The sequence below is a fragment of the Vigna unguiculata genome, chromosome 5 (genome assembly GCF_037176805.1).
Source record: "Vigna unguiculata cultivar grain cowpea cultivar isolate G323 ecotype 2 chromosome 5, ASM3717680v1, whole genome shotgun sequence".
NCBI lineage: Eukaryota > Viridiplantae > Streptophyta > Magnoliopsida > Fabales > Fabaceae > Vigna > Vigna unguiculata.
Window position 1 is genome coordinate 45,439,145 of NC_140796.1, and position 72,089 is coordinate 45,511,233.

Consider the following 72,089-nt stretch of genomic DNA (forward strand, 5'->3'; position numbering starts at 1 on the left):
CTACTATTAATACTTTCTTTAAACTAAAATGTTGCTGTGGGGTAGTACAAAAAGGGTATGACCAACTATTTTATGAGACAACTGTCTCAATGTATTAGTCACCATGATATAAAGAATGACTCATTTTTCACACTGATCTTATGCATGAGGACACATAAGAGTCAATTTTTCACCTTTTGAAAGGATTTTGTTGCGAGATTTTTTGTGCTTTTCTTGTAGTGTTACATGGTACTCAACTTTCTATTTTTTATTGAATGTGAAACTTAGACTCACATTTAGATTCTCAACAAAATGCAAAAATTATCTATAAACACTTATCCACATATTTTTTTTCGTAAGTCTCCAAAGCTCAACAAGTTATATAGTAAAATCAACACCTAGGTAAAGATATATATATATATATATATATATATATATATATATATATATATATATATATATATATATATATATATATATATATGAAATATAAAAATAATATTGAATAAAAAGATGGTAAAAAGGACTCGGTCTTTCTTAAGGGTCTTTCTTAAGGCATGCGTATATAAGTTTGAATTGAAATGTGTTTTAGATAATTTATAAGAGACTTAATTACATGTCTTAATTTTGTGTATATAAGTTTCACCCTTTTTGTTACCTATGTATAACATTTTTAAAAGAGAGTGCTATTGGTAACTTTTATCCGTTTGGATTATGCATATATACGATAAATAATCAAATGTGTTAGGACCGTTATATTTTATTAGCTAATTTATAGTGATGTGATTAATTATATCTATGACTAAGAGTATATATCTGTCATGAAATTATTAACTCTATAGATACCCGCAATATAATAATTTGATAAAGAGGACAAAATATGAATATTGACTTTTGAAAAAATAGTAACTAACAAGATGTTACATCAAGGGGTTATGGTCCCATATGAAAGTCCTTATTTTTGTTCTATTCATTTTTCTTTCTCCTCATCAAAAGAGAAAACCAAAGGAAAATGTGGTTGGAATACTAGATACCAAAATATTCATTATCTACTGTGTGTTCCTAGATATGTTCCCCGCTTTTAATCCTTTGGGTACTGAGAACTATTTAATTATGGGTCTTGCTAACTAGTGGGCACTGGTTAAAGATAATTAATATACATTGGATCCTATAAAAGTACATAGATAAGTGTAATATTAAATAAATCCTGACCTAATAACCATTAATGCAACTTTATTTAAAAAAAAAAACAAAAATGTCCATAAATATTGTACATGTGTATTTAATATTTTATTTAATGTTGACAAATAAAATTTAATACTAATTAAATAATAAACAGTGTCAATTTAAGATCTAAAAATAGTGTTAAACATCTAAAAATGTTACAAAAAATGAATAATTCAAGTGTCAATTTAAGACTTAATTGATTTTTTTTCTTTTTAGTAGAGACCTTAAAAATTTCAAAATCTTGTTTTGTAACAGAAAGTTATTGTCTACACATTTAAAAGGGTATTTTTGTCTTTATAAAATTTATTATGTGTATTTATACTATTTTAATTACTGTATTTAATTATTTTAACTTTCAATGTAAAAATGATGATATCAAAACACATTTATTATTCCTTAACCAATGTCCTTAGGACACTGGTTATCATTCTCCTTTATATGTGAGATTTATTACTTTTATGTTTTCATAAACTAATAAATGACATTGTCATTAATACAATGATGGTAATGCTAATACAGACATTAATAATAACTTTAATCATATATACCTTCTAGTCGAGTCTTTTTTTCAATATAAAAGAAAAAAAAAACGTTGCTAGATTACACTATGATATAATAATATAAATAGTAAAATAAATAAATTATATCTGACCGATATTTCAAATAATTAATAATATAAAATGATTATCTTGTTTTGTCATATTATATATATATTCTAAAGTATCATGATCTTCAAATAATATAATTAATTAAAATATTAAAATATAAAATGAAAATAAGTGTATGTGAACTTGAAAACTAAAATAAATTTATCTTTCTAAGTACGTTGATTAACACAATACAACTCACCATCATATATATTTAAACGCACACTATTACATGTATTTAAATCAATGAAGTTCATACATCCAATAAAAACGCACACTATAAATATTCAAAATTCCCTCCAATATATGAATGTCGGCATCACCACAGAACTTTGACTAATGGTTTTTTAGTAAAAAACATTTATAATGAAGAAGAAAGCGATATATAGAGTATAGGATTATTCACACGTAGTATCCTGTTATGTGAGGTGTGAAGTGAATATCATAATTTATGGCCAAGCATGTGCCAAAACAACTTTAAAACACAAATATCCCTTTCAAGTTACTTCCTCCGAATTAAATAAAATAAATAATTTTAACTACTTTTTTAAGTAATGATACTTTCTCAAAATTATCATTAATTTTTAATAACTTTGTTTATCAAGTTTCAGAATGAAAAATACTTTTCTTTTTATATGAAGTGCATTTCTTTTTATCATGTGGCATATAGAAGATATTAATCAACTTTAACGATTGTTAATGTAACATGTCTTAGTTATATTTCCCTATCCATAAAGTTGTTTTTATGTGCTAAATCGTATTAAATCCGAAAACTAATTTTCCATTTGTGATTTTCATTTCATGTGGGGATACATACTTTTTTTTTCTTTCAATTATTATGATGCAGCCACGTAGGACCACATATATATCCCCTTTCCATAACGTTGTTGCCTTGTCTTTGGCTATAAAGCACCTTTATTGACGTGATTTTCAGGTAACAAATTAATAATGGAATACAAGCAATTTTTTGGCTCAACATGCTTGTCCTCAACATTATTAATAACATTTTACGTTGAATGTAATATTAGGAGTGGATGGAATCATGCAAATAGGTTTTCATATCAATTATTTAGGTATATTTTTTTAATGGATTGTATTCTGGTACACCTAATAAATAATAAGTTTCATATCGTTTAGGAGTCGAAGTCAAACACAGTTTAAATATTTTTTCTTTTCTTCACTCTTTGAGGGGTCTTTTAAGAACAAAACCATACCAAAGTTTCATGCTCCAAAACATACAATATCTCGGTGAACCGACTTAGATAAATCAAAACATAAGAAAAAAAATTATAGAACTTTTGTCCCGAGATTTTGAATTAAAGTAACATGAATTATTTATATGGATTAGATTTATATTTTATTATTACTTAATTTCCTTACATATTCTTCAAAAATATCTATAAACGATATCATAATTCATTGTTTTAGAATTTTAAATTGAGACGGATATCGATCTTTTACGTGAATTAGAATTGTGTTTTGCTATTGTTAAATTTTCTTAGTATATCTCTTGAAAATATCAATTTTTCTTTGTTACGGTTATTTTTATTTAGATTGTTCTTATTGAAGTGTTAAAGCATGTGGTTATCTTTAATTATAATTCAATTAATAAACCATAAATGTGAACTTATAATGTGAAGTTATACCTATCAGTTTGACGTGTTTTGATAAATAGTTCATTTAGTTTTTACTTATTTGAGTGTTTATTACACAGATTGATAAAATAATTAAATGCAGCACGAGAGTGGGCTATATCCTGATGAAAAAAAATAGTAAATATATAAGAATAATCATAAAGGCTCTTATTAATATTTTTCGTATGGTAGGTATTAAATACATTTAATAGTAGTAGGAAAATGTAATATTAGTCAACTCATAAGGTAATAAAAAAAGTAATAGGTTGAAGTTTTAATTTTCGACACAAAAAAGGTTAAGATTATATATTTCCATTGCCATAAAAAAAAAAATTAATGGCCAACCTCTTTATCTCAATAGTAAACCTCATTTAAACTCAATCAATTTTCTTAACTCCCATGATTTAAATCTTAATCACTTTTCTTTATTAAGTATGGTATTAAATTTCCACTCTCCTTATAGCCACGCAATTTACCATCCATTTTGTGGCAAGGGCCATCCCTCATTAATGATTTATTTTGGGTTCCCCTAGCTTGCCGTCAAAGTGAAAGAAGAAATCTATTATGATGTGAACCAGAAGAAGAAATTCAAAGTGAAGAAGAAGACAAGGATTTTAAATTTTTGTTACATAAAAATAGAAAAAAATATTTTTTTTACTATTTTCTTACAAGTTATTATCATTGTTTAAGATATATTTTCTCTACACAATAGTAGTAATTGCCCTTTTGTGTAATTTTGGAGGAAGAGTAAGGAGTAGTTAACTTCGAAAATATTGCGTATTTTTATGTTAAAAAAGTATGTAAGAATTAATTTCTCAATCAAAGTCAATTTCTATTGTATGACTATATAATAACTCTTATCAACAAACGGCTCAAAAATAGTTAATAAAAAATAATAAATTTATTAAGGAAAGTATAATTATTATGTTGGACTTTCCAAATATGAATTTAGTTTTACTTATATTAATTAGGAAATGTTTTGACGAAGCATGTAATTGTATTAAAAGTGGAGCCTATTTAAGTAATATAGTTTTGGAAGCTTAGTGTCAGACTCTTTCCACGTTCCCGCACTCACATCCATATCCGTTTTGAAAAATAACGCATCACACTCATTTCAAATTCACGACTTCTTTTAATGTTCAAATTAATATGTATAATATAATATGTATTAGTATTATATTATTTTCCATTTAATTTTCTTTCCTAAGTTGGAATAAATAATAATAATACTAAAGTATTCTTTGGCCTGTAAGATGCAAACGGTTTCCCGAAGGAACGAATTAAGAATATTGGAAGAGTAGTTAGTTGCGTCGCCAACCATCGGAAAAATTTGAATTTCTGGGCAGAAAGAAAAAAAAGGGATCATCACCACCAACAACGACAACAAGGACAAAGTTAAAAGTTTCTGTTCTGTTTTCAGGAACACGATTTGCAACGTTAAACGTTTTATTCCGTTTTGCAAAAAACAGAGCAGAGCAACACTCGCAATTGCGAATTTTCCCAAATTGTTGCCGTTCGGTGTTTATAACCTTTTTTTTTCTCTCTCCCATATTTTTCTTTTTTGGGTTTCTCTCTCTCTCTCTCTCTCATTCTCATTCTCTCTGCCTTTGAGACTCTGAGGAGGTTTGTTTTTGTTTCTCGTTCGCAACAACCTCAACCTCCTCATTCAAACCTCGTAACTTTCGCTTTCAGCCATGGAAACCTTCGACGTTCCTCGATTTGGCAAATGCACCTCCGGAGTTCGTTTTTGAAGGTTGCGTTGATTGCTCCAACGACCTTTTTCGTTCTTCTTCTCACCCTTTTCGACCTTATTATTTTGAAACACCTCCAGACAAGAAAAATACATTTCTTTTTTCATTTTTAGCGTCAATTCTGAAATGGGTTGGTGGAATCAGGAGATGGGGTGTTGATAATTGAAAAATCTCGAGTTGGGTTGGGTATGAGAGTTTCTGAATTTGAGGGAAGCGTTGTGAAATTTGGCTAAATTTTGTTGATTGAGGTTTTCAAGATGATGTTATCAGCTACAATGTCTGCTCTATCGAGGAGCTCGCTGGAGGAGATGCTTGAGTCGCTTCGCAAGAGAGACGAGGAGGAGAGGCCGAAGGACTTGCCGCCGGCATTGCCGTCGCGGCCGCAGTCGAGGGCGCGGATGCCTCCGGCGAGGAGGTCGTTGCCTAATAGCTTCAAGGTTGATGGCGATAATGATGACAAGGGGCACAAAAGGAAGGGTAGTTTTGGGTCCAAGAAGGTCAAGTTGCGTGCGGAATCCCCTTATGCAGTCATAGCAGAAGAGAAAGTGAGTAAAAAACCATCGCCGTCTCCGGTTCCAACTGCGAAGGATTCTTCTACTGATTGTGAAGCTCCTCCTCAGTCCGAGGAGTTGGAGGATGATAACGTTGCTTATTTCATCAAAAAGGTAATAGGGGACTTGAAAAAGTTTATAATCATTAATGGTGGTAAGTAATAACTAGTTAATTAATGGGTTGAAGTTTTAACAGCGATTTTCAGTGTTTTAAAATCCTCAGCTTGTTTTCAGTTGTCTGTTTTTTGTGTGTTATGTTTTTCAGTCAGAAAGATAAGCTTTTGGTGTTTGGATAAAAGCAATCAGCTTGAATGAAATGTGGAAGTTGGTATTTACAAAATCTGTAATTTTTGTAGTTATACGACTACTGCACGACCTTTTCAAAATTGCCAATAGAAATAAACTCCACTCATCTGAATTAGATTAGAAATCTCTTCGGTTATTTTAATTTTTAAATTTAAAATTTACTGATGTTTAGATTCACAGATTTTATTTGTTTGATGTTTCATATTGGCAAAACTTATGCATAGGTAAATTGTCTGTGGCATGCATAGTGTACTTTCAGCTCAATCTTCGTTCTGTTTGTTGTGTTTCCCTGAGCCTCCCTACTCCTTTAAAATATGAAATTTCGTTTGCCGCTTTTATCTATTTATATATCAGTATTGAGACATTGTTTATGGTATGTTTTGTCTGTTAAATTTCCTTTCTGTTTTTGGTTGTTTCCACAGAAACTTCATGTTTGGTGTAGGCAACCAAGAGGGATGTGGGAGCTGGGAACGATACAGTCAACTTTTGGAGAGGAAGCATCTGTTTCTCTCTCAAATGGAAATGTGAATTTCTGAGCCTTTTTTGTCTTTTAAAAGAGGTATTCATTATTGAATATGCAAAGTAACATGTGATTTGGGCCATTGAGTTGTTACTGCAGGTTATGAAAGTAGCCAGGTCAGATCTCCTACCAGCCAATCCTGATATTTTAGAGGGTATTGAAGATCTTATACAGCTCAGTTATTTAAATGAGCCTTCAGTTCTTCACAATCTTCATTCTAGATATGCTCAGGATATGATTTATGTAGGTCTGCTGCTTTGGCTTGTTTTTCCTACCCAGTTGATTATCTATCTATTCTCATATGCTGCTTGTACTCCTTGTATGCAGAGTAAAGCAGGGCCAATTTTAATTGCACTCAATCCTTTCAAAAAAGTCGAAGTTTATGGAAATGATTATGTTCTAGCTTATAGGCAGAAACTTACCGATAGTCCTCATGTTTATGCTATGACAGATGCAGCTTATAATGAGATGATGACAGGTTGATGAAATTACTGTTTTTTATCCCCTTCTTGAACCCTGTAAAATGTAGTTGTCTGATTTAAAGTTTCTGTTTGCATATTGTACATTGCAGATGAAGTAAATCAGTCTATTATCATAAGGTTAGCACTCAGCATATTAGCCAGTCTATTTCTTGCATGCTTTTTAATATATGTTTCTGAACTCGATATCATTAAAATTTTATAGCAAGAAGATAGTTTAACCACTGGTATACTTGTTAATAGCTGTTATAAATTTGTTTACAGTGGTGAAAGTGGAGCTGGGAAAACAGAGACCGCCAAAGTTGCTATGCAATACTTAGCTGCTCTTGGCGGTGGCTGTTCAGGAATAGAAAATGAAATCCTTCAGACAAATTTTATTCTAGAGGCTTTTGGGAATGCAAAAACATCTAGGAATGATAACTCTAGCAGATTTGTGAGTTTGCTTTTCTTTTCATTGTAGAATAGGAACTTACTCCTGTTCTTGTTCTATAAGATTTCTTTTGCAGATTTGTAACTTTGGATGTTATATACTGGCTGAGCAGTGTAGTTGATATATGTTTACAATTTGGTGCAGGGGAAATTGATTGAAATTCATTTCAGCGCAATGGGGAAAATTTGTGGTGCAAAAGTTCAAACTTGTAAGATTGCTCCTGTTAAATTTTACACAAAATTAGCTCTTTTCTATATTCTTTTTCTTTTATTGTGAATTTACTCAACTGACTTCTTTGTACGGCTTTGTGTTTCTCATATGTCAATTCCTACATGCTATCTTGAACAGTTCTGTTAGAAAAGGTAACTTGTGATGCCCTATTTGAACAACAGCGTGAATCTGAAATATTATTATTCTTCACTTCTGAAATCATCTTGTCTCTTGTGGCCAGTCAAGAGTTGTTCAACTTACCTTGGGCGAGAGGTCATATCACATATTTTATCAACTTTGTGCGGGATCTTCATCCAAACTAAAAGGTGCATTTTTTATGCAATCTATCTACTAATTTGCATACTTGTATACTTCTGTGCATCTTTGAGATAATCCATTTAAATTTTGTTTACTGTTATTCTCCCTTATTATCATCTGCAAAGATGTTTGCCCTGTAAAATTATTTACAAATTTTAAATGGATTGTTCATTTTATGTTGAATTTCATTGACACCATTTTTTTGCGAGTGAAGTGGTAGGTTTCCTTCTCATTGTGATAAACCATATGGAATTATTTTCTTTTCCTGTGCAGAAAGACTGAATCTTAGGACGGCTAGCGAATATAAATATCTTAAGCAAAGTGACTGCACAACAATTGATGGTGTTGATGATGCTAAAAATTTTAAAAGGCTGATGGTATATTATTTTACAACTCAGTTTTGAACTTCTTTAATGTTATTTACAGACTCCTAAGATCTCATGTCATTTTTCCTCCTTTTAAATGTGTTTTCCCCCAGAAAGCATTGGATGTTATTCGAATGTCCAAAGAAGATCAAGAGCTAGTTTTTAAGATGGTGGCTGCGATATTATGGTTGGGAAATATATCATTCCAAGATACTGATAATGAAAGTCACATTGAGGTGGTGAATGATGAAGGTAATGGTTAAGGTGTTCCATGTGGCCAGGAATATGGTCTAAAAGTCTATAAATCACTGAACTATCCTCCTCTCTTGATTCATATTATCTATGACTAACATAGTAACATAAAGTATATATGTAAAACTTCAGTTACTAATTATGACTTTTGTTTCAATCTTCTCTTCGCAGCTGTAACAAATGCTTCTGTGCTAATGGGGTGCAGTTCTCAAGAGTTAATGGCAGTGTTATCTACCCACAAAATCCAAGCTGGCAAGGATACAATTACCAAGAAATTGACCTCGCGGCAGGTCTGAGCATTTATTGAGCACATCAATTGATCAATTTTTTCTGTTTCCTAATTGTATTATACTATTTTATATTTTATTATATATAATATTTTTATTCTATATTCAGGCAATTGATGCAAGAGATGCAATAGCAAAATTTATCTATGCAAGCTTGTTTGACTGGCTTCTTGAACAAGTTAACAAGTCACTTCAAGTAGGTAAACGGTGTACTGGGAGATCCATAAGTATCCTTGATATTTATGGATTTGAGTCATTCCAGGTATGCAGTTTCTATTAGCATGTTTATTCATGCTTAATAGATTCTTTTCTATTATTCCAATTGTTTATTAATTTTCTTTGCAGAATAACAGCTTTGAACAATTTTGTATAAACTACGCCAATGAGAGGCTTCAACAACACTTCAATCGACATCTGTTTAAACTTGAGCAGGAGGTCAGAAAATATGTTAAACTTTGGTAAAAAGTTGTCGTTATTTATATGTTTAAGAAACTTGGTTGCTTTGATGCCTAGTATGTTTGTATCTTTCATTCAGAAGAAATAGTGTGAGATACAAATCCATAAATATAGTTTGTGTATGTAAAAGGTGTTATTACTTCTGTTATCTTTTGGGAATGAGGGAGGGATTTGGTCATGTCAAACTAAAATTTCTCTCGACAAGAAACTTTTGATGTACAAACCATCAATCAGTTTAATCCTGAGTTGGTGACTTACCTATCTGAATCACTATGTTGTTTACTTCATTACATTGCCTGTCACATGATGGAAGAAAACAACCATACTACAACAAAAGGGCTGGTGTTGCATCATTTGCTAAGTTTGTAATGTTCGTTGGATGCTTCATTACAACATTGCAATTTACATGTTTCAGGACTATGAATTAGATGGTATTGATTGGACCAAAGTAGAGTTTGAGGACAACCAAGTGTGTTTGGATCTCTTTGAAAAGGTATTTATATGGTTTAAGATTTCTGAAATTTTATAGCTGTTCTTTTGCTGATCTGGAGGAAAACAGGCTATTTTTTTTGTTTGGTATTCTTTTCCTGGACAGTACTATTTTTTACACTGCAGATTATTTTCAAAATCATATTATGTTCATGTCATATTGTTGGAGTTCAGTATTTTCATTATTTACTCTATTGTCTAATGTGCAGAAGCCTCTTGGGCTATTCTCTCTGTTGGACGAGGAATCGAATTTCCCCAAGGCCACTGATCTAACACTAGCCAACAAACTTAAGCAACACCTGCACGCTAATCCTTGCTTTAAAGGGGATAGAGGCAAGGCTTTTAGTGTCTCTCATTATGCTGGGGAGGTTAGTATCAGTTCCTACTGACCTTTGAAAGTTAGCTCATCTAAAATCTATTGTTTGTGATTTTTAAAGTCAATTTGATAAATTTAATTGCTTCAATACATACTTGGCTGAAGTTCTTAAAGTTGAATTGTCCTTAAACTTACTGGTTTACGTTTTATGTTCATTTTCAAAATAGTGCACCTGGAGTATTGTAGTATTAAGCGTAAACCTACTACATTTGATGTTGTTATACTAAGAGTAGCATTACTGATAATTAATATATTTGTAATTTGTCTTGTTTGAACTAATATAATCATTTATAGCTTGTGTTTTGTAAAATTCTATGTTTTCTAATGTGATTATTTAGTTATTTATAATTACAATGTTCTATATTATCTCTCTTTCTAAAACCTCCCTAAAACTAAGCTTATTTAGTTTCTTCCATTGCATGCAATTCAAGATAAAAACTAAATGTTGGGTTGCTTTAACTTTGACGAGGGAAATGTTGACACAACTATCATTCTGATATTAAACACAGTGTTACTTTCAGAGGAAAAATGTTTCAACCAGAGTTTTTTTGTCGTAGCCTGTTATGATCATTGTGTGCTTTATAATTTTGTTTTTCCTAGCCTGTCAGATATATGTAGAATGCATACCATGGAAGTCAATTTTGTATTTCTATTTCTGACTCTTCTAATATCTGGTCCTCTATTAGGTTTTGTATGATACAGGTGGCTTCCTAGAAAAGAATAGAGATCCACTACCATCTGTTTCCATTCAACTACTGTCATCATGTAGCTGTGAACTGCTTCAGTTGTTCTGCAAGAAGCTTAATCAGCCTCAGAAGCAATCAAATTCCTCGCATGGAGGTGCTCAGGACTCACAAAAGCAGAGTGTTGGCACTAAGTTCAAGGTATTATTGTAGCATTACTTGAACTGGTTGAGCATCTTTAATATTTGGAAAGAAATTATTTCAATATTGTTGATATGTGCTGATATAGTCCCTTAAAATTATATGATGTAGTAAATGTACCTGAATTTTAGGAGTATGCTGAGAAACAAGAGAAACACAATAGTTTGAAAAAAAAGTAAGCCTAACGAGTCTTTTTTCTTTTAGGGTCAATTATTCAAGTTGATGCATCAGCTGGAGAGCACCACACCTCACTTTATTCGCTGTATAAAGCCAAATACTAAGCAACTTCCTGGAATGTATGAACAAGATCTTGTACTACAACAGCTCAAGTGTTGTGGAGTTTTGGAGGTTGTTAGGATTTCGAGGGCTGGATATCCTACTCGAATGACACATCAAGAATTTGCCAAAAGGTAGTGGTGAAACTCCTATTTATTTATTTTTATATTGAATAATGGGTTGATTTGTGTTCGGACATATGTTAGGTATGGGTTTCTGCTTTTTGAGGCAAACACATCTCTGGACCCATTGAGCATTTCGGTTGCGGTTTTGCAACAGTTTAATATCCCTCCCGAAATGTACCAAGTTGGCTTCACCAAACTGTATCTTCGAACTGGGCAGGTATATGTCTGTAGTTTAGTGTTTTGTTTGTTTCAACAAATAAAGAGCCATAGTATTGCAAGCTGGATTACGCTTAGGGTGGCAATTGGGTCCATTTTCCATTACTCATCCATATTGAAGTTCATTTCTATATATCTTATTATATTAATAGACTTTACGGATTGAATAATTTTTGTTTAATGGATAGTTAATGAGAAAGTAAGTTTTTGCCAGTGTTAGTTTGTCCAGTGGAGATAGAGAAGAATTAAGAAAGATTGCTTATAAACAAATAAGATGTTCTACTCTCTCCTTTTATAGTTTCAGTTTGATTTTCTTTTTCTCACAAATCATAAGATATTCTACTCACTCAACCTCTCTTATTTATAGGAAATCTACCTTGTATGTTTTAGATAAATTTTATATTAATTTATGTACTAGTTTGTCTGACTTAACATTTCTTCTGTTCTGGTTGAATGTACAGATTGGGGCACTGGAGGACAGGAGAAAATATCTTTTGCAGGGACTACTTGGTATTCAAAAAACCTTTCGTGGTTATCGAGCTCGCTGTCATTACAATGAGCTGAAGAAGGGAGTGACTGCTTTACAATCATGTAATGTCTGGATATCAATAATAGTTTTGTTTGAGTTGAACGTTCTTATCTTATTCTAGCTTTCATACACACTTTTCTTTATTTTTATGCTCAGTAAACTATTTCCAGAAAACATAATTGATTGAAACCGTAAAGAAATGTTGGTGCTTTTCACTTCTACTTTTGAAAAATAAAAATCTGAGAGCCTTATTGATATGGATTAAGAACTTTGAGCGCTTAATCCTGTGCTGTGGCCCTAATAGTAAAAATTATTGCAAGTGTTTGACAATAACCTTTGTTATAGTTTTTATCTGTAACTTAATTGCAATTTGGTTATATTGTAGTTGTTCGGGGAGAAATGGGAAGAAGGGAATATGGTGTTATGGTGAAGTCTTCTTTGACTATTTCTTCTAAAAATTTGAAGGAGATGCAGGCAGCCACAATACTACAATCTGGTTTGTGTTTTATTCTGTTTTGTTTGCCCATAGCAGGGGCATTGCATATGGTTTTGCTAACTATTCATTTCCCTTCAGTAATTCGTGGATGGCTGGTTCGGAGGAAAGCCAGTAACTTCAATAAGCCAAAGAAAAGTCGTGAAAATGCAAGAACTAGGCGAAGGTCACGTGTGAAGATGCCCGAAGAAAAGGTACTTTTTGGTGCAAGTTTTCTCAATTTTTGGAAAACTAATTGATATGGTTCATTTTCTTTTTCTTTTATGTATGCAATGGTACTTGTTGGCGTTTATATCTTCTATCCAACTAAAAATCGCTTCATTTCAGAATTTCAAATCTGAAGTTGTATAGTTTTCAGCTCATTTTCAAACCCACTTTTTAATAGTATTAATGAGACTATTGCTGTATGAGAATGCATATCCCCGTGTTTGGTAAGACAATTGATTTTTTCTTTTCTTAATTATCTTGAATAATTTATATCCATATTTGGTAGCATATATGGAAGTGTATAAAGTGAGATACTAATTGAATAAATTAAATTTGAGCAATGCTTTTGATTGCTTGTACGTTTTTGCTCAAGTATTTTCATATGATTTAATCGGTAGTAATCAAAGTTCTTCCAAGAGTTTTCTTTCTAGTCTTTTGCTTGTTATAATGTACAGTATCCCAGCCTTTTTGCAGAAACATGACTAACTACTCATTTGCATACTGGTCTAAAACTTAAAATCTGTTGTATTGCACTCGTCACAAGAATTCAAAACCTATTTTCCTTCTGCAATCAGATTTGTCATCGAGTAAAATGCTGAGCTTCATGATTATATGAACTTCCTAACTACTCAACTATGATGCATGGACACGATACGTATATCGAAAACATGTATTTTGAAAATAATAGAATAGAACATGTGACATAATATATATTTAAAAATGTATAAAAATTCTTAAAATATAATAAATATATAATTGTAATTGTGCAAATCCAAATACGTGACATAAATTAAAGTATCAGTGTCTCATAACTACTCAAAATTTCCAAAAATGTCTCATTTTTTTTTTTGTTTAGCAGGATGTGTCAAGTGATCAGATCCGGAATCTACCTTCAGCTTTAGCTGAACTCCAAAGGCGGGTTCTCAAGGCCGAAGCTACCATAGAGCAAAAGGAAGGGGAAAATGCTGAATTGAAGGATCAGCTAAATCAGTTCGAGAATAGATGGATTCAATACGAGAAAAGGATGAAAACAATGGAGGATATGTGGCAAAAACAAATGGCATCTTTGCAAGTATGTTTTCAGCTCACAGAAGTCCTCAACTTTTTGTGATATACTCGTGAATATTATTGTTGTAGACAAAGTTGGTTGACTTGCTCATTCTGCTTTCACCTCCCTGAAAAAAAATATGACTAGTATAATATAACCAAACAACTGCACTTTAGTTGTCTGTGTCATCTTAAAGAGAAATGACACATACCTAGAAATTTATTTCTTATGTTGCAACCTTTTGTTTGCTGAAGGTTCTCATCTATAAATGGTTCCAAATACAGCTTAAAATTATACTGATCTTTCTGGTTGCAATTTGAATGCAGACGAACCTTGCTACTGCTAGAAAGAGCCTTGCTTCTGAGAATGCCAACAATCAACATGGTGCAAGACGTGATGTATCATCACCTTTACCCTATGAATCGGAAGATGCTATTTCCATGGGATCTCGAACACCTAGTGCAAGCACACCATTGAAGTACTCTAATAGTATTTCTGAATCTGCACTAGGGAGAGAAGGTCATGGTGCTATGGCTTCAGTGGGCAACCTTGCGAGGGAATTTGATAACCGCAGACAGACCTTTGATTATGATGCCAGAAATCTGGTTGAGGCTAGAGCAGGTCAATCTGCTAACTCAAATTCCGTTGAAGAACTTCGGAAACTCAAACACAGGTTTGAGGTGTGGAAGAAAGACTACAAGGTTAGATTAAAAGAAACAAAAGCAAGACTTCAAAAGGTAGGGAATACAGAAATGGATAAAAGGCGGAAATGGTGGGGGAAACTGAGTTCCAGAACACAACAATAGCTAGCATTCAACTTCCAAATATGCTCTTTACCAAAGGTGAAAGATTAAGCAAAATGGTTAAATCTCATTGATGTCATAAACTCTTATTTTAGAAGTTGCTTCATCTGTACATCTTACGGGAATATTTGATCAATGTTACTGTACTTAATTGGTGAAGGGAAAAATATGTATATCTGCCAATTTTGTTACATTGAGAAGTTGTGTATAGTTGTAGACATTAGGTTGCATAGTTGTATTAGTAGTGTAGCGTGCTGATGTATATATATGTCTTGTGTAATGTAAAACTTAGTCTCTAGGATATAAATATGAAGTATTGATGACATCTTGAAGAATATCACTATATAGCAGGGGGAAAAGGAGATTCATCTACAATGGCTATCTGGTAGCCTTTTTGGGGTGGTCAAGTTTTTGTTCCTGTTTTGGTATGTGTAATACTGCAGTTCTTTTGGTCATGTTAGATCAGAGGCCTATAATTCGACAGATTTGCACATGGTTTGATCAAGTTTTCGTAGTCTCTTAATTTTCTTTTTCGAGTCAATTCATGCAACATCTGTTTTGTTTATCACATGCTTCCCTTTTAGCTTTTGTTTCCTATGTGATCCTCTTCTAAATATGATTAGCTTTTGTTTTGGTCTTTTTAAGTTTCTCAAGCTTTTCATTTGATTTTCCATGGGAAAATTCCAACATACTATGATTGGTTTGCCTGTTCTGTGAAACTGATAATGGAAAGTTCGGAAACAAAAGAAGTGGAGTGAAGGTGCACAATTGAAGATAAATAAAGAATTATAGCAGATTATAACATTTTTGTAATGGAATTATGTCAAACGTGAGATTTATATCCACAATAATATTTTCTTTTACAATTGTTCTATTTAAAATCCAACTTGAGATAGTTTTAGTATTGATTAGAAAGGAGATTAATCATAATTTATTTTTACAAAAAATTGGTTTGTAAGGAGAACATTATCTCTAAGCAAATATCATAAGTTAAGTTGATATTATCTTTAATTTTTAACATTTATTTATTATAACTATTAATTATTTTTTTTGGATTACAAAATTCTATTATCAGTTAATCTTTCCATCATCGTAGATTTTATAGACTTTTTTTAGAAAGAAAGACAATGTTGTGACAAAGGAAAGAGTCCAAATTAAAATTGTTTACAATCAAGAGAGATAAAGTGTCACTGAAACCATGAAAGGAATTTTTAAACTTCATCCAGTGAATTAATTGAACAAAAGCTTAAGAGATTCAACAGAAAAAAAAAAAAACCAACATATTAAAAAACGAACAATTAATATCTGGAAAGTTATATAAAACATTTTTTATTTTTCTTTAAGTAGTCACGAAAATCACTAAACATTTGATATTTTTATTCTTTAAGACATGATCATTTGTTAAAGACACCTTTACAATAAATGAAGATATATTAATAATTACAAATAGTTAATTTCATAATCGGGCCTGTTTATGTGAAATCGAACTCTAAAAAAAGTAGAAGCACTGTTAAATGCATACATCAATGTCATTTTTTTATAAGAAATAACCAACAAAAATAGTCAACTTTAATTACTAATATAAAAAATTTAAATCATATTCTAAATTTACAATAAAGAAAATAAAAATGAAAATATATTTATACCTTTTTATGATTAGGAAAAAAAAAATGCATCCTTTTAGCTCTTGTCATCATTGTTAGAAAGAGTATATAAACATTGCATTCCCTCTTAAAAAAAACACCTTTCTCATTGAATAATTTAAACAAAACTAGCTTAACAAATGAGGCTTAATCCTTAAAAAGTTCACTAATCCAACAATTATTATTTATGATCATAATCTACATATAAATGACAATAATCATAAACATTTAAGATCCAGGGGCAAACTTGGTAGCATAGACCCAAGCATTGTTAGCCACTGGGTTGTCAAGGTGGTCCAAAAGGTTCTCTAATGGGCCTTTGCCGGTTACAATGGCTTGAACAAAAAATCCAAACATGGAGAACATGGCCAACCTTCCATTCTTGATCTCCTTCACTTTGAGCTCAGCAAAAGTTGTTGGGTCATCAGCAAGGCCCAGTGGGTCAAAGTACTGGCCTCCAGGGTAGAGGTTGTTGCCCTCTCCTACTCCATCAAGCCCATTGATGCGGAACCCTTCGACAAGGCCCATCAGAACAACTTGGAAGCCCAGCACTGCCAAGATGCTTTGGGCATGGACAAGGTTTGGGTTGCCCAAATAGTCAAGCCCACCTTCTGAGAATATCTGGGCCCCAGCTTTGAACCACACAGGCTCCTTGAAGTCCACTCTCAACCACTTCTCTAGCACCTCTGGGGTGATGCAGCCCAGTGCTCCAAGCATGGCCCAACGCCCATGGATCACCTTATTCCACAAAAACAATTTTCTGTTATTATTGGGAAAAAAGGAAATAAATAAATAAAATTAAGCGCCACACCCATAGTTATGAGTCTTTTACACGTATATATGATCTTAAATTATTCACTTTGTTGTAACTATAATTTCTTGTTCCTACACAAATTTTTTTAGCAGTTTTTACTTTCAGAAATCCAATTATAGTATCAACCACGAATATCAAAGCTTGACTTTTAAGTATGTGCAGGAACTAAGAGTTATGACTTTATTGGTATAAAGATTAAAACTTTGAATGAGGAGAATTATAGATAGCAAAGAAATAATTTAACCAAATTATGATTAGCCAAACTAAAATTTGCCCTATAATTAATTTCACTAGGACAAATAGTAATTCACGATAATGTACTGATTTTTCAATTTATTTAACCTATTTGTACGTATTCATATATAATACTTAACCTTTTCTACTATTTTAAAGTGAGATTAGTTTAATTTTTTTATCGATAATTATTAGTTATTAATATTTTATTAGTAAAGTAATTGAATTTTTAATATCTGTCATTTTCTTTTTTAATTTTTCAAATCAATATTATAACTGTTGGAAAGTTGAATGCAAATTTTTTTCCAATATCGTTCCAATTTTACCACTTAAACCTTTCAAATAAATCTTATAATTTTCACTTCAACCTTTCAAATCAATGTTTTAATTTTCAAATGTTAATTGAAAAGTTGAGGGCACAAATTCTCCCTCCCCTTTCGTTGTAATATTACCACTAAACCAATTTATAAATCTTTGCGATTAGTTAGCATGGTAAATTAGTTTGAAGAATATGTTAAAGAGAAGGAAAAAGAAAGAAGCATATTATTGTTGTTGAGAGAGTTTAAGGGTAGAAAAGTAACCTCAAGAGCCCTGTTCTTGGCAAATGCTTCTGGGTCAGCAGATAAACCAGCAGTGTCCCATCCATAATCACCTGGAAATTCTCCCTTCAAGTATGAAGGTGTTTGAGCCGAAAACGGTCCCAAGTATTTCACTCTGTCCGGTCCATACCACAGATCATTGCTCTTCACGTTCACAAACACAAAACCAAACAAAATTCTCAGACTCAGTCAAACAAAAAATCAAAAAAGAAAAAAAGGAGAAAAAAAAAAGAGTAAGTACCATGGTGTACTTCCCGGTTCCCATTGAGACAGCATCCCTAAGAGGGTTGGCATTGGCACCCTTTCCTTGGCCGAGGAAAGGAGTTGGTTTAAGAACAGTGCCAGAACCACTTGTTGCTGCCATCAATGTTGCTGCCATCACTTCCAACTTCCTAGGTTTTCAAACCTCAAGTTACGGAAAAAAATATGATAACCAGTGGTTTGCAGAAGTGAGTAGAAGAAGGGTTGAATGTAACGTCATATGTAGGGAAAGAGAATAAGAGGGGTTTGTGGTTAGAAACAATTGTTGAAGTTGGTGGTGGGGATGCTGTGGTTTGGAGCAACCAATGAGAATGCTTTAAAGGATTTTATGTATCTCTAACTCATATCTTTCTATCCACATTTTATCTTTCTCCATTCTATCATTTGTCTATATCTATCCAACTAGCCCATTTTTTTTTAAAGCTTTATATTTGGAATTAAACCTTTCTTCTAACACCACACTATCATATATTACTTCAATCAAATATCTTTGTGAACGTTGATGCTTTAGAAAATAAGTTCAGGATTGGAGAATATATGTTAAAATTATTGTTTTCAGCAAGCAAGCGATTGAAGGATGTTGAAGAAACAAGAAGAAGAGATGTAAGGTTGTGTGTAATGTAACATACAATTGAAAAAGTAGTGAGTTATATTTGTTCAATGCCGTATAATAATTTTGAGACGTGATAGGTTGACATCTTCTAAATTTTATATTACTATCTTATAATTATTTTTATTTAATAATTTACTTTAATATTTTATTATATAGAATTGTTAAATAGATGTAAGAAAATAAGATTGTCAAAATAATATTTTCCAACAACTTTTATCAAATCCATTCTAAACGATTCTTAAATTGACCAACTCTGATCTTCCGTATTTGCAGCATAGTCGCATATTAAATTCAATATTTGGAAAATGTTAAAATAATCTATGAAAAATCATCGTATTTTTTGGTCAGACAATTTAGCTTCACTAGAACATAATTTAGCGTACGTTGGATAAATAGTTTAATTATGCATTAATTTTTAACATTTATCACGTGTAAATTCATTTAATAAATAGCACATAAACAATTTATTTTTATAACAATCTATTAAAACTTTTCTAAAATAATTCAATGGGACTTTAATTTACGCAACAGCACTACCAAATACAGAAAAATCCTTTTTATTTCCTCTTTCAGTTCATGATTTTATATATTGATCAGTTAGATATAGAAATTTAACCGATTGTCTGCCTATATTTCGAGGCATTATTTCTTTGTTAACTTCAAATATTTGTTAAACTACTATTTAATTACAACAATACCCTGACTATTTAAAAACCCAATGCTTCGTTTATTATCAAAAAGTTACCCAATAAAATATAAAATTAAATATGATTTAATTTAAACTCATGAAACCAGAACAAAGCTAAATTTAGCAGTATAGTTTAAATAGTTTTCATATTTTTTTGTTATTATAAAGTTGTTAAGTATTTACTTACAGAAAGAAAACTGCAAAATTGTCAAATAAAGGTACATATTATGATTTCTTTTTATAATTGTTGTATATTCATATTTTTTATTTTTTCTTCTGTTAAAAAATAAATTACAAGTTCTTTATGATTTGTAAATAATCTACAACTAAACTCAAACAATTTTCAATAGAGACACATATATAATTTTTAGCTTTAATATGCAGCTTAGTTCAATCATAATTCGAAATCTTAACCAACCTATTCAGTTGAAAAAAAAAATCTAAAAATTCTAAAAGAAAATTCAATTGTGATTGATTTTTGACTTTTTTAAAATCGTTTCAGTTTCTTTTTGGGTTCCATTTTAAAAGACTGTCTCCAACCATACTAAATACTTGTTAAGTAGTTTACTAGAGATTTTTCTTCATTTTCCCCTTCGTTTAACTACGAGGTTATCATCAATTTCCGCCCTAAATTCTGTTGCTTTTGCTTCAGTACATATATGTAACAGAAAGAAAGTAATTACATGCTCCTACTTCACTTTCCTTTCACATAAAACATCAATCAATTATGACAAACTGAATGGCACTATGGTGTCTAAAATGAAAGAAAGAATGATAAGAAACGAATAGCAAAGAATGCATTCAGGAAAACATAAACAAATTGGGAGACTGCAGAACCTATTCTGAAGCAATTGACTGGGTTTACTTTCGTCTTCATATACCTATGCCCACATATAACTACTTAATTTAATTCCATTCTGCCTAAACGATGCATCTTCAAATCTCAGTAAGACGTTATAAATTAGTTGACACTTGACAGACTCACTTAATAATTTATTTATACAAGGTAACAGTATTTATCTTGTCACAGGAACTGTTTACCTTCTTAGAGCTCCATAGCTTTTAGTGACCTAGAAACAAGGGAAAGAGATTAGTTTCACGAAATCACAACTCCAAATATGTTAAGAATCAGATATATTAAAAGAAATTTCCAATATCAACCCCATCTGCATTTTACGTTTACTGGAACTATATCAGAGATGAACATTTGCCTGGCAACATGTTCAACGACAAGATAGCAGACCACTAAGAAAACCATTGGTAATTTCAACATCTATGTATGTGTGATTAAATTCATATAGGAAGTGAATAAGCTAATTTGATAACCATGCTTTTCTTAAGGGTGACACATCAAAACTATCCCAAATATCTTTTTGGTATGTCACAGAAATTACGAATCAACACCCAAGCATAGTTTAAATACTTCTGCTCAGAATGAAGTGTATTGACTGAAGACTCTACATGGATGATCATCTATTCAAACAAATGTTTTGAATGGAAAATGGGAGATACATACCCGAGGTTGTGACTTATTTAATCTTTTCATGATATCCTCATCATCATCGTCGTCATCGTTCATGAGCATTCTATGGATTGAAGAGTTATCTGATTTCCTTCCACGTTTAGAAGACTGTGTAGATCCTCTACCTCTTCCCCTTGGAGCAGCCCTCTTCCGTCCTGGTGGTAACTTGGATTCATTTTCCTGTGCAATATAACAATCAGCAGATTCAACTTGGTAATTATGTGCATGTCAAGGATGCTTTAGTGAAAATTTGCAATCAAAAACACGCAAAGAAAATGTCAGGTTATGCTGGTATCAGACAGGCCAGCACTCAATCAAAGAGCCTCATCAATGCTTCATGTTTCAAGGTGTTACAAACTAAGGAAAACAATACACAAGAAATTAGCTTGATCTATACCGAACTATCCTCGATCTCTTCAACATCATTTTTCTCAGCATCATCACTTAAAGCAGAAGCCAAATTATCCTCATTAGCATCACTTTGGATGGCACTTGCTGCAGCTACTGATGCAGACCTGCATTACGTCAATAGAATCAGGATGAATAAATAATTATCCCTTTTGTCATGACATCATTAGTAGAATATCAAAGTGACTTCATAAATCCATCAATGAGTAAAACTAATCCTTCACTAAATTATTTTTCATGCACACCGTGTCCACATTGCCCAACATGCAAGCAGCAACAGGGACGCATGGAGCAAATCCCAAGTCAGATATAAGAATCATAGCTTCTACTAAGAAAATAAATAGAGGGTTAAATTTAGAAGTAATATCTCTGCTATGACTTATCATGTACCTATCCTTCTAGTTTTTACAATGGGACCGAATCTCAGTCACAAAAAAATTTGACACTGTAACCTGGGTGGGTCAATTGACCAACAATAGGTTACAAAAACAGGGATATCCTACACTAAAGACAAGTATATTAAGTTAGAAAGTCTTGTAAAGGAAATACAAATAAACAAAAGAAAAATTATGTGAAGTTTTATCTCATCATTTCCACGTCTGTTCTGGATTTTACTTTGCTACAGAATTTAGTCAGTAAATTCATGAATGAACTACTAAATCAGATGAGTTCCCGAGTTTGCAGCCATCAATATATACAACTCACATGCAAGCCTATTTCTTGGTCGGCTTTTGGTAAAACTTTAACAAACTAGTAGTCTGGACTTGCTCAAACTCCTGATTGCAGAGGTGAGTTGGTTATTCTACCTGGGGTCCAAATCTACGCTCATTTGGGCAGTTTTGAAGAGCAACACAGATTAATATGTAGCAGAGACAAATTTTGTGACATTCATCTCTGTTCAGGACACCCAACGTGCAATTTTGATCTCTGTTCATTACACACATCTTGTGATTCTGTCATCTTTGTTGAAGGCTCTTACTGTTCTTCTGCGTTCCACTGAAGGCTTCAATCTTTAGTTATACTCATTTCTTTGAGTTGAATCTTGCTCTGTTCAACAATAGCTGGCAGCAAGCCGGAGCTACAAGTTGATATAACATTAAACTATGAGCTAGGCATCCTACGCCTTACTGTACTTCTATTCTCTGCTCTCAGTACTAGTTTTTTTTTTTTTTTTTTTAATTTATTAACTGTTTGTTTCTATTTCTGGTGACAAGCCGAGCCCTCCACTCTCAGCCCTTTCCATTTCATGTATTGATAACATGGCATTTTGATAAATTGAAAGTTTCAATTTGACATACTTTAATGGTTTCATTTAGGGATGTTAATGGGGCGGGTAGGGTACGAGTAGTAGCTCTCCTATACCCTACTCGCTGGATACATATCCGTCACGTACCCGTATCCATATCCGTGTGGGTATCTGTTATGCGGATATCCGCGTACTTTTTTAATATCCACGGGTATTCACGGTACCCGCGGATATTTACAAAAAAAAACTTTAATATTTAACAATATATTTTAATCATAAATTCAAATAAAAATACAATGCATAATATAAATTTCAAATAAAGTGCAAATAACTCATCTAAATAGTATTGAATGACAGTTTACAAAAAAATGAAAATTTTTTAAAACCAATTGATAAAAAATAACCCATTTAATTTAAATGTGTTAATGTTTTAATCATTTTTTTTATTTTTTTTAATTTAAATTAAAATATAACGGATACAGGTACTCACGGGTACAGATACTATGATACCCGTACCCGCCCCGTTAACATGCGAGTATAAAAATACCCATACCCGTTACTCGCAGGTATCTATTTACAATACCTATTTCCTATTGCGGGTTTTAACCATGGATACCCGCGGGTACAAATTTTTTTAATATCTCTTTCATCACACTAATTATGATGTGTAGTACAGGGAATACTTTTCACTTTCAACATATTTGTTAGTTTTCATATTTCAAAGCATAATATTGGTTGAATTTCATATCACAGTATGGATCTTATATTCTCAACCATAATGTACTATAAAACTGTTACTTTATTATTGTAATTTTCTATTTTTCTTTATTAGGGAGTTCAATTGCTGAACATTTTTTGTATTAGAAATACTATGTTTCATGCATATATGTTACTTTTAGGCCTTTTAATATTATTCTTACATTAGATCAACTTTAACAAATTAATGCGTCAAGCTTACAAATCCAATTATGAAGGTTCCGAGCTAAATATAAATTCTCAAGTTTGATAGCATTTTTGCAAAGAACTCATCGAAGCTATTAAATGATTTATTTATCAACAAGAAAAACCACCTCTGAGAAATGCGAAACCCTAAAGCTCCGTCAAGAGTTGTCTGCTTCATGGTGCTGGAACCTCTGCCTCTTCCCCTGCCCCTACCTCTGGTTGTAGTTTGGGTTGCACCAGATGACCCTTTCCGACCTCTAGTACTTGGCTTTGAGCTAGATACTGGTATGGTATCTTCATCATCACTGAAGGAAGCTGCAGTACTTCCAGTTCCAGTAGCACTTCTTCCTTGGAAATTCTACATGGAAATAAAGAGAAGTTAAGAAAAATATACCAGAGGTCATGGATAATAACACTGCCAGCACAAAAACAGCTTTCCATCCCTAATGCAACAGCAAGTACAATACACACGAAGGTTTACCTTCCATGGTTCAGCACCATCATTCAGCTGTGTGGGTTCCTTGGAGTGAGCAGATCGTCCCTTGACACGTTCCTAGAACAAGAGAGATAACCAACAAAGTCATTCATGAAACTCAAATGTTCCTTCCATCAAACCATTGTCACGTGTAAAAAATATGAAGGCCCCAACAGTGGAAAATACTGCAAACAAATTTCTGATCAATGGAGGTTTGAAGGACATGGGAAGCTCTAGTGCATAGATTATCTCCAACTACTATCATGGCTTTCTCCAAAGGCAAGACGAATTTAAAACCTAAATCCATTGAAAATCAATTAATAATAAACAACAATGATGAAGCTTCTAACCTCCAAACATTCTCCAACTTTAATAATCAAATCTTCTTCCTCAAACTTCTGGTTATCCGAATCCTTGGCAATTTTATTCTGATTAAGAATGAAAGTCATCAACGAGAAGAGAAAAAACTGACAGTATCTCCATGAACCAGATGTGGAATAAACCATGGACCAGATGCTACAACAAAGTAGCATCATAAACAAAGGCATATGAAAGATAAATGCAGCACAGAATACTCACTCGTGTTTCTTGAATATTGTATTGTACACAAGAGTAAAATGCCATTTTATCATCCTTGTTCACAAAATTTTGCAAAGCAATATCCAAATCATTGACTGGCAGTATCTCCATTTTCTGTAAAACCATATTATAGTTCAGATACATTGAAAATAACAAAAACTGAACATTGCTTTCATATCCATGTTTCTTTTCAACAAAGCTCAGGTCAGTCCAAAGTCATCTAGTAAAACTACACAACCAGTAAACAAGCTTAACCAGTGATAAGTTATAATTTCCATATAGTTGCATATTATGTGAACAAGTATGCACAGGGATTGAAGTGATCTCTGTTTCTTATGATTATATTTTTTCTTGCATCTTTGTTGATGAAACCTTTGAATATTTCCACCAAATTTCAAGTTACATTAAGTGTTTATAAAAGACATAAATGGAAACATCAAAAGAGTTGAAAGGAAAGGAACTTTGATACATTCAGTATATTTTTAGTACAAGCTCTATTGTGCGTTTCATAGGGTAAACAAAAAGGAAAATAAGGAAACAATATAAGAAAAGATAAATATCAGGATACAAAAGGATATTTCTTCATATCCCAATATTTACAATAGAAAGGAATAAATAAGCCAAATAATTAGATACCAGATTACTTTCAGCAACCAAAGCCTCTATATTCTGTTGGTTTAATTCTTCTGGACGAAGTCGTTCTGAATCATCAATGATTTTTCCTACATAAAAATGGAGGGGTAAGCATAACTAACCTTATTTGCACATTTTAAAGTGAAAACTGAGATTATCACTGTTTTTCAAATTATGTAACATAATTAAACCAATATATAAATGTATGCCAATTGGCCAACTAGTGACATTTTTATATGTTTTACATAGATTGCATATGTCATGCACATGACTATTAATATGGCCAAAATACAAAGAGAACACAATTCCTCCAATCTGTCCATAATGCTGATTCTAAATTTCTAATCATAACCACATCTAGCTTTTTGTGTAATTCTCCTAAGATTCCCATCAATTAGTGCTAGAGTTTTCCACCATTTTTCAGATGCAAAAGTGTGACGTGGATGGTGATATCACACTGCAATATTCACTTGGGACTGCCCAGTGGGCTAGTGCAAAATATGCTGCTATATTAGGATCCAATGGCAAGGAATAGGACCCGAGTCCCACATTGGAAGTTTTTTTTTTTTATCTGCAAATGTTAATTGTTAATTTTTGTTAGTGGGGGGAGTTGAACCCACAACCTTTCCCACCCTCCCTTCCAAACCCTTCAACCCAACCTTATACCTCCCAAATGTTAGTGAGAGGAGTTGAACACACAACCTCTCCTACCCACCTTTCCAACTTTTACCACTAGGTCAACCTTATAGCTCCGTCCCACACTGGAAGTATGAGATTCTAGTGTGAGGTTTATAATATCTTGAGCTCTACAACTACAGCTACTAGCTTTTGTGGTGTAGCTCTGCAAAGATTCTTGTCATTCTTATTTGGGATGCAAAATAAAACAGATGCTATCATATGCAGTGATCTATTGCCAGATATTATAGAAACAGAGGCAGGGCTAACTGGCACTGCTCAAAACAGATTACAAGGGGCTAACTAATGCATGCTGCAGTAACAGCATCAAAGGTGGGCGCGGACAGGGATAACATAAGATTTTCAGGAAGAAAATATATAGCTAGGAAAACCTGAATAAGAAACGTAAGTTGTGGCTTCATCATCAGTAACAGAACTGATAAAAGAAGCCTGTCTAGGATATATTGTAATTGAAAAAATACTGTTGATATGAAATGAATCGGTATAGAAAGGTAAATAAAGATAACTCAAATTACCTTCAACCTTGGTCCTTTTTGTAGCCTTGGAGAAAATGAGAATGTCTTGGGGATTTGCAACCTAGAATAAGGATGACTAATCAACAGTAGAAAACAATTTCCAACCAAAATCAACCTTAGCACACTAATTCAGGAAAGAGATAGGTAGAAATTACCTTCCCAACATATTTCTGCCCAAATCTTTGGGGGTTTATAGTCATAAATCCAGAATAATCCACCTGTAGTTTACATTGAAGAAGTTAAGGTCACGCCAGAAAACATCATATAAAATCTACGGTAACTAGATGTGCCTATAGCCAACAGAAGTCCAAATAAAATTTCCTAATAAACTCTGGATTTTGATGGTATTGTGAATCTGACTCCATGCATCAAGATTGACGTTTAATTGGTTTAATATCATGAAAATTACTATTTTTTTCTCGAAGAAAGGTGCAAGATCAAAACCAATAAAGATTATAAAAGCAATTAATAACAGAATTATCTTCTTGCTAGATGAAAAGAAAAATAAAAGGCCACTACATGTAGATGTGACATTCAAAAGTCATAATACAGTGTACAAAAATTACCTTGACACGTATTAGTGGAAGCTTGAGTTCTTTTCTATTCACGACATGCTTACTAGACTTTTCTATCAGTTTCCCAACCTGAACCATATTCTATTATCAAAACACAGTTGCTATACGTATGATCACATATCCATGCATAAAAGTGATTTGAGAAAATTGAAGTTCCAACAAATTTCAGTGGTCCTGAAACAGACTCTAAAGCAGAGTAGACAAATTTTGTCACAACTGAATAAGAACAAATTACAATGAGAATAACCACTAAAAGGAACCGAAGAGGAAGAATCAGGTAAAAAGATACCGAGGTAGGTCTCCCACAAGAAGTTTGCAAGCAACCAAAAGGACATAGCAAAACAAAAATCATCTGATAAGGAATATCCACATACCACTTTGTCTAGGTGCTCAAGAATAGAACTTTGATCATTGGGATCAATATCCGGCTCATCTTTTAGTATTACCTTCATTACAAAGATTAAAATGATTATTGAAGAACCATGAGATGGCTTCAATTGGTAACTATTAAATCAATTCAATCTTGCTTCAATAACAGTGAAAGTGTAAAGTATGCATGTAATTAATAATTAATAAAGACAGAAGAAAACAAAATATTAGTATTTTACCTTACCTCAGTATACTCAAAAGGTCGCACAGACATCAAAGGTATTTTAGTTGGGCGATATTGATTTCCCTGACAATAACCATTTATTTAAAAGCACTTAGTAAGACGATAAAATACAACAACCACTGATCTTCTACCATGGGATAGACATTTAGATTTCCAGTACATAGACAACCTTGATTTCTAGAAGAAGTACATGCTTTGGCTTTGATTCTCCATCAATAAGAGACGTTGCAACTGATGACCCTGGTTGCGAGATGTGAAATCCCATCCCTGGAACTTCCTGTAGCAAATTAAAATCCATATTAATTTTGCAGAGCAAAACATATTCTATCTCGGTCCATTTAAGAGAAGTTTAATCAGAACACCTGCGGGTCAACCAAACATTCATGCTCATGGCCCCACACAATGAAGTCTAGAAAGCGAGGCAGGAAGTGCTCATTTATTGCATTTTTTGGATTTGTCTTCACCCTACATACCATTAGTGAAAATAAGATAAATAATCATGCAGATTAAAATCTAAAACTTCAATACTGTACATCATCTAGACTGCGAGCAAGATCAATAATTTCAAAGTCAAAGTTATATTTCAAAATAATCAACACATCTTCCTCGATGAGTGATATTAAATGCAGCCTCCTAAAACAGACAGACGAAAGGAAGACAACCTGTTCTGGTGAAGTACCAGAATGTTGAACCAATCAGACACTTGACACCCTTCCTGAGATTCAGGTCGCATCCACTGTACAGCATGTGGTGTCTGAAAAAATATTTAAGTAAGTAACATACTACCTCCGGATAGGAGTAGACTTAAAATAGATGAACCGCTTCAAAGCATGTTTTATCAGTAGGATACTTGAAACATCCTATTAAGTCTTTCATCTCTAATGTTTCCCAGACCATACAGAGCTACAGCTGTTGAACCCTGCAATTCATAAAAATACAACTTCAGGACAAAATGAGATTTCTAACCATTCCAGATTTCTCTTCCTTTTCTTTTTCCCATTAGCTTGTCCGCATTGGCTTATTTTGTACACAAAACAAATTTTAATTAAAACCTTACCAAGAGATTTTGAAGGGGAAGAAAAAAACTTCTCTGAAATTAAGCAAAACCAAACATGCACCTAAAAGAAAAAAGTGACGGTTTCACTAAATCTACTGTATCCTGATAGTAAGAGCGTTCAATAACAAACCTTTCTGATAAGAATAGGGTGCAGAGTGATCTGACCAACACCAGAGCCCCCGAGAACTGTTTTCCCAAAGTAATTGACTAGATTACATGCTGAGAGAATATCAACCACAGAAAGGTTGTCCTGCCACAATGATTCAATAAAGTGGTCATATTTGTTGTACTTTGGAAAATTAGATAGACAAAATATCAATGTTGTCAAATATATATATATATATATATAGCTAAATTAAAAGGAGGTGATGAGGGGTTAATTTCCTTCAAAATCAATTGACTTATTCTGATCACTCACTAGGAAATCCAACAACCAAAATAAATAAAAACATCACCACCTTTTCAAATGTATATACAAATTGCTTGTTGAGGAAAATGTAATTAAGGTTTTCCGATAGTCAGAATTTAGAGATCATAAATTTGATTAGGACTAGCTGAACTCCTAAAGCTAGTTTATGAAGTAAAAACTGCCGAAACCTTTCTAAGTTCTACTTCGGTCTCTTTTATAGTTGAAGTGGGATCTCAACAGTCAACCCTTCGTGATCAATACTAGAAATCTGGAATGTGGAATTGTAGGACTGATTTTTTCTACATTGCACAGGGCAAGTAGCAGGCTTAAATAGATTGCATGGGGAGAGCTGTAGGCAGATAGAGTTTTGGTTAAGAGCAACCCAAAATCAATTTTACAGTAGGGCCTAACTCAACTCCATAAACTAGGTCACAAAGTGAGTGAGAATCAAGCCTTTATAAGCTTTACATTGCTCATGTGTATTTTCTTAAAAAATGTTTTTGATGTGTAATAACACATTTATCAATCTTATTCTGAATTTATCTTGCAACAATGATAAGTACAAGACAAACAGCTCTAGTCCTTACCAAAATTTTTAAGAAAAAAGGAAAGGAAAGACAAAGAAATTATCACTAGCAACAAATCTTCATCCAATGCCCTCTTGAAGAAAAACAAATAACGGTGAAATAAACAAACACTAGTCCAGACACTTATGACTTGTATGGAGCTATAACAAGCTAAAAGTATAGTAGTATTTCCCCCAATTCCACATGGACAATCATTAACCTCTTTTGCGATTCTACCCCCCACCCAAACCCTAAAGAAAAAATATACCAAGTCAAGATCATTGAACAGTAAAGACGTGAAAACCAACAGTCGATGATTTATCCAAGTCCTCAATCTATAACACCCATCCCCTTCCTAATCCTAGTCACTCCAAGTTCAATTTTTATCCAGCCAAAACTCTAAATAACGACTTAAGTAACAAAATAAATGTTGCAAGCAAAACCAAAACTCGTTTCAATTTTCAACTACCAACTTAGAGCATAAACCTCTTGAACATTCGAACACGCAAACTTTCAAAACACGGAGTAATTCCCGAAATATAAAATCTCTTTATGGTCTTCCTTCTTAATCGAGCACATTCTAAATGCAGCAATGAACAAACAATACAAGTTCAGAATCATACCACACCAGCAGGATCATCGTGATTTCCGTGAATGGTAAAAACCGGCAAGCCAACGTTGAAGTGAGGATCCTCATAGTTCACGTGACCAAACCTGCGGAACAAATAACAATCACTCACTCTATCCCTAAGAACCTTCACATACATTTAAGAACCACACACACGAGTTAGCGAGAGAGCGAGAGAGCGAGAGAGACTCACGCGTTCTGGAAATTGAGCGTCTGGTCGCTGACGACTTGGAACGGGACGGGGCGGTCGTTGAGGCAGTAGCGGCGGAGAATCTCGATGGCCTTGACTAGCGTTGACCGCGACGGCTTGTTCTCGTGGAATAGGTCGCCGCCAAGGAGAACGAAGTCCACGCCCTGGCGCTCTGCAATGGCGCAAATCTCCTCGAAGGCGTGGAAGGAGTCGTGGCGGCGCACCTCGTCCTTCTCCATGTACCCGAGGTGGCAGTCGGTGGCCACCAGAATGCGTAGCATGTTCGCGGTGTCGCCGCCCTCCATCAACGGTGAGGCAAGTTTTGCTCGAGGAAAAATGAATTGCACTGAGTATCAGTGTCTGAAGAAATTTGGGTGAAGGGAACCCAACGACGCCGTTCTGGTGTTTTTTTCAGAATAGGACCTTTGTTAATCCTTCTTCGTTATTTTCTTTTCCGGTTTTCATAAACCTTTGGGAAAATCTGAAACTAATCGGAGTAAAAAATAATGGAGATAAATTACATCTTTTTCCCTTGCAATTTACGATTTTCGTCAAAGTAATTGGTGCGTGAAAAGAAATTAATAATTTTCAAGCAAATATCTAAAATTTTAATTACTTATTTACTCATTAAAACTTATCATGTATTATAAAATGATTAAATATTTCTTCTTTCAGAGAATATTTTTAAAATTTTAAACTAATTTAGTTTCTCATCTTTAAAGTTGTGTTGGATTTAGTTTTTTTAATCAAATTTTGATAAGTTTAGTTAATGTTTTAATTGTGTTATTCAACTAACATTGAGATAGAAATGTTTCAAACGATATAAATAATTTAAATATTATCTTGAAACATTAAATAAATTTCATAAAAGTTGGTTAAAAATAACTAAATCAAAATATTTATAAAGTTGTGAGCTAAATTAGGTAAAAACTTTAAAGATGAACTAACTCTAATTTTCACTGAAAATTAAAGGATTAATAACATAAGTTTAACATTTAAACATATCTCAATGTCATTATTTAAATTACACTTCTTTAGTTAAACTAGCTAGATTGTATAGTTTGTTTACGACTTTCTAGTTTGTTTAACTTCCTTTATTTATAGCTTTTGCATAGACTCTCCTAGTGAGCATCTTTTGTTTTGCTCATTGAACCAAAGTTGCCTTCCAATTGTAAAAGTGTTCTCTTCCTATCATAATAGAAAAGGTTTTTTTCTTTCAACTTTTATCCAATATGGTATCACTACTACACATGTTATAAGCTTCTGCCTTTCTTTCTTTTCTTTCCCTTGTTCTTGTTTCTTTTTTCCTATTCTTCTTGCTTCCATGGTCAACCCAATCCAAGACACCACCACCATAGTTAAAGAATCTCATTGTGACCCCAACCACCCTTTTTTTTTCTCTACCATGATGGCGCTTATGATCTCCTGACTAAAAAATTTAGTCTCAAAAGAAATTGCTAGAAACATTATGTTCACCACCACCGCTCATGAGGTATGAGAAGATCTTCGTACTCGGTTTTCTTGCAAAAATGGGCCTCGCATTTTTCAATTCCGACGTCAACTCATGTCATCACAACAAGGGTCAAACATTGTCAGTACCTATTATACAAAGTTGAAATTCGTGTGGGAAGAGCTCTCTGATTACAAACCCCAATTCAATTATTCTTACGGTGGTCTCCAACACCTTTAGCAACAAACTAAAGTTGGCTATGTCATGTCCTTCCTTATGGGTTTGCACAATTCTATCTCTCAAATTCGTGGCCAAATCCTTATTTTTTACCCTTTTCCTTCAATTGGTTATGTTTTTTCGTTAATCTTGCAAGAAGAAGCTCAGTGTGAGGTCATTGATAATCAAACTTTTTTTCATGTTGTAAATGTTTCTACCATTCTGTAATACTTTCTCTTATTGTCAAACATTGGAAATTACTTCAACTTGACATAAATAATGTGTTTCTTAATGGTTAACTTGAGGAAGAAATCTTTATTAATATCTCATTAGGAGGTAATCACAATTTTACTCCCACTATTAATGCACCTTTAATTTGTCATCTTAATAAATTTCTCTCTCTCTCTCTCTCTCTCTCTCTCTATATATATATATATATATATATATTTTTTTTTTTTTAAAACAAGCCTAAAAAAGATACTTCCATAAATTTCGTGATTCTTTTCTCTCTTTTGGTTTCCGCCAATCTAAACATGATTTTCTCATTTTACAAAAGGAGTTAATGTTAATTTTGTTTCTATTCTTGTTAATGTTGATGATATTATTATTGTTGGTCCTAATATAGATATTATTCATGTTAAAAATGATCTTCAAAACATTTTCAACTTAAAAGATGTTGGGGACTTAAAACTTTTCCTTGGCCTTGAGTTTTCAAAATCCAAAACTAGCATTTTCATGTGTCAATATCATTACATTCTATTTTTCCTTGAAGATTGTAGCATGGTTGCTCGTAAACCATAATCCATGCTCCCTAATATTAATTTGCACAATGATCCAGACACTCCTCTTGTTGACCCTGGTATATACAAACGTCATATAAGACGTTTATTATATTTAACCATTTTGTTATCATGATATATGTTACTTTGTTCATAAATTAAGACAATGTATATCTAACCCTCACTATGCCCACATGGAGGATACCATTATTATGCTTTGATATCTTAAGCACATTAGGTGTTTTGTTCAAAGCTATAGATGATACCAATCTTCATGCCTATGTGGATGCAGACTAGGGGTAATGTCTTTATAGGAGGTGTTCCACAAGTGATTTTTGTATTTTCTTAGAAAATTCTTTAATCTCATGGAAAGCAAAACATCAAAAGACTATTAGCAAATCCTCTACAAAAACCAAGTATAGAGCTTTAGCTTATGTTTCCACTAAGATTATTTGGTTAATAAATCTATTGATTGATTTTCATATTCATAATTCTTTTGCAATAGTTTATTGCGACAATAAACAATCCCTCATACATCAAAAGAACAAAAACACTTGAGATTGATATTCATTTTATCATAGAATAAATTGAAAAAGGAGTTCTTAGACTTGTTAATGTTTGAAAACACCCTCAAATTGTTGATGTATTCACAAATTGCTTAAAACGAGTTCCACTTCTATTATCTTCAAGATGAACATCAACAACATCTTCCTTTCTTCTTGAAAGGGACTATTAATTAAGCTAGTTAGATAGTATAGTTTGTTTATAACTTTTTAGTTTGTTTAGTTTCTTTTTTATTTATAGCCTTTGCATTGACTCTGCTTACTATATTTTTTTTTGTCCACCATACCGAAATTATCTGTAAAAGTATTTTCTCTTCCTTTTATATTAGAAATAGTTGTTTTTGTTTCAACTTTTATCCAATACATTTTTTTTTGAACTAGCATAATTGACAATATTATACACTTTTAAAATTAAAATAGTTTATTCCTTTCATATTTAGAGTGTGTGCGAAATTTCTTGCAATACATGCATTTAACTTAAAAATACACGTTAAAACATGAAAAGAAGACAAAAGAAACTAGAGTCTTCGTATGTCTAATAATAAAGATAAAAGAATCTCGATATGAGATATAAAATGTTGTGTGTTAACATTAATATAGAAAATGTGAAAATCAAACATGTTATAGAAGGCATTGAGAAAATGTATAGGTAGGTGTTATTACTTTTTATAAAGTAAAATAAAATGAAAGAGAATTACGATAGAGATACTAGAACTTTACCACGTGTTTCTTTGAAGAAGAAAAAAGAGCAAAGTTATTTTTGTAGAATTTATCAGAATATATTTTTATTCGAATTGGTATGACATGAGATTTTTTTTTATCTTTTATAAACAAATTAATTTTGTTGATTATTATAAAATAATTTTCATATAAATCTTTTTCACTCATCCAAATAAATACAGAAGGGATATTCTACTTATTTTATTTATTCAAATCACACCTTTTTTTTCCTCTGTTTGATTTTCTATACTTTCTTATTCTTCCCTTTTCCCTCCATTTCACTAATAAAAAAAACACAGAAATATTAAGATTAACATAAGAAACAAATGAAATAATAATAAATTAAAACAAAGTTTATGTTTAGATCAAAACACTGTTTTTGATTTTGGAAATATCTCATTTACCTGTTTATTTCCTGATTTGATTTGTTCGAATAATTTTCTTTACAAATACTTATAAAAGAAAAAAAAAACTCATATAAACTAAAAAAAATTGTATATAACAAAATTGGTAAAAGATATTTTACATTAACCTTTTGAAAAAATAATTTAACTAATACATAAATTGATTTTAATTTATTAAAAAAAAACTCTTATAAATAGAGTGTTCTAAATGTCTTCTTATTAGTATTGTATTACTTTGTGATGGATTTTGGGTTGGGATTGAAAATATTAATTTTTCTATATTATATTCTTTTAAGATGTAAATCATCCTTAAAAAAACTGATGATATTATCACCTTCGCATCTTATTATTTTATAAAAAATGACTTTTGTATTGTTAAATCAAAAGTGCCCCTTAAAAGTTTTCCTTTTATGCAATAGATAAGTTCTAGATCGTGGAATCTGAAATTAAATTAGGTATTTCAGGTTTAACAATTTGGAAGTTTTCCTTTTATGTAAAAGGGGAGCTTTTAAATTATGTAATTTAAAATATTATATTGATTTCTAAATTATTCAAACTTAAAGTTAGATTAATTTTTAAATTACTGTTCTATATTGTATAATTTAATATACTTTTTTTCTAAAATCTAAAGTGCATAATTTGGAAGATTTTTAGATCGTACAATTTGAAAAAGAAAAAAAAAACTTTAAACCAAAGAATAGATTAAAATTTTTAGAACTTATGGGAGTGCAGACGAAGATCATAGGGCTGCAAAAAGAAATTCACGAAGAATAAAAAAAAGTATGAAAGTGTTAATGGCCCATTTCATCTACGTGTGTTTTCACGTTAGCATCAATATTTTTGAATTTCATTCAACATATGATAAAAGTTAAAAAAAAAAATATTCTAAATTTGTTATGAGTAAATATGAAAAACTATTGTGGCATGATGGTTTGCTACGAACAAATATTTAATCATAAAATTTTCGTATAAAGTTGATATTGTTATTAAAGTTGACATATTTGTCTGATATGATATTTTGGAACTAACTCTCTTACAGGGAAAAAGAATAGCGTTGGCCAGAAGTGTGTGAAACCAACACAAGAAATGCTAAGATCATGAGAAAAGAAGTTTTGACACAATTACAAAAAAAAAAAAAAAACCTAAAACCTGACAATCCCCAATACATTAATGCAGAAAAAAAAAAAACCTCTTCATGCCTTTAAAAGGTATTGTACTGCATGGGACTGTGATTTCCACCCAAATAGTACACATAGATATAAAAATGAGTCATATTATTCAAATATTTATATAAAATATTACGTCTTTTTATATATCAGAATTTGGTTTACAAGGAGTTAAATTCTGAAATGTTATTGTATTCAAATCTTTTTTTTTTCAAAGCTCATTTTACTTTTTCTTAAATGAAAAAGAAGAAAAAGAAATACAAAAAAAATACATAAAGAAAGAAAACTTCGTTCTCACCAAAAAAATGCGGACGGGTTAGGATATTGAGCCCACTAACCAGTAAAAGTCCAGTCTGTAAAATCCCACAGCTCGAGCGGGCTGACACGTATAAATAAAAATATTTGCACTTGTGTATATTAGTTATTTTCGTTATGAACTTTTATATGAATATTCCAAATTCTTGTATAACTGAAAAAAAATAAGTATTATGTATTTTTGAATGTGTTAAAATTTGAAGAATACACCGTGTATGTCAAAGTACGAATATGAATATGATGAAAATGTTGAATTATCAATTTATCATCCAACTTCTCAAAATCATCGCTTAATTTTATGAACTTGTTAAAGTTTACCAATTTGTTGAACATTGAAAGCTTTATTATAATTTTTTAAAAACATAAAAAATAGGCGGGTTGGCCCACAATTATGCAGGGACTGCCATTTTTTAGCCCGTGTTGAAAATGTGGGACAGGCTAGTCCGACCCACATTTTGCGGACCAAGTGCAAGTTAGGTCTAAATGGATCGGGTCAACCCACGTTGCCTCACTTCATGTGTTGGTGAAAGAGTTTTGGATTCTTTATTATTATTCTCGATTAAACCAAAATTGTTGCAGTAGATTTGATAATAATGATTTTATACAAATGTTATTGTTTGTTGATGTCATGTTGGAGTAAGCTCAAACAAAGTTCAAAAATCTAATAATTGAAGACACAACATACTATGAAGTTTTATCAAAAGACTTGGGATTTTGGGCATGTAAAGTCTTCAAGATGGAAAATATAAGAATGTTTGACTTTCTCATAATAATTACTTACAATTAAATATTATTATAGTTTATCATACAAAATTATAAGAAAATGTCTACCTTACATCTTATTAGTTATAAGTTATTTTCAAGTATGAATTTCAGTAATGAAAGAGAGGGGATGAAAATGTCTTAAATATTGTATGTGTCAATAGTTATATAAGACCAAACCTTATATAAGTAATGAAAATGGTTAGTATATTTATGACAAAAATTCTAGTGAAAAATATTCGAGGGTCATTAAAAGGATTCTTAATCAAAGGAATCTTAGGTGTTACATTATGTCTTAAAAGATAAAAATTGGTTGAGAAATTATGTGAATTCATATCTTTTAGGTGCTTTTGAAAAAAAAAATTATTGATTATGTGTTTAGACTTGTTGATAAGACAATAAGTTGGATATCCAAGCTAGAAAATGTTCTAGCTTTGTCTACTACATAAAATTAATATATAATTAATATATAATGCAGTTATATGAATTTAATTGATGAACTTTGACCATAAGTAGAAGATATTATTGTATAGTGTGACAATGAGAGAGTTTTGAACATTGTAATTTTTGTCTTATTCACAAATAAAATGCTCAAATCATCTCTTTATCTTCTTAAAAGAATGCAAATATGCATAAATTCACAATGATGAAATCTGTTAAATGATATGACAAAGTTGGTCAATATCAATTAATTTATATTAAACCAGTACTACCATGATCTATCAAAGAAAATAAACAACATGAATAACAATTAATAAAACATGGCAAAAAGATTTTATTAATTTAATCAAAATATTAAAATGTGATCACGTGAGAAGACAAATCTCACATGAAAACTTCATTTTAATGCTTAGTTTTTATTATTATACACTTTTTTTTCTTTTTAAAAACACATCAAAATATTTTTTTCTTCCTATTATTTCCGTGGATGAGAGAAAATTTAAGGAAGAAAAATAGAATTTTATTATTTTATCTTGATATTTATAAAAAAAAAAACGTTATAATTTTTTTAACAAATTGCATTATTGCATATTAGTTTGCTTCATCTTTTCGTAACATATCCTTTATTCTCTTACTTTGATGTCCATCACTTGTTTCTATCAATTATGATTATCAAACGATATCTTATTTATACCAAAGTTACAGTGGATAGAGCTACTTTTAATAAAGCCAACTAAAAAAAGGACATTAAAGGCCATAGATATTCTATGAAAAACATATTAAATAATGAATTGTATAATTCATTTATTAAAAATAAATTGTTAATATTAATTTAAAAAATTAATGGACGGAAGGATTAAAAGTATAAATTAGTTAAAATTATCTTGTGCAAAAGATAAAAAGGTTTGTAGTACTTGTAAAAGCTATTTATATGTTTTAAAATTTTCAGTCTCTGATGAAATTAAACTGGTTTCGAGATATTTACAACAACTTTACACAAAAGTATTCGTAAACTTTAGGACCATTAATAATAAATATTCCTTCATCGGAAAATAGACCATTCGTTTTCAACTAGAAAATAGACCATACAGTAATAAATTCTGTCGATATAGGTTTTGAGTTTCATACCTATGTAACCATACAGTGATTGAAAATATATATATATATATATATATATATATATATATATATATATATATATATATATATATATATATATATATATATATAGCAGGTGATTTAAAAACAATCAAAGAATAAAGTGATTTAATAAAAAAAAATTCATCGGAGATTCCAACTTATAAATAAAGTAAATTTTCAGAATATATAAAGGGTATAATATTACTTTTAAAAATTAATCTCGTAAAGTTGAATTAAACTTCAAATTTGTTATTTAAAATGACATGGTTAGAGTTTATGTTAATAAAATTTATTCTTTTGTTAAAGTTATCGTTTCATCCGTTATCTCATTACGTATAAATATTTAATTTTATTTTTGAGATATACATGTTTGGTTTAATAGAATACTAGATAAAATAAATTTATCATATATAATTGAGAGCAAACCATATTTCACTATATGATTTTATAAAATTAAGTTATACTTATAAATCACTTTGTAATATTTTTTTAATAAATAGAGACCTTAATTCACGAATTGATTTTATCAAATTAAATTACATTTTAACTTTTTTTTATCATAATTATCAATCAATTATGTACAAGACACCACACCACCAACGTAATAGTATACTACTATACTTTTACCAACTTTTCCTAAATAACAATTGTTTCTAACGATAAAATGGTCAATTAAGAAACCTAATTAAAATATAAAGTAAATTATTCAATAAAAAAGTGTTGTTTATAAAATTATACAGGGAAATAACTATAGAGTAGGGATGAAAACAATACAACTAATGAAGAAACAAACAAACGATGAAGTTGCTCCGAACCTCAGTCTCTCGAACTTATCTGTGAACGTGACATGAATATGCTCACTCCTTTTCAAACGTAACTACCACTGTCCTTTCATCACTCCCAACTTAATTTCTTAATTTCTTTCTGGTGGGGTCATTATCCAAAGTTAATTAGTCCCTTTTTAATTCGCTAATCATTTTTATCTACTTAAGATCAAACACTTCAAGTACTATATGTTTACACTAATTAAAATATATAATCCAAATCAGATTGCCATAAACACAGAAAAAACGTGCATAATGTGTTTGTCAACAACTTTCAAACTAGCTTTTTCTGTTTGTTTCCTCTTCATAAGCATTAATTAACCTGATTAGTAAAAAAAAGAGTTACCATGGAGGATTTTCTCAGTGAAACTGCATGAGTTAATTAACCACCTCACTTTTTTATATTCTGAAAAGAAATTATTAGATACAAAGTTTGCAGTTTAACTAAATTCAACTCTATTTTGATGATAGCTAATGATGAACATGGTGACAATGGTAGAGTGATGATGAATTATTAATGTGGCTGGACCCCTTTGGTAGTAAGAATCTTTTTTTATTAAACATGTAACTTTTACTTTTTTAAAATTATTTGAAGGGGAGAATAAAAAGTTCATACATGCTTCGATTGATGATTTTCATGAATTGAAGTGGGAAAAGTTTACTTGATGGATTCTCATGAATTTATTAGTAGCACTTTTTTTTTGGTCAGGATTGTAGGGCTGTTCAGAAAATTAAAGTGAGGAAAGTCTTATTTGTTCTCATAAAAAAATTAAACATATATGTAATGTAATTAATAAGTTACTGAAATAATATATATTTTTATATAATTGATTATGGATATTAAAATTAATTATAAATATATATCTCTTTATTTCTAAAATACTCCAATTTCAAGATTCTCGTTTAAATTTTTTTTTGACAGTTTAATGAAATATAATTAATTTTAATTTAATAGTTTAATGGGATTCCGAAATCTAAATTCAATTTCAATTTTATGATATATTTAGATATTTTTATTTAATTCTTTAATATTTTCTTTATTGAGCATTAAAACATTTATATTTTCTAATAGATTTTTATTATTTAACCTTTTTCTGTTAATTGAGTTATATTTTCCTTTCATCACAATTATTTCCTCATTTTATTTGTGTTAATATTAAATGATATAAGTTTGTAATTAATTTTTTTTATCAACAAAGAATGAATTAAAATTAAAATAACACTTAAGGGGTGCTCTAACCCTTATACAAATAATTATTTGTATACACTGATGCACTAGTTTGGCGTTATAGCACTAACTAAACACATATCAGCCAAAACCAGAAAATGACATTGAAAAACTACTTGAAATCCTCAAAGCAAAGCAGGCAAAATATATATGCATCCCTGACATGAAATTCTAACTTGTTTCTTCACACCAGCCCAAAATCACATATTCATTATCAATCTAAGCTCCTTTATGCAACAATGATATTTAAAGCATTTCAAATATATGCATTATACTGTAGTAATGGCTAAAACACCAAAACAATGGCCAAGACTAAAGTATTTTATCTTTTTTGTTCTACCTGCAATCGTTCCCTTGCTACACTTCCCTATAAATATTCCACTGCATCTTTCAAAAAAACAGCTTCTAACATAGTGCGGAATGTGCAATGGTAAGCCAAGCTAACTATTATATTCTCAAACAAACACCCCTCTTCCTTTACCCAATTTTCAATAGATCCATCAATTTATAGGCATAGATGTGTCTTTCATATAATCCTACAGTTGAACTTCAACCACTGGTACTACTAACTTTGCAATACCATGGTTCCTTCCTCTACAGTTTCTGCATTTGTTCACCTGGCACACTTGAAAACACAACGGTTACCATATCAAAGAAATTTTAAACAAGTATACGGGGATAAGCACCAATCACTATATGAGAATTTTACACTTAGAATTTTGTGTTCCATCCATACCCAGGCCGTGACCTAGGCAAGAGCAAAAACCTTAGTAGGATCTACTTTACTTTGTTTGAATATTTCCTCATTCCTATGTTTCCAAATCTCTCATATAATTGCTAACCACATTCCGTGCCATACAATATTTTGCCTCTTATTCAAGTTAAGAAGATAAAAGTGTTGAAAGTTAATTGTTGCCTTAATGTGAGATAATGTGCTTAAACCCAACCACTTATAACACATATTCCATACCTTTTGGGCTACTCTACATGAAAAGAATATGTGTTCTACAATCTCCTCACATTCTAGACAAAATTCGCATAGACTATGTTGTAAGAGTAACCCTTTCGCTATTAATTTGGCCTTTGTTGGAAGCTTATCCAGAAACATCCTCCAACCTAGTATTTGTGCCTTTGGGGTAACCCTTGTTTTCCACAATGTTTCAAACATTTTATTCTTTCCCTCTTCAAAGTTTCTTTGCAACTTGTTATAGGCAGATCTAACTGTGAAAACACCTTCCCCATCTTCCTTCCATTTCCAAATATCTAGGTTCCCCTTGGTTAGGCTTCAACCATTTAATAGTTGAAGAAGTTTTTCCTCCATAGCTGTCTCCCACACAAGTATATGCCTCCTCCAAGTTGGGTCCCAAACCCAAATATATGCTTCCCAATGTCCAACCTCCTCTAAAACTTTCCCTTTACATTCTGATATCAAGTACAACCTAGGAAACTTGCAACAAAGTGGTTCTTCCACTATCCACTTATCTTCCCAAAATTTTACCATTTTCCCGTCTCCTACCACCCATTCTATGCAATTATCAAACCATTTCCCACTCTTAGTATTCCCACACACCTTGTGAATGTCTTTCCACCACCTTGAAGCATTCCTGGATGTATTAGATTCTTTGAGCCTCCTCCATGATTCGTGTTTTGAATCCAGAATCTGTTTCCATACACCTTGATCATCCATTCCCAATCTCCACTTCCATTTGGATAGAAGCTCTGTATTAAAGTTGCCAATGTCTCTTATTGCTAAACCCCAACCTCTTTTGGCCTACAAATACTTCCCCATCTTACCCCTACGTTATTTTCCTTACTTCATATCCCCATCCACAAAGAAAGTTTCTTTGTAATCTAACAAGCTCCTGGATTACACTTCTTGGTATTTTAAAGAAGGATAGATAATATAAGGGAAGAGCGGAGATTAGTAATTTTATGAGGCACACCCTTTCCGCCATTGATATTAATTTCCCTTTCCAACTAGTGAGCCTACTTCTAATTTTGTCAACTATAGGTTGCCAAAATTGCATATTCCTTGGGTTTCCTCCAATTGGCATGCTAAGATACACAAATGGGATTTTCATATGTTTACAATTTAAAACATTAGAGAAATTTGTTAATAGTGTTGCATCCATACCCAACCCTCTGATTTTTGTTTTGGAGAAATTAACTCTAAGTCCTGATGCTAGTTCAAAACTTCTTAATATTTCTTTTATGACCCATGCATTGTCTACTTTTGCATTGCACATGAAAAGGGTATCATATGGAAATTGTAACAGTCCCACCATAGTCCCTTTGGATCCCACTTGCACCCCATGGTATAGATCTTTCTTAACAGCTTGTCCAACCATCCCTGTTAAGCCCTCTGCTATAATAATGAATAAAAAAGTTGTCATAGGATCTCCCTGTCTAAGCCCTTTTTTAGGGTAAGACTTCCATTAACCAATACCGACACTGAAGATGATTCCAAACATTATTTTATCCACCTTATCCATTTAGTACAAAACTCCAATCTAGTCATCATGTAGTAAAGGAAATCCCAGCTTACTGAATCATAGGCTTTTTCATAGTCGACCTTAACTATTGCTAGCATTTTCTTCTTGATTCTATATTCTTCCACAATCTCATTAGCTACTATAATGCTATCCAAGAGTCCTCTTCCTTTAATAAAAGCTTATTGAGAATAATCTATTATCTTAGGTAGTACACTCCTGAGTCTATTTGCTAAGATCTTAGTGATAATCTTATACATGCATCCAACAAGAGATATAGGTCTATAGTCCTCCACCCCTAAAGGGTTAAGTTTTTTTGGAACTAGTGCTATGAAAGAAACATTACACTTTTTTAGAATTTTCCCTTCTCTCTGAAACCATTTTACTGCTTGACAAACATCAACCTTAATTATAACCTAATTATGTTTTATAAATGAGAAGTTGAATCCATCCCGACCAGGACTTTTACTCCCATCACACTCATTTATCGCCTATTCTACTTCATTATCACCTATCTCCTTCATTAAAAGCCTATTGTCTTTCTCTATGATATTTGGAAACTCAATGTTTTAGAATTTAATGTTTAGATACTTAGATGCTGAGAACCATTTTTCAAAGATATTCCTTACTTCCTCTCTAACCTTTATTAGATTCTCACACCACACACCATTCATATTCACCTCTTCTAACTCATTCATGCTTATAATCCATCTAATTATAGAATGGAAATATTTGGAGTTTATGTCCCCTTGTTCTAGCCATTTGACCCTCGCCTTTTGATTTAACATAGAGCTTTCCTTCTCTAGGAGCACTTTTAACTCACTAAGAAGGTGCAAACACCTTGATTTTTCCTCTTCTCCTAGGTTGCTTTGGTCATCCTTCTAATCAAGGTTTTCTATTTCCTCACTTAGGCTTTGTTTCTTAAATCCAATTATGCCAAAAACCTCCTTGTTCCATAACTTTAAGTCATATTTAAGCTTTTTTAGCTTCTCTTTTAATCCTGTCATTGGGTTTCCTGGTCCCAAGACTTTTTTATTGTCTACTTTAATGATGGGTTCAACATCTAGATATCTAAGGTTTTAAATTGCTTGGTTCCCCAATCAATGGTGACTGATTTAAGCAGTAATGCCTTATGATCATATACTTGTCTATCCATGATATATTGTTTTTAGTTTAGCCAATATTCTAACCACTAAGAGGGTATTAAGATTCTATCAATTCTGCTATTGGCCATTCCATTATCCTTATACCACGTGTATTTACGTCCAATTAAAGGGACATCTAACAACTCTATCGTTTCAATGAAGTTATTAAATCCTTCTACTTCTCTAGTTGTTGTGCTACCTTTATAATTTTTCCTTCTTCTTTCATTAATTCTACTCATAACATTGAAGTCTACCAACATACACCACTATTTGCATTCTTCCCTCAACTTTATATTAGTTAATTCCTCCCACAAGCTTAATTTTTCGTTAAATTCACAAGACGAATACACATTGAATATAGCTACCGGGATTGGATTAGCATTAACATTGCTATAAAACTCTTCAATCACACCTATGTACATGTTTCCAACTACTTGCTTCCCACACTTAAATATTTTCTTATTTCATATTGTTATGATTCCCCAAAAATTTCCCCTTGCTTGTTTGTTCACCCAATCTATGTTATTATGTCACCACGGATTGTAACAACTGGAATCTTGTAGCTCTTGTAGCTTTGTCTCTTGAATGCATATCATATCAACTGCCTCCTTTCTTAGAATTCCTTTTAAGTACTTTCATTTGTAGCCCCCACCTAAACCTCATATGTTAATACTAATTATTTTCATGTGCAACTGTTTGTTCCCCTACACTCGTTCTCCCATGCTTTCCATCTCTATCTTCCATATTTTCTAAATATTTTATAATTTCTCCCTCTTCACATGAGAAGGTAACCCCTAGTTGTTTTGCTATATTCCACAATCTAACACAATCAAACTTACCCAAGATACAATTATTCAGCCAAAACAGTCTATTGTAGTTATTTATATTATCATCAGATAATTAGTTACATATGGAGTGAACTACTAACCTGAGAAGCTTCCTCTTCCCTGCCTTCCCGCCTCCTTTAGGATTACATTTCAGTCTTTCATTTTCTGACTTGATTCACCAACCCAGAATTGTAGTCATGCCAAGAATTCCTTTGGGTCCAAATTCGTTGCTTTGATTAAGGTCATCTGGTTAGACATTTGTTCCAAATTATGATACTGTTGTCCAACAATTACCGAGTCTACAAATGGTTGTGCTTCATTCAATTGATTGAAACCTCCATTAATCGCTAGTACATTGTTGTCTGAAATGCTCGAGACTCGTTTGTGTTGCAGCCCTCCAATTACTTCATCAACTTGTTTCTTTGCTTCATTCTTGTAATTAAACTCGTCTTTATTCATATTTCCATTGACGTCCATCGTGGTCAAAGTATTAGTGTTATTTGCCCCTTTCCCGTTGCTTTCTTGATCCTTCTAAATGAGATTTTTACCTCCAGACCTGCCATGAGTAGATATTTGCTCCAACCCTAAATGAATTTGATCCTGAAACGCACAAGATTTTGTGTTTTTTGTACGAGCAGGGGTAATTGAATCTTCCATTAGATTAGGTGGGCCCTTGACATTGATATTAAAGTGTGTTTCGAGAACTTTGTTTTGTGTGTACTCCACAACTACAGTTTGGGCTAATTTTTTATTTAGGCCTCCTTTCATAGTGCAAAAGTTTGGTGTAGTATTGTTAACAACCATAGATGGGTTAGACATCACATTAGTTTCACTCTTTTGGCAACCTAAGCATGTTACTAGTTGCGCAACCCCTAAGTGTGATTCATAAACCACATTAATTGTTTGCAGTCCCCAATGGTTGGGAAGACAGTCATTGTCGTTTGCATTAACATTCTCCAATGACTAAAAATTTCTTAGTTTGCCAAAGATTGCTGGCGATTGCACCGTGTATTCCTCATTCCCTAATTTACTTCCATTTTCTAACAGAGTTTCATTTTCACTCCAATCCGAACCTGAGCTGGATTTATACCTTCCTTCACAACATAATTGCTTTCAGAGGAAGTATCAAACTCCTTTACACAACAACAATAGGAACGTTTTGCCTCAGTGGTTTCTACCTCCACAACCAAGTTATAAACTTGCCCGTTTATCTGTATACTTTTCTTGACCCATACATTGCACCCAATCGAAACCTTAACAAGCAATCTAGAATATTCTAAACTCCTAATGGATATCATAACTCCTAATGGTGCTACCACTTTGGCAAAGCATTGGTGTGTCCATAAGTTGAGAGGTAAGCCCTTGCATTTAACCTAGACATTCTTATGTTGTAGCACCTGTACTGAGTTCCAAGGATTGATTGAATCAAAATTTGATTCCCACCATTCTTTATTATCCCCAATAAGTTTCTCTATCTATGTTCCATTCATGCCTTGAATCAATATTGTACTATCCCCCAAGTATTTTACTCTTAGTCGGCCCAAACCACCTTGCACTATTTCCTCCATAACTGTTTGCACTTTCATACAATTATTTAACCTTCCAATATAACTCCCTTCCAACCATTTGACGTTTGCCTCTTCAGTTTCAAACGATATGCCTTTCCAATGTTGATCCGAGTTCGAGGAATTGTTTCTTGATACTTTTACTACTTGTGCATATGAGTGATTATGCTTGACTTCTCTCCAAACAGGTTGTGTTTTTAGTCTCTTATTAGCCTCTATGGAGATATCCTGATGACCCTTTCCTCTCATATTTAGGGATATTGACATGCATCTTTGTTGATCCAATCCTGATTGAATCTAGATCCCATTGGAACTTTTGCACATCCCTTACACCATAAAATCTCACAAAACCATACCTATGCCCCTACCTATCTAATCTTCTTGAAATGAAAACTTCAGAAACCCTTCCCCAACGCTGGAACACCTTCCACATATCATATTCTTCATAACTGTAAGGAAAGTGTGAAAAGAAGTATGTAGTTGGTTTCCTTCCCCTGTCCATCAAATTCTTGACAAAACCACAAAACCAAAATAATGAAACAACAACACTTCAAATTTTGTAGTTAATATACAAAACTATGTTGAGTTTTATTGCTAGACAAGGATAAATAAAAATATAAAAAAAAAAAGAAAAAGAAAAACATAAATATGGTATTGGGAGACTAGGAGTGATAAGTTGACTTAGTGATTATATAAAAGAGAAGGAAAGTAAATATTGTGGGAACGATTCCCTGTTAATAATTTGGAGAAACAACATGTTTGTTTGAGGATATCTCAACTTGAAACTAAATACCTTTAATTTAATTATTTAGATGTAAAAGACGATGTGAATATTCCATTTTACATTTATTTAATATATTTTTTTTAATTCTTATTGACTCAAGTGTTCAAGGGTATTTTGTAGTTGAACTTTTTTGTCTTCAATGATCTAATTGAAGTTTATCTTAAAAGAATCCACAAAGTTTGAAAATAAAGTTTTATTCTTACCATATCTTGAAAAATAACTTTTACTATGTTTAGAAAAAAATTGGTCCCATCATGGTTTCAAGTAAAATTTTATCCCAAACCACTCATTTATGATTTATTGAAACCAAACTACAATTTTGTCATACCCAAATATTGAATAACCTAAAAGCACCTATAGCAAACTTTTTTTCCAAAAGAACAAGAAAATAACCCAAGACTAAATAACAAATATGCAAAAACAACAAACTGAGGAGATTTGCCAAATTTAGGCCCAACTCACAAAAATTTTAGAGCTTGTTCAACAACAACATGAGACTAGGCAACATGGTCTACATGACTAGCTAAACGTACTCATTTGTGAGCAATAAACAAACATTGAGAACAATCATCAGGGTCTCAATCTTTGAAAAATTGAGCAAGTGAATGAATCCTAAGTTTGAGAATATGCTCACACCTAAAAGTAGACCATCAAGCACACCGAACAACCCTGGCAAATGCTTGTCTAACTGAAATAACAATTTAGAGTAGTCTCGACCCCTCAACTAGACGAATTCACAAAGAAAATCATTGATAAGTATTATCCTTTAACTCTTGAGATCATGATCATTAGTCTTCCAACCAAGTGTAAGAAGTGCCTCAATATCAATGACTCTAGATGTATTTAATTAAGTTCAATCTATTTCTTGACGAACCCGTTGTAGATTACGCTAACATGACTAACTCTGTAATAGTATTACAACTTGCAACACAATTTGATTGATTCATTTGAGATATTATCAACTATATCTACAACACAAATTATAGTTGGTAAACCAATGGAAACTAACTTGGTAGCATTGGAAACATAAGGAAAGAAGAAAAAAGTTACTTTGATAATACATGGACCACTTTGAAATCATTGACCTTCATCTAGCCATTACTACACACACAATGCTAACAAACTTACATCAAAGTCCTTTCTTTAACAACTTGTTTGTCAATCTACCAAAAGATAAGGATGAACTTCAAGAATGAGCAATGAGACACAACTATAGAAAATAATTTTAAGATGATAAAGAACACCCAATCCTCCTCTTCAAACATTGCACCATCATTTTCGGTGGTGTCAAAATAAGAATGAACGAGGAGGTACGAAAATCGAGACAACATCATACAAGAAGCATTCAACCTAAAGCTACTATCAATTCCATTAGGTCTTCCTTCTCCCGTAAATTTCAACTCGAAAAGAGATGCAAATACTATCAAAAGATCGAGCACATACCTAAATAATGTCAAGGTTGGAGATATCATCGTAGACAGAATGCCAATAATGATATAGGTTGAGAATGAAAAGGAGGAAGTAGAAGATACAACATGATGTTTGATGGTAGATTGTGCGTAAAGATCGTAGAAATCAAGATGACAACGAGAATTGATCCCCACTAAAGAGTAGAACCAACATGTTGATCAAATTTACTAAAATCAAGAGAAGTTCAAATTGGTCTTCAATAACAAAGTTGATGGATTCTTTAGCGACGAAAATTCAACCCTCAAAAGAAAAAGACACCTCTAAAATAAAAATAAAAAAAATATTATTGACCTTGTCTCACCAAAATGTTTTCATAAATTACTTTCACCCGTAAGAATTTCAATATATTTTTATTTTTATTTTTATTTACTCAATTATAAAATATAATTACTTTTGGACACAGTTAAATATATCAAAATAAATATATCAGTTAAATATATATATATATATATATATATATATATATATATATATATATATATAATTGTCTATGATGATTTTTAATTTGACATAAAAATAACACTGATTTCTTTTTAATATCTTTAATATAACAATGTTAGACTAGGATCCAACAAATTTGTCTAAAAATTTCTATATTCACTATAACATTTCTGAACTATTATATTTTCTACTCAAATGAAAAATATATAATTTCATACTAATTAAAACATCACTTAAATTAATTTGATTTTTTATCCCATACAAAACAATATCTACATATATTTTTCCATGGTCGAATTATTTTATTTAACTTTTTCTCATGTTTTAGTGAATAATTAAGCACATAAATTATTGAATATTTGATGCAAACATCCGGTACATTAAACACTAGATATTTATAGAAGGCCAATAAAATTAATATCTTATATTACAAGCAATCAGAGCTCATTGATGGTTTTAGAAAAAAAAGAAGAAGATGGATTGATTTAATTAATGCTTTACACGATGTTGAATAATCACAAATCCAAGAATATCATGTTGAATAATGCTTCACATTCAACAAAATCAATCATACCCACAAGTTCAATCTCATAAAGCAAAAATATTATGTTCTCATGTGTGCAAGGAAACCCATCAATCTCATTGACCACACTATACAACGAAAACTTGTAGTATCGTTGGAAAAATCTATTATCACAAAAATTTACAACCATTCCAACATATAAAGGTAAAGTCTTTTTCAAGTTGGGATAACTTACAAGATTTAGGTTGTATCAGCTTAGTACTTTCTTTATAGTTATCATCACCCTCTCTTTGATTGACCAGTGATTAAGAATGAATGTTTTATAGTGAAATGAATTACTTTTATTATAGAGTGGTGAGTTGAGTGCATGTGATTGAACATTTACAAATGATTTGATAATAGATTGATAATAAATAATGTAATAGAACCAACCAGTTAATGTAGATTTTAATAATAATAATAATAATAATATTATTATTATTATTATTATATTAAGAAATAAATTTAAACTTATTGTTTTCACTACTAAAAAAATTTATATTTTTTTTCAATTTTGTTTTGAAATTTTTTTCGTAAAAAATATTTACAAATTTTGTTATAAAAAAGATTTTGTAAAGAATTGTTACTAATTTTTTTGTAAAATATTTTGTATAAAATAATTTTCGTAATAAATTTTGTAAAAAATATTTATAAATTTTATAATTTTATAAAAAATAATTATTACAAAAAAATTACATGTGAATTAAAATTTTTAATAAAATTGATAAAAAATAATCTTTTCTTTGGTATCATTTTAACAAATTTACGAGAAATGTTTCATGAAAATTTATAGTAGTTTTTATATAAACGTACGTTATTGTCAGTTTAATCGTAACCTTCGGCACTTCTTTTATGCAAGAGATCATGTTAGGTATGTTAGGTTAATGATTGATGTGAAACTACATATTTTTATTTTATTAAAAGAATAAAATAAAAGCCTCGTACAACCACGTGTGAGAACTGCTAAACAATTCAGTATAACAATGGAAGAAGACATAGATCAAAACCTACATACAAGATTTTATAAAAACTTGAAAACTATAATCTCTTAGTATTGAAAGTAAAGTCAAAATAAAGAAAAAAAAATAGTGTATGCTAATATTCTTCTAAACTTTGGTGGTTTTTAATTGTATTTATCAAAATTTGTAAAGGTACTTTTTAGTTTTTACAAAAACATTTGTAGTTTGAGATGATTTTTGGTTCTAAGAATTAATTTTTTCTTCTAATTTTAATTTCAAAAATAAATTAGACTCAAGATTCACTATCATGTTTGAATTAATTTAAATATATATTGTATAAATGATATAATGTTAAAAACCATAATAATACTGATAAATGATATCAAATTTAAAAGTAAAATTAATTCTTCCTGCATATTCCAGTGACCTATTTGTGGGACTGAGATAACTTAGGATTCTCTCTATATAACATTTTCCCCTCTTTTATGTGTATGTGGGCAGCTTTTAAAGCTTTTGAATAGTTTGTCTGATATATGAGAAATTTCAATATCATTCTTCTGTTGTATGTCATTATCATAAATAATGTGATAGGTAGGTGCAATTTTACTTTATTAGACAGTATTTATAAAATAAAAAAACATATAATCTATTACGTAATTCAACATATTCATTCGTCATCAACATATAATCTATTACGTAATTGATTATTATTGTTTACATGTTTAAGCTTATAATATTTATATTGTAACTTGTTTTATTTAAGTTTGTTTAAAAAAATGGTTGAATGTAAGTCTAGATGGAACCATCAAATCAGTTAAATTTTATTATATTTTGTTAATCTATACTTTTATTTTATTTGTTAATAAACCTTTTAGTTCAAAGAGTAGTTTTAATTGTGTCATATTCTAGAAAATAACATTTTAAAAGTGAAGGTAATTTAATACAGTGAGACTAGATTATTGATTATTTTAGTATTAAATTTTTTAGTTTAAACAATTTTGTTATAAACGAGTTTCATTATTTTAAAACATGTAATTTCACTAGAAATCATTCTTTTAGAGTTCTTTGGATTCTCTTTAGGAGTTTTGTCTTTCTGGTGATCTGATTGAAAAATCAAGACCGTAAAATTGATCTTCTCGGCACACTCTTCAAGTTGGACCGATCAATTTATCTATTTACGTAAGTTGACTTTTTGCCCTCTTTTTGATCTATTTATATTTTTTATTGTATGTGAACTCTTTTCCGTTTGCATGCGTCGCTTTAATAATTAGTATGAGTCTCTACTGATTAATGATCATAAATGTATGTCCTTATTGTTCTTGTGATGTTTCTATGTGTAATAGAATTTTGAACTCATCAATATCAGAACTAAAATTTTCATTTATTTCTTTTTCAATGTAAATAACCATATTGTTTGCAAGAAAATAATCTTTCATTTTATTTTACAATCTTGTTTTGAAAATCTTCATTGTAGAAAATGATATGAAGAGTTAAAATAAGATAAATTAGATGATCAATCAAGTAAAATATTTTTAATTTCTTTGTTCTTGCAAAGAGTTGACATAATTCAATAATGGTTGATAAATTCATCAAATTTGAATGGTTAGGAGCATCAACAATGAAATGTTGGAAATTTTAAACTGATAATCTCTTTATCAATATACAGTAAACATTCATTTAAGTCCTAGTCATATTACAATGTAAAATATTAAGGATCATATAATTACAGTATGAAATATTAAGTGTTGAAAATTTGTGGAGATTGTTAAAATATGAGAGATATAAGAGATATGTTGCAAGAGGAACTTGTTATTTTATTTTTTTCCTATAATGTCTTTCTCTATCTATTTATACAATATATATATATATATATATATATATATATATATAACAAAATGTAACATAATATACAGTCAAATGACTTTACATGTTTTTTTTCTTCTAAAAATAAAGTTACAAAATTATTTATTCAAGCATTTTTCCTTTCCAAATGCGGATTTAGGTGAGATGTAGACTTAAATGAGTGCGAACTTAATCAATTGTTCATTGTACCTGTTTTTTTTAAGTTTAAGACAAAAAATAATTTATCATAATTTAATAAAAAAATTGAGATGTAATTAATAAAAAATATACATGTGATAATCAAGCCACAATTAAAAATCGATTATAGAAAAAACACATAGTACATTATTTTTTCCCCTATATTCATACAAAATGAATATACAAAAGGCTTATGAGATAAAAAATAATGTTAACTATTAAACAAATACTTGAGTATCAAGTGAGAAAAGATAGAGTTATCTTTTTTTTATTATTATTTTAAGAATGAAAGAGAACAAATGAAAAATGAGAGCAAAAATAATATGTATGTGTCTAATTTCCATTTTTTCTTTAGAAACAAAAATAAAAAAATAAAAAATATAGTAATAAATATTTTTATCTTGTACATTTGAATTTATGTTTTGTTATTTATTAAACTTAAATATTGTGCTCTATAAAAGACATAGAAAGAAACTTAATTTAATTTTCATCAATTCTCAGTATACACTGCATATAATTTAAAAAAAAATGAAAATTTTAATATAATACATATAGTTTTAAAAATATTTTAAAAAAGTTTGGGGGAGGGGGGCATGGCCCCCTCTTGCCCCTTGTAAGATTCGTCTATGGATACAGCATCCTCTAGAGTTAGAGGTGTTTTGGTGTTTATAGAGATGTCTAAGCAAGATAACAGGTAAAAGAAGCTGATTTCATTGTTTTTAAGTTACAAACATGTTAGAATGTTAGAATTATAGATTGTATGATTGTACTATGATTGGTTGTTTTATCTGAACTATTGAATGATTTGTGATATGTTAAAACTATAATATCAAAGTGTTTAAATTTTGTTTGTATAGAAATGTTGATGTTTAGTACTGCAATTGAGGTCAATTGGTATTGATGTTTGTACTACACTTGATTTTGATGTTGGGTATTAGGCTCCCTTCCTATGTGGAGAAAAGACCCAAAATTTGAGAAGCTCATATCTCACTTAACCTAGTGGAGAGGAGGCTATAAAATAAAGAGAGAGGCAGAACAATAGAGTCAGAATACACTGAAAGCCCTAACACATAGAGGGAGAGGTAGAGGGAAAATTCTGTTCACGTTTTTCATAGAGCTGTCACAGTAAATTCGGCGCTGTGGATTCGTTCACCGTTGGATCGGGCTGAAATTTTTACAGCAAGTTCGGAACTCATTGCTCTTCATTCTGACCGGTCGGATCTTTGATACGAGGTCTGAGTTGGGAGATATTAATTTCGCACTGCAGCCGTGATTTGTAGAGGTTTTCCCCTCTTGTTCTTCTCTATTTGAAAGCTTTGTTGCTTTGTTATTTGGTTGGGTGTTGGCACTAATTTGTGCTATTGATTGAGACTCTTTTGTACTCTTGTTGATCATAGTGGAGCTATTTCTTTGGTCTGGACGACTCGTGGTTTTTACCCTTGATTTGAGGGGTTTTCCACGTTAAAAATCTTGGTGCCTTTATTTGTGCTTTTGGTGATTTATTATTGCTGCTCTTTGATTATTGCCCCTCATATATTCTTGCAAGTTAGGGAAAATTATATCCGCTGCATTCTCTGGTATATTGTTTGTTGTTGTTTTCCCCATCAGAGTGGCATCAGAGCTCTTGGTTGGGCTATATTTACTTGCTTGAATGATGGAGGCAAATGCAAAGATGGTTGCTTTGAATGGTACAAATTATCATTTGTGGAAGGGCAAGATGAAAGATTTATTATTTGTCAAGAAATTGCATCTTCCGGTCTTTACTACACAGAAGCCAGATTCTATGTCTGAAGAAGAATGGGACTTTGAGCACCAACAGGTATGTGGTTTTATTCGACAATATGTTGAAGATAATGTTTATAATCATATTGCTAATGAGACACATGCCAGAGCTTTGTGGGAGAAGATTGAGTCTTTGTATGCTTCTAAGTCGGGCAATAATAAATTGTATTTGTTAAATTGCTTGATGAATTTGAGGTACAGGGAGAATTCTTCTATTTCTGATCACTTAAATGAGTTTCAAGGGCTCCTAGATCAATTGTCAGGAATGGGCATAAAGTTTGATGATGAAGTTATGGGATTATGGTTGCTTAATACTCTACCAGAGTCTTGGGAGGTATTTCGGGTTTCAATTACAAACTCTGCCTCGAATGGTGTTGTTTCTTTTCAGATGGCAAAGAGCGGTGCTCTTAATGAAGAGATGAGAAGGAAGGCACATGGTTCTTCATCTCAGTCTGAGATGCTTGTTACAGAAGCTAGGGGGAGAAGTCAGAAAAAGGAACATAAAGGTGGTAGAGAGAAGAGTAGGAGCAAGTCCAAGTCAAGATACAAGAATTTAGAGTGCCATTTTTGTCATAAAACTGGGCACATTCAAAAATACTATTTTAAGTGAAAAAAGGAGAACAAAGACAAGAAGGGCAAACAGAGAGAGAATGATCATGATGATGATGATCGTGTCACTACTGCTACAGATGGTGATCTTGTTCTTCTTCGTGACTTTGAGTCCGTTAATCTTGTATCTGATGAGAGCATGTGGATTATTGATAGTGGTGTTACACTGCATGTTACACCGAGGAAGGAGTTCTTCACATCTTACACTTCTGGTGATTTTGGAGTGTTGAAGATGGGTAATGATGGTGAGTCTAAAGTGATTGGTGTTGGTGATGTTTGCCTGCAAACCAACATGGGAGTGCAGTTGTTGCTTAAAGGAGTCAAACATGCTCCGGATGTCCGTTTTAATTTAATCTCTGTGCAGTTGCTTGATGATTGTGGTTATGACAATCACTTTGGTTCTAGTAAATGGAAGCTCACTAAAGGTAACTTGGTTATGGCCAGAGGGGAGAAACAATCTAAATTGTACTGGACTAAAGCTTTGGTTGCTAAAGACAGTGTGAATGCTATGTATATGGAGGCATCTTTGTGGCACCGGAGGCTTGGTCATATAAGTGAGAAAGGGCTTAACTGCTTAGCTAAAAAGGATGTGCTTATGGGATTGAGAAATGCAGAATTGGAGAAATGTTCTCATTGCATGGCTGGTAAACAAACCAGAGTATCTTTTAAGAAGCATCCACCCTCAAGGAAGTCAGAATTGCTTGAATTGGTGCATTTTGACGTTTGTGGCCCATTAAAGGTAAAGTCATTTAGTGGTGCACTTTACTTTGTTACTTTTATTGATGATTGTTCCAGGAAGCTATGGGTCTATGCTCTTCAGCGGAAAGGTCAAGTACTTGAAAAGTTCAAGGAATTTCATGCTATGGTTGAGAGGCAATCAGGCAAGAAGCTGAAATGCATCCGTAGTGATAATGGTGGTGAGTACCGTGGACCTTTTGATGTTTATTGCAGGCAGCATGGTATTAGACACGAGAAGACTCCTCCTAAAACTCCTCAGTTGAATGGTCTAGCGGAGAGGATGAACAAGACCTTGGTTGAAAGGGTTACATGTATGCTTTCGGAAGCAAAGTTGCCTAAGCACTTTTGGGGAGAGGCATTGCATGCAGCTGTGCATGTTATTAATCTCAGTCCCGCAGTTGCTTTGAATACTGAGGTGCCAGACAAAATTTGGTTTGGTAAGAATGTTAGCTATGATCATTTGCGTGTCTTTGGTTGCAGGACATTTGTTCATGTTCCTAAGGATGAAAGATCCAAGTTAGATAAAAAGACAAGGCAATGTATCTTTATTGGCTATGGTGAGGATGAATTTGGCTATAGGTTTTATGATCCTATTGAGAAGAAGCTTGTTAGAAGCCGTGATGTACAATTCATGGAAGACCAGACCATTGAAGACATTGATAAGGTGGAGAAGACCACACCCGAGAAAGATAGTAATCTTACTGATGGTAATCCGATGAGGTTGCCCGCTCACAATTTGGAGAATGTTGAAACGGAAGCTCAAGACAATGAGCAACATGGTGATGTTGATGATCAACAGTTTGGAAGTGGAGTAGAGGTTCCAATTGATGATGCTCAAGAGGAACATGATGATGATGACGATCTTGGTGATATACTTGAATCACCTCAAGTCCAACTCAGGAGGTCTAATAGACAAAAACAACCTTCTACAAGGTATTCCTGTGATGAGTACATAACCTTGACTGACGGTGGAGAACCTGAGTGTTTTGAAGAGGCTTTGGATAGTGAAGAGAAGAAACAGTGGCTGGATGCAATGCAAGATGAGATGAAATCTTTGCATGATAATCACACTTACGACTTGGTGAAATTTCCTAAGGGCAAAAGGGCATTGGAAACTAGGTGGATTTTCAGGGTGAAACAAGATTCAAATTCTACGCTTCCAAGGTACAAGGCCAGATTAGTGGTGAAAGGTTTCAGACAGAAAAAGGGTGTTGATTTCAATGAGATTTTCTCACCTGTGGTGAAAATGTCATCCATCAGAACTGTGCTAAGTTTAGCTGCTACTCTTGATTTGGAGGTTGAGCAGATGGATGTGAAGACAGCTTTCCTTCATGGTAATTTGGAGGAAGAGATATACATGAAGCAACCTGATGGTTTTCTTGTTAAAGGCAAGGAAGATTATGTGTGTAGACTAAGGAAGAGTCTATACGGTTTGAAGCAGGCTCCAAGGCAGTGGTATAAGAAGTTTGAGTCTTTTATGTGTGAGCAGGGTTACATGAAGACTACTTCTGATCATTGTGTCTTTGTTAAAAGGTTTTCTAATGATGACTTTATTATCCTGTTATTATATGTTGATGACATGCTTATTGTTGGGAAAGATATTTCCAGAATTGACAGGTTAAAGAAGACACTTGGCGAGTCTTTTGCCATGAAAGACTTGGGAGCTGCTAAAAGGATTCTTGGCATACATATCTCACGTGATAGGAGAGAAAAGAAGATTTATCTATCACAAGAGCAATACATTAGAAAGGTGTTGCAGAGATTCCAGATGGAAAATGCTAAAGTTGTGAGTACTCCTCTTGCTACTCATTTTAAACTGAGTGTTAAACAGAGTCCTTCAAATGAAGTTGAGAAGACCAATATGAGTAGAGTTCCTTATGCATCTGCGGTGGGCAATTTGATGTATGCGATGGTGTGTACAAGACTAGATATTGCACATGCTGTTGGTACAGTTAGTCGATTTTTGTCAAACCCAGGTAAAGAGCATTGGAATGCTGTGAAATGGATTTTGAGGTATCTTCATGGTACAGTTGATATGAAACTTTGTTTTGGAGGTGATAAACCTACTTTGATGGGTTACTCAGACTCAGATATGGCTGGAGATATTGATTCCAGAAAGTCCACTTCGGGCTATTTGATAAAGTTTGCAGGGGGAGTTGTGGCTTGGCAATCAAGACTACAGAGGTGTGTAGCGTTGTCTACTACAGAGGCAGAGTTCATTGCTATTACTGAAGCATGCAAGGAGTTATTATGGTTGAAGAAATTCTTGCAGGAGCTTGGTTTTAGGCAAGATAACTATTCATTGTTCGTTGATAGCCAAAGTGCTATCCATCTTGGTAAGAATCCAACTTTTCATTCTAGATCCAAACATATTGATGTGAGGTATCATTGGATACGTGATGCTTTGGATGCTAAGTTGTTGGAGTTGGAAAAGGTTCATACAGATGATAATGGTGCTGATATGATGACTAAAGCATTACCAAGAGGAAAGTTTGAAGTTTGTTGTGAGATCGCTGGTTTAGCGGTTATCTCCACATAGTTGTGAGGGGGAGATTTGTTGGGTATTGGGCTCCCTTCCTATGTGGAGAAAAGGCCCAAAATTTGAGAAGCCCATGTATCACTTAACCTAGTGGAGAGGAGGCTATAAAATAAAGAGAGAGGCAGAACAATAGAGGCAGAATACACTGAAAGCCCTAACACATAGAGGGAGAGGTAGAGGGAAAATTCTGTTCACGTTTTTCATAGAGCTGTCGCAGTAAATTCGGCACTGCGGATTCGTTCACCGTTGGATCGGGCTGAAATTTTTACAGCAGGTTCGGAACTCATTGCTCTTCATTCTGACCGGTCGGATCTTTGATACGAGGTCTGAGTTGGGAGATATTAATTTCGCACTGCAGCAGTGATTTGTAGAGATTTTCCCCTCTTGTTCTTCTCTATTTGAAAGCTTTGTTGCTTTGTTATTTGGTTGGGTGTTGGCACTAATTTGTGCTATTGATTGAGACTCTTTTGTACTCTTGTTGATCATAGTGGAGCTATTTCTTTGGTCTGGACGACTCGTGGTTTTTACCCTTGATTTGAGGGGTTTTCCACGTTAAAAATCTTGGTGCCTTTATTTGTGCTTTTGGTGATTTATTATTGCTGCTCTTTGATTATTGCTCCTCATAGATTCTTGCAAGTTAGGGGAAATTATATCCGCTGCATTCTCTGGTATATTGTTTGTTGTTGTTTTCCCCATCAGTATTGATGTTTGTACTACACTTGATTTTGATATGTGATTTTGCAAAGGTTCTTGGGTTGTCTGAACTGGCTTGAGTATGCATAATTATGCAGAGATCAAATTCTCCAAAATTATGCAAACTCGCTAGGTGAGTATTACTCGTTGGACGAACTCAAAGTCAGGGGTTGATCTGCAGAATTATGCAGAATGCTGGACGAGTTACAAGAAGGGGCAGACCTTACTGTCCCTATAGGGGGGCCATGGCCTCCCCTCTCCCTCCCCCAATTTTTTTCCTATGTAGGTAATATATATATATATATATATATATATATATATATATATATATATATATATATATATATATATATATATATATATATTCAATTTTAATGCATTTGATATTTTTAAAAATTTTATATATTTCTCACGTTAAATATGTTTCTAATTTATGAGTTTTAATGTGAAATTAAAATTTGTTCCTAACATTTGATTTGTTTACGGTGTCAGACACATTCCCATTTCAATATCTGTTGAAAAACGCATTTGACACATAAAAAAATTAACTTAATTGGGTTAAAAGTACTATATCCATTCATTTAAAGTTTGAGGACTAAAATGAAATGTATCAAAGTTTCAGACAGTAACAAATTCTAATTTTGCATCAAAATTCATAGATTAAAAACATATTGGTTTAATTAGTCGAATGGTACCCACTTTCGTTCGGATGTGTCAATTTGGTATCCACTTTTAAAAATGTGTCAATTAAGTGCCAACTTTTGAAAAAATGTCTTAATTAGATCTCTTTCAGAAAAAAAATTATTAATCTCGTTAACCTTTTATCTTGGCAGCCCCTAAGTTTTGTCTGAAGATCTGCCACTACAAGTCAGGTGCTCGTTGATTTATGAGGTCATTGAGCGAGCAAGAGCTCGTTGGGTGAATTATGAGTCAGACATTTACTAATTTGTAAGTCGCTGGACGAGCCCACTTTTTGGTGAATTATTCAGAAACATGTCCTCTAAACTTCCCAATGAAATACTCGTTGGACGAACAACCTGGTCATTAGTCAAAAAGTGTCTTTTTGCCTAAGAAGAATTAATTGAATTTAAAAACTTTGTATGTGTTTCTATAGCTGAATAGTAATGGTATTTGAATTGCATATATATATATATATATATATATATATATATATATATATATATATATATATATATATATATAAGCATGGAAGGTGATGTGATTTCTAAAATTTCAAGGGAAATTCTATGTTGAGGTTTTAGTGTATGCATCGGCATAAGGATTCATGATTGGTTGGTATCCTGAAACTCTAATAATCATTCACACTTAAATAGAGTAGAATGAGTTATGTTGTGAAGAGTAGTAGGAGGTCCTGGTCACTAAACTTGATTAGGTCCTAGACGCAAGAGAGATTTACCTTGTGAGTGGTTGGGTGATAACTCCATGAGGCCAAACTCTACAGCGTTTGGGAACCACCCACAAGTGCATGCCACCAAGGGATCTGATGTCAGATGCATGTATCCAGATAATTAAGTTTAGTGTCAACTGCTTGTATGATTATAGATCAGAGAAAAGTTTTATAACATGTTTGTAAGTATTTGACATGATATATATATATATATATATATATATATATATATATATATATATATATATATATATGAATATCTAATTTGCATGTTAACTTACTTTTTCTGTGTCTTTGTCTTATGTTGTTTGTCTTCCTTTTGCGATGATCACTTCTTCGGTGAGAACATATGTGTTTCCAGTTTTTGAGGCACATTTGGAGGATGAGGAGCCATCTTCTAGGTTGATGGAAGGTTTCAATTGGAGCTCTAGTAGCTGTTAGTTTATGTATATAGCTCATTAGTTTAGTTGAAGTGTATAAATGATATATTTCTATAGTCTATTTTTTGTAAGATTGTATTAATATATTTTGTACATTGGATTACTGTTTTAAATACTATGATGAAGCACCTTATTTTATTAGTTTTAAGATGCTAAAATTTGGATGTTACAAATTTAACTTCTATTTAATTTGCATAAAATATATATTATGTTATTTCTATTATACTTAAAAAAATAGTATAAAGAAAACTTATATAATGCAATAATTTATATTAATAAAAATAAAATTAGTAGTAAAACATGTATATAAAAAATTGATTATAAAAAAACGATTTGTTTTATTAAAAGTTATAGATTTTGTTGTTATATTTTTTTACTTAATTTTTAAATAAATTTAATAGGTTAATAAATGTTGATATTTATAGTTAAACTTTTATTTAAATATTTAAAATATTTTACTTTTGATTTTTTTGTAATAATATTATTATTTTGGTTTTCTAATTATTTTTAACATGACAATTAACTTATATTTTAAAAATAAATAAACATATTAAAGAAATTAAAAATCAAATGAATATAATAATACCTCATCTTACTGATAAAATATTTAAATAATACTATTTAAATAAAATAATAAATATTTGAATCATTTAACAAAATTATTTTTAGTAAAAATTTAATTAAAAATATAATTTTAATAAAAATAATTAAAATTTAATTAAAAGTTATTTTAATTTATTTAACTTAAGTCAATACATTATAGGATATCAATAATTTCTAGAGGTTTTTCCAATTTTCTGACTATATTTAAGATTTTTTTTATCAATATACTCTGTTGTCGACAAGAAAGCAAATGACTTTTTTGGATATGAAAATATGTACTTCATTTTCAGAAAGGAATCAAGCTGGCATCATTATTTTTTTTCCCAGACGTCTCTAATTAAGAAAAAAATCTACGAAAATGAAGAATTAAGAAAATATCATTCAGAAGAAAAAAAAATTAAGTGATATTTCTAATTAAAATTTAAGAAATAAAAAGTAAAAAATTGAATTAGTGGGATGAGTTCTAGTAATTGAATATAATATAAGTTTATTATTTAATAATTATAATGAGAACATGTTTGTCAAATAGTTTCCTACTTCTCTCTCTTACGCACCTTCCTACTTCAATTATTATTTATGTCTCTTATGCTAATTAAATTCTCTCTCTTTCAAGGGAAACTCTCACCTCAGTTCTTTACTTTCTCTCTCATATGGCCACCTCTCACTCTGTTTCAGACTCACGTGTCTCACGCATGCACTACTCCTCCACTGATGAAGACCAAGACGGTGATGACGAAGAGGACGAGGAAGACAATGACTTCAACTTCTACGACACTAATGTCGGTGTCGAAGACGAGACCAAGAAACCCGACATCTTTTCCGGCAGCGGTTTCTGGCGGGAGTCCGGGGTGGTGTTGGACCCACGAGCCAAGTGGGTTCAAGAATGGAACAGGGTGTTCCTCCTGGTGAGCACCACGGGGCTTTTTGTGGATCCGCTGTTCTTCTACGCACTGTCCATAAGCGACACGTGTATGTGCCTTTTCATCGACGGCTGGCTCGTGGTCACCGTCACGGTGCTCCGGTGCATGACCGATACATTGCACGTGTGGAACATGTGGCTCCAGTTCAAGATGGCTAAACGCTCTTCTTCTCTCGCCAGAAACGCTCACGCCTCTCGCGGTGGCTGTGCTCTTCGCTACCTCAAGGCTAAGAGGGGTTTCTTCTTCGACCTCTTCGTCATCTTCCCTATTCCCCAGGTTAGTGTTTTGTAATTCTCACCTTTTATCGTATTTTTTTAATTCATAGTTATGCCAAGAGGATAACATGTCATGCTGATAAGCCATTTTACATTATATGTTACTGTTATAATTATTATAAAGTTAACAATTTTATGGTTTTACTTTAACAATATGATTAATTTTAAAAGTTGTATTTAAATTAATGAGGAGTGTTTTAAGAAAGTGATAATTTGAGAGGGGAGGGAAGTTTGAGGTTTGGGACGGTAGCAAGGGATAGAGGATACGACAAATTGCATGCAACCGCTTGTTGTTTTTATGCATGGCGACTGCGATAGTTACCGGCGTTACACCTCATCGTGTGAATGATTTTTCATGTCATGTCTGCACGTGACTGTGTTTAATCTTATCTCACCTCACAGGTGCTTTTCGTACAGGAAAATTATATTAGATATTTGACAAGAGAAAGTATTATAAATAGAATTAAAATAAATAAACTTTTTATTTTTTAATTAAAATAAAGTAATAAAATTTTATTTTTTTTACTTAAATTAATAGTTTGTCAAAATTTATTAAAAAAATTTTGTTAAACTATTATTTCTCTTCTGAATATTACTGATATAGAAGGAGACGGTGATAAGGATATTATTAATTATATAATTAGTGATATATTGTTTCTCTAATCACTGTACAACCATAGAATTAATTAAAATATGTCATTCTAAATATAGACAATGGGTGCCACAGAAATAATAATTAAATGGAATGACCTCTGTAAGGGTATAAGTTGTTAAATTTTCGGAGTTAATTTTCTTAGCTGTTACCATATGAACCGGAATCATTCTTTACCGAATTTGTATTTGTTTCTTCTTTAAATAAATTCTATTTATAGATATGACCTCTCTCATAACAACTAAATTATTTTACTCTGGCATGATGTCTCTAAACGTCCTAATCTAATGATCACGATTTCAATAAATGAACTCCATCTAAATGTTCATTAATTAATTAATTAATCCAAAATCACTAATTGCGCATAACAACAACATATGAGCTGGTTAATAAATCTAAAATTTATTTAAGTTTATTTGATAGCCTAGTGTCATCACCTACTACGTTAGCACTGCATAGTTAACTCTATGGTTGCATGTTTTTTGTCTAGAGGACACGTGGACCTCAAGCTTTCAGGTTTCAGATATTTTTCTCTGTCTAAAATTTATTTTTGAAGATTTAATTTTACCACATGTTTAAGGAAGTTCCCACTTACATTATTAAACTATATATATAATAATTTGTATATATTTCTTCAAATTGCTCATAGTTTATCATCACAGATAACCAAAGAAGAATGGATATATAGAGTTTCATAGTGATTATGATTTTCCAAATTAAAACTTCCATTATGTTTTTTTGATATGCAGATTGTGCTATGGGTGGTAATTCCCTCTCTTTTGGAGAAAGGATCAATTACATTAGTGATGACAGTGTTCTTAATCATGTTCCTCTTTCAGTATCTTCCCAAAATTTATCACTCAGTTTGCCTCTTGCGTCGCATGCAAAACCTTTCTGGCTACATTTTTGGAACCGTTTGGTGGGGCATCGCCCTCAACATGATCGCGTATTTTGTAGCTTCCCATGTAAGTGTCATGTACTTTCATTTATTTTCATGCAATGTTTATCTCTATATAGTATACATCACAAAATCAAAAAAATCTCTTTCACATCAATCACACTCGTCATAGAAAAAGCATTTTCGTTAACTTACATGAATACACACACGTTAATATTACAACACAAGGTATTTTTTTCAAGTTTTGGAAAAACAAGCTTAAAATATAACATTTTATCAGTAACACAATTTTGCTGAAAAAAAGCTTCCACAATACGAAAATATTCACCGAAAAGCTGTGGATATAGAGGTGATTGAATTGACGAAACACTACAACCTTTTCTCGACAGGAAACTTGACTTAAAGAAGCACATTCTTTTTTTTTTTATGAATTAAAAGTTAATCACTGCATTTACTGAGAAGGGTTAACAGTGGAATAACTGTGTTTCGTGATGAACGCGCTGGCTGATAGTAAAAGTTGATTAATCACATCTTAAATTTTCAACACCTAATCATGCTTGGATTATGGTCCCCATATAGGCCAACAAGTAGATAACCATTATTTTCAAGAGGGATACAGAATCAAGGTTTCAAAGTTCTTCAAAAGAAAAAGAATATTATAAAAAAAAAGAAGCATTGTTCTTAACTAGTTCGAGTTTTGTGTATAGGCAGCAGGGGCATGTTGGTACTTGTTAGGGTTGCAAAGGGCAGCAAAGTGTTTGGAAGAACAGTGTGCAAAAACAGAAGGTTGTGGTTTGAGAACACTGTGCTGCAAAAAGCCTATATACTATGGAGGAAGTAGCATTGTAAGGGACAAAACGAGATTGGCATGGGCTGAAAACAGGGAAGCAAGGTCTACTTGTTTGGACAATGCTGATAACTACGATTATGGTGCATACGCATGGTCTGTTCAACTCATCACAAACGATAGCAGATTGGAAAAGATACTTTTCCCTATCTTCTGGGGCCTCATGACTCTCAGGTACCTACCACCATTTTTTTTGTTTTGTTTTGTGGTCCCACTCCTCCATTATTTCGCATATGCTTTTTCTTTGTCCTCTTTTGACCACCCTTTTGTTGTTTTACACACCTTTATCTTCCTCTTTCCCGATTCATCATCTCCCAAACTGACACTTCAAATCTTGATTACAAATCATCACACCCGTGTCCACACTGCAAAAGTAATATTTTCCGACTTCAATTACCATCGTGAGAATGTCTCACAAATTCACGACCCAATAGGGTTCTTATATTTTGATATAAGGTAATCAAACAATTGTTAGGTTTATACGATGATAATATGCTCGACAAAAGAAAACACAGACATTGCACATGGTAACATGTATTTCAGCGTCAAGAAAGATCAAATCATAACTATTATCCACGTTGGTGTATAGTTGTTGCTTCTTAGTTACTCTAACATAATATCTTCTCTCAGTAATTTTTTAATCATTGATGTGACCAGCACTTTTGGGAACCTAGAGAGCACACCGGAGAGGCTAGAAGTGATTTTCAACATTATTGTGCTCACCAGTGGCCTCCTTCTAGTGACTATGCTGATTGGAAACATCAAGGTGAATATATACATACACGTTTATGGGGTCACACAATAATAAAAAAAAAAAACAATTCAACAGTTAATTGGTTTATTGTTCATGTTTGTTTGGTAGGTGTTTTTGCATGCGACAACATCAAAGAAGCAAGCAATGCAACTGAAGATGAGAAACATTGAATGGTGGATGAGCAAAAGGAAGTTACCACAAAGTTTCAGGCAGCGCGTGAGAAACTATGAGAGGCAGCGTTGGGCTGCCATGCGAGGGGTTGATGAATGCCAAATGATAAAGAATCTCCCTGAGGGACTAAGAAGAGACATCAAGTACCATCTCTGTTTGGATTTGGTGAGACAGGTAAGCTTCAGAACCCCACCAATGATACTTTCATCTCATCTTTTCACTTCATTATAAACCATGATATCCTGTTTTTCACTACTTACCATAATGTTTTTGCACTGTAACAATGTTTTTTGTCTGTCTCATACTTATAACATTTGCTCAGGTGCCACTGTTTCAGCACATGGACGATTTGGTGCTAGAGAACATTTGTGACCGTGTGAAGTCCCTTGTATTCACAAAAGGAGAAACAGTGAGTTCTAACATTATTATATAAAATGCTTCTACCATAACCTAGAAAAAAGAGTGTATCAAAAGATAATGCATGGTACATGCAGATAACGAGAGAGGGAGACCCGGTTCAGAGAATGTTATTTGTCGTACGAGGTCACCTTCAAAGCAGCCAAGTTCTACGAGACGGGGTGAAAAGCTACTGCATGTTAGGCCCGGGGAACTTCAGCGGCGACGAGCTTCTTTCATGGTGTCTGAGACGGCCGTTCATAGAGCGTCTTCCGCCGTCATCAAGCACTTTGGTGACACTTGAAGCGACGGAGGCATTTGGGTTGGAAGCAAAGGACGTGAAGTACGTGACGCAGCACTTCAGGTACACATTTGTGAAGGAAAAGGTTAAGAGAAGTGCAAGGTATTACTCACCGGGGTGGAGAACTTGGGCTGCAGTGGCCATTCAATTGGCGTGGAGAAGGTATAAGCACCGTTTGACTTTGACATGTTTGTCCTTCATAAGGCCTCGGAGACCTGCCTCAAGGTGCACTTCCATGGAAGAGGATAGGCTTCGTCTGTATACGGCGTTGTTAACCTCACCAAAGCCTAATCAGGATCAATTTGACTTCTGATCATAACCATGGATCTCCACTTTGCTTAACTTAAATAAGATTAAAGGCTAATGTACCAGGTTTATGTTCACTTCCCACATGCTTTTCATGTATTTACTTTTTGTATGTGGATTAGGGTTCTTTGTTTTGAGAACTGATTCATGGACACTTTGATTTTATCTAGATCTATTACACAATTTTTCCTTTTGTCTTTCTCTTCTCACATCACATAACTCATAAATACATCTTTTTGCTGTTCATAAAGGAAAATGATAGTAAGTTTTTTTTAACAAACAAACTACCAATTTAAATAAAAAAAATATTATTTAATTACTTTATTTTGATTAAAAAATATAAAACTATTCTATTTTAATTCTATTTATAGAAAATTTGTCAAGTATGTGAATTTTTTTTGTCAAAACATAATTTATTTTCCGTTCATAAATCATCAATAGTTTGTTTTAGTTTTTTTTTTTTACTTAAAAGATATTCTTTTTTTGTTAAAACTATATAGGAACTTAAACATGGAAATAGAAGTAGAAATTGTTTGTCAATTTTCATTTTTTTTAGTTTTAAGAAAATAAAATAATTTGACAAGTTTTTTCTTTTAGAAAATTTGTCTTTGCTTAAAAGAAGTATCTTGTTCAGTAAAAAAGATGAAAATTAAAAATGAGTAAATTTATTTATTTTAATGATAACGGAAATGAAAAAAATATATATTAAAATCATGTTTTAAAATACAAATATCCTAAAATATTCGTGGTGAAGTTCCAAGTATATATAATATATGAAGACAAATAATAATTTTACGTTCTTTGTATACAAATTGTAAGTGAGATGGAATACTCCAAAAGTGTTGTATTGATATATTTATATTTTTCTTTTTGGAAACAAAAAAGTGAAAAACCTTACGTGTGTTTGGTTTGTGTTTAATGGATCTTACAATATAAAATTTCGGAATTTAACAAGTGGACTTTTACTTCCTGTACCTCCACAGTTTCTTCACGTACTCCTTACCATTTTATTTTTCAGAAAAAGTGATTTTCAGATTATATATTTTGGAAACTTTCTGAATAAGTTTTTCAAAATTTCAAAATAGAATTTCTGCAATCATTTTTGAAATACGATTCCTGAAATAGAATTTTTAAAATTGTATAAAATACATTTTGGAATAATTTTTTTAGAATGAGATTTTCTAAAACAATTTTTTGAAAGTCATATAATGCTTTCCAAAATAAGTTTTTGAAACATCCATAATATTTTGTTTCGGAAAGAACCTTTTAGAATGAGTTTTTTTTCTTCATATTTTCTTTCTTCTTCCTTTCTTGTAGCATTCTTTCACTCTTCTTCGCTCTCTGCAGCAACAATGATGTAGTACCATAATAAAAGATGATGTTTGAATTATTTTTATTTTATTACGGGTGTGTCGTTAGTAATTGTGGGGTGCATAAAGTAACAGCCTAACATTGTAATTTTGTTTTGGGGCTTCCCCCTACATCTCCAAAGAATTCTACTGCACCTCCAAAAAAAAATTAAATTTCCTATAATATCTCTTTGAACCTTTTGGCTATTCAGCGGTAAAAGTTAAAAAAAAAATTATTTTTGCCTCTGCTCTGAAATCACGGGTTCTTTAATATTTTGAAACCCGGTAAAATCTTTAACTGGCTTTCGAAACCTGGTGAACAATGCCAAACAGATTTGAAATTATGAACCGGCGTTTAAATTCCGGTTAAGTGATTTAACGGAATTCAAATTCCGTTTTCTTTGTATACCGGCATTCGAAACCCGATTAAGCTTTTAAGGAGATTCTAAATTAGTTTTTTTTAACCGATATTCGTAGTGTAGTTGGTGATTTTAATTTTCTTATTTTTTTATTTAATTTGTTTATAAGATTTAATTTCAATTGTTTTATAATTTATGTATTAATTATTTAATTTTAGATTATTTATATTTTATATAACTACATTAAATAAAATTTTATTAATTTAATTTTTGTAGTTATTTTTACCGACAATGGAAGTCCAGTTTAGTAAACTATTTTTTTATTTAAAGTTTATATTTATATACCGACATTTGGATTCCGCTAGTTTAATTTTTTTAATTTATTTTCAATAAAAGATTTATTTTCAATTAGATTAATATTATTAAGTTTTTTTGTTGTAATATATTTTATTAATATTTATTATTTTTTTGTTCTGAACTTGAGCTTTTATTTATTTATTTTTATTATTTTTGCTTTAATTTGTTATATTTTCATTCGTTTTATTGCTTTACTATTTTATAATTTTTGTTATTTGCAATTTTTTGTATTAATTATTTTCTACACTTTTTTTAAAGTTTTATTTATTTGATGAATAAGTTTTTTATTTGTTTATTTTTAAGTTTTATATATTTGAAATAAATACAAAGCATTTCAAAATTAAAAAAGAAAATCAAAAAAAATAAGTAAAGCAAAATAAAAATCGGATTTCCATTTCCGGTTTGTATAAAATAAAATCCGTGATTATCATTACGATTAGAAGTCGGTTTGTATTAAAAACAATTTCAAAATTAAAAATTAAAGACTTCACGAAATATTTAATTTTTAAAAGTTTGAAAAAAAAAATTAAATAAATATATAATGAATCACAAAAAATACAAAAAACTTAAAAATTTAAAAATTGAAAAGATTTATTATAACATTATGGATATCAAAATCCTTAACAAGATAAAACAGATATCCAAATCTGTTTTCTGGAAAATCGGATGTCGAAATCCGTTAAATTCATGAAAAAAAAATAGTTAAAACTTAAAAATAAACAAATAAAAACTTATTCATCAAATAAATAAAACTTTAAAAAAAGTGTAGAAAATCTATAACAATATATAAAGGTGATTCCTCTTTTTGTGTACACATTTCAAAATACCAATTTCACCCTTTAAATATAATAATTTATTAAATTTTTAAAAATTGACCGTTACTTTTATAAGTTTTTTATAAAATCAACTATCTTTGCTTTTTGTCTTCTTTTTTATTTATCAATGGTTATTCTTTCATCTGTTCTGATATATTTCACTTTATTTTTAATAAATATAATTTTAGTTTATATATTAACTTAATAACATTATAATATTATTATCTACTAATATAATATCACACATATTTAAAAAATGCATACACATAGGCACGATAGCGCCTGTGTTTATGCTAGTAATTAATAAAAAAATTGTAAATAAATTTTTTTATAAAACAATAAAGTAATAAAATGAAAAAAAAAACAACAAATTAAAACAAAAATAATAAAAATAAATCAATAAAAACTCAAGTTCAGAACTAAAAAAATAATAAATATTAATAAAATATATTATAACAAAACATCAACTTAATAATATTAATCAAATTGAAATTAAATCTTACATGTAAAATAAATTAGAAAAATTAAACTAACGAAATTTGAATGCCAGTATATAAATACAAACTTTAAATAAAAAAACAGTTTACTGAACCGGACTTCCATTGCCGGTATATAATTTTATTTAATGTAGTTATATATAATGTAAACAATCTAAAATTAAATAATTAATATATGAATATAAACAAATTAAAATTAAAACTTATAAATAAATCAAATAAATAAATAAAAACATTAAAAGCTAACAAATAATAAATAAATAAAAATAATTTGAAAATAATTAAATAAAATTAATCTAGATATTATAAAGAAAAATATTTTAAATAAAAATTTATCATTATTAATTAAAAATTAATAAAGTAAAAATAACTACAAAAATTAAATTAATAAATTTTATTTAATGTACTTATATAAAATATAAATAATCTAAAATTAAATAATTAATACATAAATTATAAAATAATTGAAGTTAAATCTTATAAACAAATCAAATAAAAAATAAGAAAATTAAAATCACCAAATGTATTATGAATGTCGCTTTAAAAAAAAAAACTGATTTAGAATTTCGTTAAAGACTTAATCGAAATTCGAATGTCGGTAGACAATTCCATAATCGGGCTTCGAATGCCGTTATACAAAGAAAACAATTTTCGAATTCTGTTAAATCACTTAATGTGGGGTATTGGGCTCCCTTCCTATGTGGAGAAAAGGCCCAAAACTTGAAAAGCTCATGTCTCACTTAACCTAGTGGAGAGGGGGCTATAAAATAAAGAGAGAGGCAGAACAAGTCAGAACACACTGAAAGCCTTAACACATAGAGGGAGAGGTAGAGGAAAAATTATGTTCACGTTTTTCATAAAGTTGTCGTAGTAAATTCGGCACTGCGGGTTCGTTCACCGTTGGATCGCGCTGAAATTTTTACAGCAGGTTCGGGACTCATTGCTCTTCATTCTGACCGGTCGGATCTTTGATGCAAGGTCTGAGTTGGGAGATATTAATTTCGCACTGCAGCAGTGATTTTTAGAGGTTTTCCTCTCTTGTTCTTCTCTATTTGAAAGCTTTGTTGCTTTGTTATTTGGTTGGGTGTTGGCACTAATTTGTGCTATTGATTGAGACTCTTTTGTACTCTTGTTGATCATAGTGGAGCTATTTCTTTAGTCTGGACGACTCGTGGTTTTTACCCTTGATTTGAAGGGTTTTCCACGTTAAAAATCTTGGTGCCTTTATTTGTGCTTTTGGTGATTTATTATTGCTGCTCTTTGATTATTGCTCCTCATAGATTCTTGCAAGTTAGGAGAAATTATATCCGCTGCATTCTCTAGTAT

General features: G+C 31.6%; 4 protein-coding genes across 6 annotated transcripts; 2 read left to right on the forward strand and 2 right to left on the reverse strand.

Moving 5' to 3' along the window:
* The first annotated feature begins 4,737 nt into the window (after positions 1 to 4,737).
* LOC114185757 (myosin-2-like) lies at positions 4,738 to 15,363 on the forward strand. Of its 3 annotated transcripts, none has more exons than XM_028073659.2 (24): positions 4,738 to 5,903; positions 6,518 to 6,619; positions 6,715 to 6,858; positions 6,943 to 7,093; positions 7,187 to 7,214; positions 7,359 to 7,527; positions 7,669 to 7,732; positions 7,873 to 7,886; positions 7,976 to 8,060; positions 8,326 to 8,429; positions 8,531 to 8,669; positions 8,841 to 8,959; positions 9,066 to 9,218; positions 9,302 to 9,391; positions 9,828 to 9,905; positions 10,111 to 10,269; positions 10,964 to 11,161; positions 11,366 to 11,571; positions 11,644 to 11,779; positions 12,240 to 12,369; positions 12,693 to 12,803; positions 12,882 to 12,994; positions 13,864 to 14,079; positions 14,382 to 15,363. In XM_028073659.2, the coding sequence occupies exons 1-24, from the start codon at positions 5,496 to 5,498 to the stop codon at positions 14,859 to 14,861; spliced, it is 3,597 nt and encodes a 1,198-aa protein (XP_027929460.1). In that variant the 5' UTR covers positions 4,738 to 5,495; the 3' UTR covers positions 14,862 to 15,363. The 3 variants fall into 3 exon arrangements, with proteins under 3 accessions (XP_027929460.1, XP_027929461.1, XP_085530003.1); XM_028073660.2 differs by having other exon boundaries at positions 13,867 to 14,079; XM_085673877.1 differs by having other exon boundaries at positions 5,725 to 5,903; positions 6,538 to 6,619.
* Positions 15,364 to 16,655: 1,292 nt separating this feature from the next.
* LOC114183456 (chlorophyll a-b binding protein 13, chloroplastic) lies at positions 16,656 to 18,694 on the reverse strand. The gene is made up of 3 exons (XM_028070480.2): positions 18,390 to 18,694; positions 18,131 to 18,292; positions 16,656 to 17,239 (listed from the first exon to the last, which is right to left on the reverse strand). The coding sequence occupies exons 1-3, from the start codon at positions 18,525 to 18,527 to the stop codon at positions 16,730 to 16,732; spliced, it is 810 nt and encodes a 269-aa protein (XP_027926281.1). The 5' UTR covers positions 18,528 to 18,694; the 3' UTR covers positions 16,656 to 16,729.
* A 1,771-nt stretch (positions 18,695 to 20,465) lies between these two features.
* On the reverse strand, positions 20,466 to 31,193 carry MRE11 (DNA repair and meiosis protein (Mre11)). Its single transcript, XM_028070478.2, has 20 exons — positions 30,768 to 31,193; positions 30,570 to 30,660; positions 29,102 to 29,221; positions 28,765 to 28,833; positions 28,577 to 28,668; positions 28,277 to 28,379; positions 28,084 to 28,191; positions 27,915 to 27,977; positions 27,676 to 27,747; positions 27,293 to 27,370; positions 26,882 to 26,944; positions 26,727 to 26,787; positions 25,519 to 25,604; positions 24,883 to 24,996; positions 24,654 to 24,731; positions 24,310 to 24,381; positions 23,957 to 24,186; positions 21,630 to 21,747; positions 21,227 to 21,412; positions 20,466 to 20,780 (listed from the first exon to the last, which is right to left on the reverse strand). Exons 1-20 carry the CDS (start codon positions 31,067 to 31,069, stop codon positions 20,748 to 20,750), a joined length of 2,139 nt encoding a protein of 712 aa, XP_027926279.1. The 5' UTR covers positions 31,070 to 31,193; the 3' UTR covers positions 20,466 to 20,747.
* Positions 31,194 to 62,464: 31,271 nt separating this feature from the next.
* LOC114183831 (cyclic nucleotide-gated ion channel 4-like) lies at positions 62,465 to 67,569 on the forward strand. Its single transcript, XM_028070986.2, has 7 exons — positions 62,465 to 63,062; positions 64,463 to 64,678; positions 65,319 to 65,632; positions 66,116 to 66,224; positions 66,321 to 66,557; positions 66,706 to 66,792; positions 66,878 to 67,569. Exons 1-7 carry the CDS (start codon positions 62,517 to 62,519, stop codon positions 67,391 to 67,393), a joined length of 2,025 nt encoding a protein of 674 aa, XP_027926787.1. The 5' UTR covers positions 62,465 to 62,516; the 3' UTR covers positions 67,394 to 67,569.
* Positions 67,570 to 72,089: the final 4,520 nt, after the last annotated feature.

Excerpts from the sequence above, each read along its gene's own strand:
- LOC114185757 (XM_028073659.2), top strand. The coding sequence starts at position 5,496 with ATGATGTTATCAGCTACAATGTCTGCTCTATCGAGGAGCTCGCTGGAG. Across the intron at positions 6,620-6,714 it reads TTTCTCTCTCAAATGGAAAT|GTTATGAAAGTAGCCAGGTC; the intron begins GTGAATTTCTGA and ends TTGTTACTGCAG. Across the intron at positions 11,162-11,365 it reads GTGTTGGCACTAAGTTCAAG|GGTCAATTATTCAAGTTGAT; the intron begins GTATTATTGTAG and ends TTTTTCTTTTAG.
- LOC114183456 (XM_028070480.2), bottom strand. The coding sequence starts at position 18,527 with ATGGCAGCAACATTGATGGCAGCAACAAGTGGTTCTGGCACTGTTCTT. Across the intron at positions 18,293-18,389 it reads GAACCGGGAAGTACACCATG|AGCAATGATCTGTGGTATGG; the intron begins GTACTTACTCTT and ends GTGAACGTGAAG. Across the intron at positions 17,240-18,130 it reads CCAAGAACAGGGCTCTTGAG|GTGATCCATGGGCGTTGGGC; the intron begins GTTACTTTTCTA and ends TTGTGGAATAAG.
- MRE11 (XM_028070478.2), bottom strand. The coding sequence starts at position 31,069 with ATGGAGGGCGGCGACACCGCGAACATGCTACGCATTCTGGTGGCCACC. Across the intron at positions 30,661-30,767 it reads ACGCTCAATTTCCAGAACGC|GTTTGGTCACGTGAACTATG; the intron begins GTGAGTCTCTCT and ends TTTGTTCCGCAG. Across the intron at positions 26,945-27,292 it reads TTCCACTAATACGTGTCAAG|GTGGATTATTCTGGATTTAT; the intron begins GTAATTTTTGTA and ends TGTAAACTACAG.
- LOC114183831 (XM_028070986.2), top strand. The coding sequence starts at position 62,517 with ATGGCCACCTCTCACTCTGTTTCAGACTCACGTGTCTCACGCATGCAC. Across the intron at positions 65,633-66,115 it reads TGGGGCCTCATGACTCTCAG|CACTTTTGGGAACCTAGAGA; the intron begins GTACCTACCACC and ends TGATGTGACCAG. Across the intron at positions 66,793-66,877 it reads TATTCACAAAAGGAGAAACA|ATAACGAGAGAGGGAGACCC; the intron begins GTGAGTTCTAAC and ends TGGTACATGCAG.